The 72,089-nt window shown below is 44.2% G+C and overlaps 2 protein-coding genes and 2 non-coding genes across 4 annotated transcripts; 1 reads left to right on the top strand and 3 right to left on the bottom strand.

The window, feature by feature from the left end:
* Positions 1–25,892: 25,892 nt before the first annotated feature.
* TRNAK-CUU lies at positions 25,893–25,965 on the bottom strand. The gene has a single exon. It is a non-coding gene; the product is annotated as a tRNA-Lys (tRNA).
* A 7,176-nt stretch (positions 25,966–33,141) lies between these two features.
* On the bottom strand, positions 33,142–33,214 carry TRNAK-CUU. Its single transcript has one exon. It is a non-coding gene; the product is annotated as a tRNA-Lys (tRNA).
* A 394-nt stretch (positions 33,215–33,608) lies between these two features.
* On the top strand, positions 33,609–34,097 carry LOC123408543. The gene has a single exon (XM_045101653.1). It carries the CDS (start codon positions 33,720–33,722, stop codon positions 33,960–33,962), a length of 243 nt encoding a protein of 80 aa, XP_044957588.1. The 5' UTR covers positions 33,609–33,719; the 3' UTR covers positions 33,963–34,097.
* LOC123408445 (nuclear pore complex protein NUP98A-like) lies at positions 34,086–43,552 on the bottom strand. The gene is made up of 9 exons (XM_045101580.1): positions 43,454–43,552; positions 39,105–39,815; positions 38,157–38,231; positions 37,399–37,557; positions 36,442–36,785; positions 36,224–36,346; positions 36,036–36,149; positions 35,685–35,817; positions 34,086–34,880 (listed from the first exon to the last, which is right to left on the bottom strand). The coding sequence occupies exons 2-9, from the start codon at positions 39,811–39,813 to the stop codon at positions 34,312–34,314; spliced, it is 2,226 nt and encodes a 741-aa protein (XP_044957515.1). The 5' UTR covers positions 39,814–39,815; positions 43,454–43,552; the 3' UTR covers positions 34,086–34,311.
* Positions 43,553–72,089: the final 28,537 nt, after the last annotated feature.

Genomic DNA, 72,089 nt, shown 5'->3' with positions numbered 1-72,089 from the left:
CCTACTAACACAGCCGGCAAACTCAATTCTTCTTATGATTTATGTTGTGCTAGTGATGGGCACGTTTATGCCAGATTTGTTGGTTCCTACGATGAAGAGATTGAATGGGCTATCTGGGTTCCTAAGACCCTTGTTTCTAACATGAAAGGACCCATTAAAAAATGGGTACCTAAAACCAAGCCTTGATCTTTTGCAGGAGTTTGCTTCCGGTGGGGTGTCATGGTTGCTCGGGAGTGGAGCAACAAATCATATGACCGGAAGCAAGGACTTAGTGGTGGATGTGCATCCTTCTCCATCTATGCCCACCCATGTCCAATTCGCCGATGCATCCTCGTCAAAGGTATTGGGATTTGGTAAGGTGGTCGTCTCTCAAGATTTATCTATTGAGAAGGTCATGCTTGTTGAGTCACTTGCCTACAATTTACTTTCAGTTCGTCAACTTGCAATCATGGGTTTTTCCACTTTCTTTAATATTGACACTGTGGTCCTCCTAAAGAGCAAGACTCTTAAAGTAGCCTATGTTGGACATGTCGAAAATGGTCTCTATGTGGTGAACTTCTCAAGGCGACCCACTAAGACTGCGACATGTTGAATGGCTAAAGTTGACGTGGGCTGGCTTTGGCATCACCGTTTAGCTCATGTCAATATGGGATCTTTGCAAAGTCTCCTGACAGGGGACCATGTTCGTGGACTAACAAATGTGAGCTTTGCTAAAGATCGTGTTTGCAGTGCTTGCATTGAAGGAAAGATTCATGAAACTGCTCATCGTCCAACGACTCTTATCTACACTAAGAGGCCATTGGAACTCCTCCATATGGATCTGTTTGGTCCTCCAACATTTGATAGTCTTGGAGGCAGAAAATATTGCTTAGTGATTGTTGACGACTACTCAAGATATACCTGGGTATATTTCTTCAAAAGGAAGAGTGAAACTCAACAAACAGTCATCAACTTTGCTAATGAAGCGCAACGTCAACATGAAGCAAAGATCTTGATGATTAGGAGTGACAACGGCACCGAGTTCAAGAACTACACCCTAGATGAGTTTCTAGGTGACAAGGGAATAAAGCACCAATATTCTGCACCATATACCCCTCAGCAAAACGGCGTGGCAGAAAGGAAGAACCGGACCTTGATAGATGCTGCAAGAACAATGATGGCAGAATTCAAATCTCCATACAACTTCTCGGCAGAGGCCATCAACACAGCATGCCATGCGTCCAATCGGCTCTACATCCGCAAAGGCTTGAACAAGACTCCGTATGAGATTCTAACTGGAAACAAGCCCAATCTCAAGTACTTCCGGGTATTCGGTTGTAAGTGTTTCATTCTTAAAAAGGGAGCTCGGTTAGCTAAATTTGATTCTAGAGCACATGAGGGTATCTTTGTTGGTTATGCTACAAACTCTCATGCTTACCGTGTCCTCAACAAGTCCACCGGACTAATTGAGGAGACGTGTAACGTAGAGTTTGACGAAAATAATGGCTCCCAAGTGGAGCAAAGTGGTCTTTGTGATATAGGTGATGAAATACCTCCCGAAGCCATAAGAAGAATGGGGATTGGTCAAATACTCCCCATTGAGGAACCCCTTGTGGCCGAAGGAGAAGAACAATGCTCTACTCAAGTGGAGCCATCACACCCACAAGCCCCACACGCTTCCGATGAACAAAGAGAAGACTCTCAACAAGTTGATCAAGCTCACGGTCAAGATCAATTGCCTAACAATGGTGATATACCCCATGATATTCAAGCACTACTACCAGACCCTGAACCAGCACAAGATCAAGATCAAGAGCAACCACTAATACAATATCAAACTAGTAAACCTGCTCAAGTCGAAGGACAAAATGATCAGGAGACTGTTTCACAATTCCCGTTTGGAGCTCCAACAACCGGCTCAAGACGCAAGGGCAAACAAAAGATACAAGTCGATGCTCCCCTGTTATCTAATGAAGAACTCTTGGAGCGTCGAGCAGCCAAGAATGCGAACAAGCTGAAAGCCAAGTCACATCTCATGAAGAATGTTCTTGGTAGTTTAAAAAGGGGAGTATCTACGCGTCAACAGCTTTGGAATTATTGTGAGCATCACGCGTTTGTCTCGTATTGTGAACCTCAACAGGTACAGGAAGCGCTCGATGATGAGGATTGGCTTATGGCCATGCACGAAGAACTTAACAACTTCGAGCGCAACCAAGTCTGGGATTTAGTGCCTCGACCAACGAAGGAACATAATGTCATTGGGACCAAATGGATATTTAAGAACAAGCAAGACGCAAATGGAATTGTGATTCGAAACAAGGCGAGATTGGTGGCTCAAGGCTACTCCCAAGTCGAGGGTATCGACTACGGTGAAACCTTTGCCCCTGTTGCTCGTCTAGAATCTATTCGCATGTTACTTGCTTTTGCTTCTCATCATAACTTCAAATTACAGCAAATCGATGTGAAAAGTGCATTTCTTAATGGTCCTTTAAATGAGTTGGTATATGTCAAACAACCCCCGGGATTCGAACATCCCAAGCTCCCCAATCATGTGTACAAACTCAATAAGGCACTCTATGGCCTTATACAAGCCCCACGCGCGTGGTATGAGTACCTTACTGAGTTGTTACAAGATCGTGGGTTTGAAATTGGGAAGATTGATCCCACTCTTTTTACTAAGAGGGTTAAAGGGGATTTGTTCATATGCCAACTATATGTTGATGATATTATCTTTGGCTCTCCTAACATTTCATTCAATGAAGAATTTGTTGCGCTAATGACTGAGAAGTTTGAGATGTCCATGATGGGAGAGTTGAAGTTTTTCCTCGGGTTCGAGATTAAACAAGGTCTAGAAGGGACATTCATCAAACAAGCCAAGTACACTCAAGACATGCTCAAACGGTTCGAGCTCGAAGATGTCAAACCGGTCAAGTTCCCCATGCCAACCAGATGCAAGCTTGACAGTGATCCCAATGGTAAAGCAGTGGATCAAAAGGTATACCGCTCCATGATTGGATCCCTTCTTTACCTCTGTGCATCTAGACCGGATATTATGTTGAGTGTAGGGATATGTGCACGGTTTCAATCCGCACCAAAAGAAAGTCATTACATGGCTGCCAAACGAATCTTTCGATATTTGGCTCATACCCCAAACTTTGGCCTCTGGTATCCCAAAGGAGCAAACTTCAATCTAGTTGGCTATTCTGACTCAGATTGGGCTGGAGATTGTGTGGAGAGGAAGTCAACATCTGGAGGGTGCCAATTCCTTGGTCGCTCTTTGGTAAGTTGGTCTTCAAAGAAGCAGAACTGTGTCTCCTTATCATCCACCTAAACTCAGTATGTGGCAGCTGCAAGTTGTTGTGCACAATTGCTATGGATGAGGCAAACTTTAAAGGATTATGGTGTCACTTGTGACAAAGTGCCTCTTCTATGTGACAATCAAAGCGCCATCAAGATTTCCCTCAACCCAGTGCAACATAGCAAAACCAAACATATTGATATTCGTCATCACTTCATCCGTGAACATATCAAGCTAGGTGATATTGAGGTTCACTTCATCCACACTGAAGAGCAACTTGCAGATATTTTCACCAAGCCACTAGATGAAGCAAGGTTCCGGGAGTTAAGGCATGAGCTAAATATCATTGATTCAAGTAATGTGGATTGAAACTAGGCATGTTGCACCTCACCTTACATTTCATCTTGGTCTAGATGTAGGCATGGACATAGGGGGAGTGTTGTTCTCTCAATGAACTCTCCCTCCCCCCATTATGCATAAATCAATCTAGTCTTTCACTTTAGCCATTTTCAAATGGCACTTGTGCTTCAAAGACGAGCATTGGTCATGAACCCAAGGATAATTCTTCGCGGTGTCATACCACTGTCTCAAACATAGGTGGCCTCGGCCACCGCCCCTCCATCCTCTCTTGCGTATAAAGGAGGGGATATACAATGACAAGTCAGTACATTTTTTTGGAAGTCATCTCTTTTTACTCACTTCTCATGTGCCCAAGTTTCCCGTTTTTCTTAGCCGTGTTGAAACATGTACAGCGGTACTACCGCCAGGGTAGCGGTACTACCGCCAGGACCCCAGCGGTACTGCGGTACTACCGCCAGGATTCAAAATCTAACACGACCGGCTAGGATATTTCTAGGGTTTCGAGGGGGAGCGGTACTACCGCCAGGGGAGCGGTACTACCGCCAGGACCCTAGCGGTACTGCCGCTGCACCCCAGCGGTACTACCGCCAGGTCAGCGGTACTACCGTTGTACCCGAGCGGTACTACCGCTGGCCCGTACCCCTTGGGCTATATAAAGGGAGGGGGAGCCCGATTTTCAATCTGCTTCTTCTTCCTCGCAGCTCCTCCCTCCCCTAGCCCGAAAACCCCCTGATTGGATCTCTCTTCGTAGAGCTCCTTATCCCCGTTGGTGTGGAAGGGTTGCTTCATCTCTTCTTCCTCCTCCAAAGCCATGAATCCCGGTAAAAAGGCTCCTCCCTTCTTCTATTTTGTTGTTGGTCGTGTTCTAGGGTTAGGAGCATTGGGGATTGGACTCATATTTTGATCCTATGGCTAGTTCTTGGATGGCATGAAGGAAATATTTGAGGGGAGTATAGGTCCGATGATTTGTTGTTGTGTTTGCTGCCATGCTCTAGGATTTCATCGTCTTAGATCAAATACTTGAACTTTTGGATTAGATCTAAAACGTGCTCTCTCTTGCCTAGGCATGTTTGTACCTCTTGTTACTTTGTGTTCCTCTTGACAGTAGGGCTGGGGTGTACGTCTTAGTGTTCATATTCAGTCCATGCCCTCGAAAACAAGTTTTATATGTCTAGATCTGAAAGTCAAACCCCCAGCGGTACTACCGCCAGGGGGTAGCGGTACTACCGCTAGGACCCCAGCGGTACTACCGCCAGGGGTAGCGGTACTACCGCTATGACCCCCAGCGGTACTACCGCCAGGACTGGCGGTACTACCGCTAGGCCCCAGTGGTACTACCGCCAGGGGTGGCGGTACTACCGCCAGGAGCTTTCACGGTGTATTTTTTTCTTTGTTTTGTGCTTAGCAATGCGTGTTTTATTTTTTCTGCGTTTTCAAGATTCATTGCCTTGACTTTTTCTTGTCGCCTCTTTTTCGCTTTGTGGTCTGTGTCATAGGTGGCTCTGCTCGCCGTTCGAACCCCCCACGGGACACGGCGTCCAAACAGTTTCGCAACACAGAGGCGCCCGAGGGGTCTGCCACGTCTGGTCTGCCTCCCAAGAAGAAGTCCTTCAAGAAGGTCGCTCACAAGGACAAGAGGGTCAATATCCGTACAATGTCCCCAAAGGACTTTCTGCAATTTCGCACCAAGAACCCCTATCTCAAGGAGAGGGAAGTGATTGATGGGGTTGAAAATGTCTGGGTGAGGGACCAGTGCAGGATTTATCGGGATGTTATTGCTTCCTTCAAGAAGAACCATGTCTCTGTTCAGTGGATTGATCTGGCACATCTTCAGCGGAACATGGACTACTTTGGTGATGCCCTCTCTCTGGTTGACAAACTGGGCATCAAAGACATCATCACCTTCAAGACGGACTTTGATCCCACTGTAGTGGCTCAGTTTTATGTCACAGTCCATTTTTCTCTTGATGAACAGCGTTCCATGATCTGGATGACTGGGTCGAAGAAGATGACTGGTTCCTGGACTGAGTTCATGCAGTTCCTTCACATTGACTTTCAGGGTGCTGACACTCCTCTTGGGCTGCGTCCTCATGCTGCAGCCCCCACCGATAGGGCCCCCGCAAAGGACAGACTGCAGTCACTGTATCTGAGGAAGGGGGTGCTTCCCAAGCACCTGGACATCATGCATCGGATCTTTCGCAACACCCTCTTCCCTCGGAGTGGTAACTTTGATGAGGTCCATGGATACTTGGCTGAGATGTTGTTACTGTGTGAGGACGCTATGTCTCAGGAGTCTGCTCAGCTGGATATTTCAGATGTGATGTTCACAGAGCTCTGGAACTGCATCATCAATCGTAAGGTTCCTATCTACGGGCCTTACCTGTTCGCATACATTTGCCATAAGTGGGAGCAGGCTTTTCCGGATGAGGTGCTCTACGCACAGTCTGATTACATTGTGCATGACCCGATCAGGCTTCGCGTCAAGGACAAGTGGGCCAACCCATCTACATCCTCTCAGCACATGGATACAGATACAGAGACCGCTGCTGACAGAGGAACTGCCTCTCAGTCCCGCTCGTCTGCCATGCCATCTTGGGCGATCAAACTGCAGGACAAGATGAAGACACTTTTCTGTATGCAGGCCAAGGGTCAGTACCAGACACATGTGGCTCAGAAGCAGAGCCGCCAGAGGCATAAGCGTGTTCTCAGGACCTTGGATGTGGACATCTCCAGTGGCTCAGAGGACGACATCACTCCTGAGGCCACTTGGATGCAGGCTCAGGGGTACCAGTGGTCTGGCGATGAGGCAGAAGAGGAGGAGCAGACCGACCAGGAGGGGACAGACGAGTCTGGTGATCCTGAAGACGAGGAGTAGTTACCTGTGGCATTAGGTGTGCCCCCTTTTTGGTGTCTTGTGCCAAAGGGGGAGAGAGTCTAGGATTTGCTTTCATTTTTCGAACTTTGCATTGCTTTGCTTTATCTCGTATGATTTGCTTCGAACTTGGTTTGATTCTCGTTTGCTATCTTTTGTGAGACATGATATTATGTGAGATTTATTTCCATCATATGTTGTGAGTCATATGTCCCGTATTGTCATATATCTCTATCTTTTTGTTCTCATATTATTCTCTGTGCAAATCCGGTATTGTCATCAATCCACCAAAAAGGGGGAGATTGTTGGGGCATAGTTTATGCATAAGTAATTTTGGTGATTGATGATAGTACCGTACAGGACTAACCGTGTATGTCAAAGTTTCAGGTAACACTCGGCAACGGCACAAGACGACATGTCTCCTCTCTTCTGGAACGGAAGCACGACGCTCTCTACGATTTTCTTTATTTGAGTCATAGGAAAGCCGTACTATTAAGAGGGGATCCCTAGTGGAAAGGTTTGGGTGGAATCTATCTTTACACACGCACACTTCACATTCTCCCTTTCCTTATCTTTTGGAGCGGCCCTCGCCTATTCGTCTCGTTTATCTCTGCAAAATGGTCCCCAGCGGTAGTACCGCTGGACTGCAAGCGGTAGTACCGCTGCAGCCAGCAGTAGTACCGCCCCTGGTCAGCGGTAGTACCGCTCCAGGTGTTTTGTTCCACCTACCTAGCGGTAGTTTGTGGACGGACCCTTTTGCGAAGACTTTCCCGGCGGTAGTAGTGCTTGTGCACTACCAAGGGGCCAGCGATAGTACCGCTGGTGTCAGCGGTGGTACCGCTGGAGGCTCAGCGGTAGTATCGCTGGTGTCAGCGGTAGTACCGCTGGAGGCCCAGCGGTAGTACCGCTGCAACCAGCAGTAGTACCGCCAGGCAGCGGTAGTACCGCTCCGGCACAGCGGTACTACCGCTGGTGCTCGGGCAGAGAGTGGGAAAACGGTCTGATTTTTTCCCCCACTATATAAAGGGGTTCTTCTAGCTGAGGAACCCTATCTCTTACCTCTCTAAGCTCCATTGTTGCTCCACAAGCTCTAAAGTGCCCGATCTCTCTCCCTAGCCAATCAAACTTGTTGATTCTTTAGGGATTGGTTGAGAAGGCCTAGATCCACACTTCCACCAAGAGAAAAGTTGATTCCCCCACCAATCCCTTGCGAATCTTGTTACTCTTGGGTGTTTGAGCATCCTAGACGGTTGAGGTCACCTCGAAGCCATATTCCATTGTGGTGAAGCTTCGTGGTTTAGTTGGGAGCCTCCAAGCTTTGTGTGGAGTTGCCCCAACCTTGTTTGTAAAGGTTCGGTCGCCGCCTTCAAGGGCACCTATAGTGGAATCACGGTACCTTGCATCGTGCGAGGGCGTGAGGAGAATACGGTGGCCTTAGTGGCTTTTTGGGGAGCATTGTGCCTCCACACCGCTCCAATGGAGACGTACTTCGTGTCAAAGGGAAGGAACTTCGGTAACACATCCTCGTCTCCATCGGTTCCACTTGTGGTTATCTCTAACCTTTACTTTGTATTTGCTTATGCTTGTGACTATATCTTACTTGTCTTAATAGCTCTAGTTGTTAGCTTCTATAGGGTTCACCTCTTTGTCATATTATTTGTGAACCCGTATAGTGTTTACCTTAACTTGTTAAGATTAATTAAAAAGTGGTGGTTGTCTATTCACCCCCCCCCCTCTAGCCAACCATATCGATCCTTTCACTCCCAGTGTACAGCTGCTCAGTTAGAACGTATACAACTTTAAGCTTCAACAAGCAATTATCTTGGAGATTGCGCTTACGGGGCCTGCAAAGAACCAAGCACATAAGGCACCACATATTTGGCCTTGGCAAACAGAAGTTCAGTGGATTAAAGAGGAAGTTTCATAGACACTTACCAAAGATAGCATGAGTCATTTGATCAATATGCCTTTTTAACCCGGAAAGCTCTTCAGAGACAATTTTCAGTTTGTCTTCAGCATCATTAGAGCGCTTGGTCAAGAAGGTTTTCTCACTTTCAAAGGATTCCTTTTCTAGTGCAAAACCGTCCTTGATTTTATCCGTTTGCTCCAATGATAAACAAAGCTTTTCCTCAAGTTCTACTCGGACATGTTATCCTATTTCAAGAGCTTTTGATAAATCAACAATTTTCAATTCGGAGGACTTCCAAGTTTCATGCACATAAATCAAGATGAAGATAAGCTGGGGGATGAACAAGACAATAAGACAAGTTCCATGCAGATTTCAAGCAATATACTTGGCACTTGGGGGCTAATGCGTGTTAACTTCTTTCCTTACCATACGATAGAGAAAGACCCGACTTATCTCAAAGAAGATGAGCCGGCCCTTGGGGGCTACAGGTCGAATGCATCTTCAAAAAATAAAAAGATCTGACTCATCTCAAAGAAGATGAGCCGACCCTTGGGGGCTACAGGTCGAATTCATCTTCAAAAATTAAAAAGATCCGACTCATCTCAAAGAATATGAGTCGGCCCTTGGGGGCTACAAGTGGGTACATATATATTTGGAATACATAGCTTACCTCATATTTCATTTTCATTGTATTTACAAGGCTAGCTTCCATCTGCCGGCTTGAAGAAATATGTTCAAGATAACCAGCGTGCAATTCTTCGACGTTAAAAGCGTCATGATGCACAGACTTCAGTTTAGCTTTTCCTTTGTCAGATTGGACAGATTCCTCTTTCGTGGTTTGTTTTGCCAAGACATCACAAGGGCCAAGAGCGGTATAACTTGACCCAAGGATGACCACTTCTGCGTTCTTGTCACAAGAAACTCCTTCAGAATATTTTTGAGGAATCAGCGGGTCAATGTCCATTGTCGGGTCATCTGCAACACTCGTAGACGAGACAACAACTTTCGTGCTTCAGGATGAGGTAAATTAACTTGAATATCTTGATCTTCGATTCGCCCTATGGCTCTAGAAGCCGTCGTATCCAGATTCTCTGGATGAAGAGTGGTAAAGGAACCGTCCAGATTCCTCTTATTGGGCCTCGCACTTCAATATAAGAAGACAAGATAAAGCTTCAGAAGTCTCAACTGGCAAACATATGCTACTAAAGAAGGAGAAACTTGCCCTTGATTAATAACAAAAGGAGCCAACTTCAAAGTAGATGAGTCACCAGATGAGGGGAGAGATTCTTGGTAATTTGAGTCACCAGGATTAAGAGGTTGTTTAAAAAGACTAGCTTGGGGACGAGATGGAGTTGGACTATGAGGCATCTCATCTTGAAGTTTCCGGGTAGGTGACTTGTCAGATACACTGGCTGATAGAGAATCGCCCCGAAAAGTTGAAGTAGTAACATCCACTTTACTTTTCTTCTTGGAAGGTATGACTTTAGATTTGCTAGCCAGTACTTTCCTTTTCCTCTTCCAAAATGAAGAAGAAGCCTGCAAGACTCGGGTGAATTAAAATAAAATACTTCAAGCTTGAAAGGGTTGTCACAAAGATAATCACGCAAACAGCTGAAAAAGTTTCGTACCGGAGGAGCCGGGTTGAGAGTATTAGAAGGCTTCAAGCCGACTTGGTCGCAGGTTGCCTGAGTTTCCCCAAGCAGTTTCTTCACAACCTTATTTACATCATCATATGTCAAAATCACTGTGCTATATCTCTGAGGGTCATCTACACGACCAGAATACTTGCACATAAGAGCGTTTCGACGGCTCGTAGGGAGGATCATCCAGGATTCCCAGCAACGGGTCAAGCCCACTCCGGTCAGACCCTTAGATCGGAGATTCGCCAATTTTTGGAAAACAAAGGCAAACTTGTCACGTTCTTCTTGAGAAATTTGGCCGGGAAGTTCAAAATCCATTGGAAGACGATTTGGTCTATAACCCGACACGGGATGTTCGTGTGGAGGGGTAGTATTTTGACAATAGAACCAAGTTTTGTTCCACCCTTCGGGATGACTTGGCAGGGCATCAGAAGGGAAGCCGCCATTTCTGTGTCTTTGAATTGAAATACCACCCAGTTCTTGGCTGGGGTCATCCATGCACTCAGTCTGGCGGTTCAGATAAAAGAATTCCAGAAAGAGTGTAACAGTGGGTTCTGATACGTCTCCATCATATCTACTTTTCCAAACTCTTTTGCCCTTGTTTTGGACTCTAATTTGCATGATTTGAATGGAACTAACCTGGGTTGACGATGTTTTCAGCAGAATTGCCTTGATGTTGTTTTTGTGCAGAAATCAAAGTTCTCAGAACGTCCTGAAAATTTACGGAGAATATTTTTGGAAAATATGAAAAATACCTGCGCAAAGATCCACCTGAGGGGGTGGGCCAGTGGGCCACAAGCCCTGTAGCCGCCACCCCCTGGTGGCGGCTAGCAAGCTTGTGGGGCCCACGTGGCTCTGCCGCCCCCAATCTCATCTCTATAAGTTCACTTTCGTCCCAGAAAAAATCAAGAGAGAAGATTTCGTCGCGTTTGCGATACGGAGGCGCCGCCACATCCTGTTCTTCATCTGGAGGGCAGATCTGGAGTCCGTTTTGGGCTCCGGAGAGGGGAAATCGTCGCCATCGTCATCATCAACCTTCTTCCCTCTCCAATTCCATGAAGCTCTTCAGAATCCGTGAGTAATCTATTCATAGGCTCGCTGGGCGATGATGAGTAGGATGAGATCTATCATGTAATCAAGTTAGTTTTGACGGGGATTGATCCCTAGTATCCACTATGTTCTGAGATTGATGTTGCTACTACTTTGTCATGCTTAATGCTTGTCACTAGGGCCCGAGTGCCATGATTTTAGATCTGAAATTATTATGTTGTCACCAATATATGTGTGTTTTAGATCCGATGTTGCAAGTTGTAGTTACCTACTATGTGTTATGATCCGGCAACCCCGGAGTGACAATAACCGGAACCACTCCCGGTGATGACCATAGTTTGAGGAGTTCATGTGTTCACCAAGTGCTAATGCATTGGTCCGGTTCTTTATTAAAAGGAGAACCTTAATATCCCGTAGTTTCCTTTTGGACCCCGCTGCCACGGGAGGGATGGACAATAGATGTCATGCAAGTTCTTTTCCCTAAGCACGTATGACGACACATAGTATGCATGCATACATCACATTGACGAACGGGAGCTAGCCACATATCTCTCCGTGTTATAACTGTTGCATGACGAATATCATCCAAGCAAATCACCGACCCATTGCCTACGAGTTTGTCCTACTGCTGCTGTTACTTGTCTTGCTCTGCTGCTGCTGCTGTTACTTGTCTTGCTCTGATGCTACTGTTGTTACTTGTCTTGCTCTGCTGCTACTGCTGTTACTACTATCGCTTGCTACTGTTGCTACTTGCTACTGCTGTCACTACTGCTGTTCCTTGCCACTGCTATTACTCGTTACAGTGTTGTTACCTGCTACAATTTTGGTACGTTTGTCGTTGACGGGAACAGACAATTTCCGTCAACGGGCAACTTCTCGCGCCATTGATACAATCGTTAGGAATAGTCTGCCGTCAATAGATCGTTTCTGACACCGTTGTTATCATACTACTTTGCTGCTGATACCTTGCTTGCAGATACTAATCTTTCAGGTGTGGTTCAATCTCACACATTCAGCTGCTAATACTTGAGAGTATCCTCTCACCTCCTATAGGCGTATCAACAAATTTGGGTCGAATACTCTACCCTCGAAAACTGCTGCGATCCCACGCACTGGTGGGCCGTCAACAACATTCTTCTAGTTTCGATCGCCGGAGAGTGCTAGCAGCATTCTTCTGGTGACGTTGCAGGGGAAGGTCTGCTGTCATGGAGTCAGCATTTTTCTGGCGTCGTTGCAGGGGAGGTATTGCTATATTTTCTGAGTTACTTGGGATTTATATGTGCTGATCACTATGAAGAATATGAAGGATCCAAAAACCAAAGTCTTGCCCTCAACTACGAGGGGAGGTAAGGAACTGCCATCTAGCTTTGCACTTGATTCACCTTCAGTTATGAGTAAGTTTGCGACATCACCCCCTGCTAGAAATCTTGATATGTCGCCTGTGCTTGATGATGCTTATGATGCTACTGCTAGAGATGCTATGCTTGATACTATGCCTGATACTGCTTTGCCTGATACTACTAGAGATGCTTTGCCTGATGATGCTAGAGATGCTCTGCCTGATCATGCTAGAGATGCTATTATGCCTGATGATGCTATGCTTGATACTGCTAGAGATACTAATTTGCCTGATGTTCCACTAGGGGTATTCCTTGATGCTCATATTGCTAGAGTTACTGCCAATGCTCGTGATGTTTCTGAAACTGCTGATACTATTGAGATAGAACCTGCTTTTGCTCCTGCTAGATCTAGCTCTCCTAGATATGAATTGCCTGATATACCTGAGGGTTACGTTATGGAGGGAGAGATAGCTGAGGATTTTCTTGCGTGTAAGGATGCCTATGACGTTGAGAACTTACTTCTCAAGTGGAAGGAAAAAATCTCTGAAAGCTAGGATGAAATACGACCCGAAGTTTGCCACTTGACCTATCTTTATCACCGATAAGGATTATGAATTCTCCGTCGACCCTGAGATAATCTCTCTAGTCGAATCTGATCCTTTCCACGGTTATGAGTCTGAGACGGTCGTAGCCCATCTTACCAAACTACACGATATAGCCACCCTTTTCACTAGTGAGGAGAAGATCCGCCACTACTATATCCTTAAGTTGTTTTCTTTCTCTTTAAAGGATGACGCTAAAGCCTGGTTCACCTCTCTTGCTCCTGGATGTGTGAGTAGTCCCCAGGATATGGTCTATTACTTCTGTGAGAAATATTTCCCTGCCCATAAGAAGCAAGCTGCCTTGCAGGAAATATACAACTTTGCTCAACTCCAAGAAGAGAGTCTACCACAAGCTTGGGGGAGGTCGTCCAACTACAAAATGCTTTGCCTGATCACCCTCTTAAGAAGAACGAGATACTTGATATCTTCTATAATGGACTTACCGATACCTCTAGAGACCACCTAGATAGTTGTGCCGGTTGTGTTTTTAGGGAACGAACTGACGAACAAGCTGAGACTCTACTCAATAACATCTTGATCAACGATAATGCTTGGACTATTCCCGAACCACCTCCTAAGCCAACTCCAAAGAAAAGAGGTATTATATTCCTCAATCCCGAAGATATGCAAGAAGCCAGAAATCTATGCAAGAGAAAGGCATTACATCTGAAGATGTCAAAAATCTACCACCTATCAAAGAGATCCATGGTCTCGATAACCCGATACAAGTAGTAGAAGTGAATTCTCTGCATAGGTTTGATGAGAGTGATATTCCTTTTGATAAACCTGCTAGCCTATGCTTTGATGAATTTGACAACTTTGTTGCCAAACTGCAGAGTTTCAATGATTATGTTAGCAGACATTTGGAACAAAGTACTCGTATGCTTAGCCATTTAAGTGCTTGTGTAGACAGAAATGTCAATGATCTAAAGCTTCTGAGTAAACATGTCTCTATGATTACTACTCAGGTAGAACAAGTACTTAAAGCTCAGAATGACTTGCTCAATGAATTAAATGACAACTCTGTCAGAGTCATTACTAGAGGAGGCAAAATGACTCAGGAACCTTTGTATCCTGAAGGTCATCCTAAGAGAATTGATCAAGATTCTCAAGGAATTAATGCTGATACACCCAGTCATCCTAAGGAGAAGAAGAAGGATGATAGAAACCTACATGCTAGTTCACCAAATACTGTCACACCCGAAGAACCTAATGATATTTCTACGTCTGATGCAGAAACACAATCTGGTGATGAACATGAACCTGGTGACAATATGGACAGTGATGTTCATAATAATGCTCAACCTAGCAATGATGAGGATGTGGAGATTGAACCTATGATTAATCCTGATAACCCACAACCCAAGAGATACAATAAGAATGACTTCACTGCTAGGAAGCATGGTAAAGAAAGGGAGCCATGGGTTCAGAGACCTATGCCCTTTCCTCCTAAGCCATCCAAGAAAAAGGATGATGAGGATTTTGAGCGCTTCGTTGAGATGATAAGACCCATCTTTCTGCAGATGCGGTTAACTGATATGCTCAAAATGTCTCCGTATGCCAAGTACATGAAAGATATCGTGACTAATAAGCGGAAGATACCAGATCTTGAGATCTCCACCATGCTTGCCAATTACACTTTCAAAGGTGGAACTCCTAAGAAACTTGGTGATCATGGAGTGCCCACTATACCTTGCTCCACTAAAGGAAACTACGTAAGAACTGCCTTATGTGACCTTGGAGCCGGTGTTAGTGTTATGTCGCTCTCTCTTTATCGTAGACTTGAATTGGATAAGTTGACACCCACTGAAATTTCTCTGCAAATGGCCGACAAATCAACTGCTTTCCCTATCGGGATTTGCGAGGATGTGCCTGTTGTGGTTGCTAACACCACTATCTTAACAGACTTTGTTATCTTGGATATTCCCGAGGACGATGCCATGTCTGTCATCCTCGGAAGACCCTTTTTAAACACTGCAGGGGCTGTTATAGATTGCAACAAAGGCAATGTCACTTTCCGTTTCAACGGTAATGAGCACACAGTGCACTTTCCGAAGAAATGATATCAAGTACATTGCATCAATGCTATCGAAAAGACTTCATCGATTCTTATTGGGAGCTTTGAATGCCCTATTCCTCGTGTCAAGATGAAGTATGATTTTCTTGTTGGGGAGATACATATCCCCATTGAGGTGACTTAGTGGCTATTCGAAAATTCTCTGTTTTCTCTTGCGATTCAAGAAGGTTTTGTCATGAGGACTTGATCAACTCCATTGACGGATTTCTTTCGATGACCATGAAATGGATGAATAAAAGAGTCACATACCTCTGTTTTGAGCTTTCATTTTCTGTTGCTTGGAAGAAAAATGATAGAATTAGTTTAGTTTTTCCTGTTTTCTGTTTTAGCGTCCCGGAGAAAAATACCTCGAAAATAAAAGTTCTTCGATGCTCCTGAAAATTTAGTATGATTTTTTCTAGAATATTTGAAAAATATTGGGCCTGAGAGCTGGCCTGGGGGCCTGACTAGTGGGCCACAAGCCCTGGAGCCGCCGCCCGCCCCCCTGGTGGCGGCTAGCAAGCTTGTGGGGCCCACAGGGACCCCCTCCACTCATTCCAGCTCCCATCCTCTTCTTCCACCTCTAGAAAACATTGTTTCGCAGCTCAAACCCGTGTTCTTGCTCATTTGGCTGTGATTTTCGATCTCCTTGCTCAAAGCACCATTCTCCGAACCGTTTTGGGGAAATTACTCCTTGGTAAGTGACTCCTCCATTGGTCCAATTAGTTTTTGCTATAGTGCTTTATCCTTCGCATATTCTTGCTACCTTGGTGACCCTGTTCTTGAGCTAGAGATGTTGATTTAGCTGGTCCCAAGTGAAAAGACCACGATGTCGCCTAGAGGGGGGTGAATAGGCTATTTAAAAACTTCTTCGAATTTGGCTTAAACCTAATGCGGAAATAAACTAAGAGGATACTTTTCAAGCACAAATCCTAAATGCAATAGGCACCGCAACGTCTATCAACAACACGATCTACCAAGATGGACACAACACGGTTACTAACAAACACAAGTAAGTTAGACAAACTTACTTGAGCTATATCACACGACAAGTAGGTGAACGACACAAGATACTAGATCACACTATAGCACACGATATATCAAAAGCTGCAAGTGTGAACGTGTGGATATAGTGGGTATGCTTGAACGATTAATCTTGTACAAAGAAATGTCCAACACAATATAATGAGCACAAACAATATGCAATGTATGTATGCTCAAGTAACACAAGTAAACCACAAGTAAGGAGTTAGGGTTAAGGATAACCAAGGTCACTGAGACAAAGATGTATCCCGATGTTCACTTCCTTGGAGGGAAGCTAGTCACCGTTAGAGAGGTGGATGTTACCACGAAGGCACACCAACGCCACGAAGGCTCACCCTATTCTCCCTTTGAGATAACACCACGAAGGCGTTTCTCAACCACTAGTGGTAAGCCTTTGAGGTAGCTTCCAAACCCTCACAAAAGTTTCCAGGGGTAATCACACGGATTGATTCCTCTCCGAAGAACTCCTACCGCCTAGAAGTCTCCAACCTCCAAGAGTAACAAGATCACGGGGAATGCTCAAAACTTGCTCAAACCTCAAATAGCTTGGGTTGAGAGAAGGAGAGGGAGACGATCTATCTTTTGATTGGAACAACTCTCAAAGGGGCTCACAAATGCTCTTGGGATCTAAGATTTGGTATGAGCAAATGTATGTGGGGTAGAAATGTGTTCTTATGAGGATATGGCTGTGTTGGTCACCCTCTCACGAAGTGGGAGGGGGGTATATATAGTGGGGAGACTAAAACAGCCGTTGGGGTCACTTAAGTCTGACAGTGGTCGGACATCCGGCAGTTCTCGGATGTCCGGACGCCCACAAGGTGTCGGACGCCCGACAAGGGTCGGTCGTCCGAGGGATGTATGTGTATCTGGAATCACTGTGTAGTCGAACAGGAATCAGACGTCCGGAGGGAGCCGGAAGTCCGAGTTATTTGACTCAAATATCTCTGGTGCAGAGTTCCGGATTTCCGAAGGAGGTTGGACGTCCGGAGGGAGCCGGAAGTCCGAGTTATATGGCTCTGATTTCTCTGGTATAGGATTCCGGATTTCCGAAGCAGTCGGTCGTCCGGCCCTCGGACGTCCGGAGGAAGCCGGATGTCCGAGGCATTGGTTCTGTTTTCAGATAACAGCAGAGCAGTGGAGATGTGGTATGAGGAGAACAGTGGAGATGTAGTTTGAGCAAGTTCATCGCAAAACCTGTGATCCCCTCTTAATAGTGCGGGATCCCTAAAGACTCAAGAATTATAAAAGGGTACCGATGATCCATACTTGAGTGTATACTTTTATCGCTGATCATCACTCCGCACCACTAACGTCAAAGGGACTGATACCTTTGAGTTAGCCCTTTCACTTGAGCTTGATGTTGTTGTTCCTTCTTGGCTCAAGTTCAAAGCAAGACATGATGAAGTCTTCAAGTAGCTCTCCCATACACAATGTGGAAAGCCTAGCTTATGTATTCATCTTCATTTGTCCACCATGTGAACATCCACAAGAATCAAGCATGTAGTGCTCAGGAATGCTTATCTTGATCTTGTCCTTGTTAGCACATGAGCTTGTCCTTATCAACACATGATCATTCACAATAGCTTAAATGGGATTAGTGATTAATTATCTATATGTGTGTTGTCAGCAACACCAAAACACGATTAAGGGCATGACTGCACTTTCACCAAGTAGTTTTAGCGCGTGATACGGTCTCTAGGCACTAGTAGGAGTAGTTGCTACGAGTTGGGTTAATCTTTATTTACTTTTTTTCGAAGTCAATAAAAATTTCAGAATTTTTCAGAGCTAGAAAAAGGAAAAGATGAGGAGGTTCTTGAGAGGCTCTTCAAGCCGTAACCCCAAGGAGGATGAGAAGAACCACCCCAAGTACGTAGTCCCTCGAGTCACAGAAGTTCGAGCGTGCGAGTGGCCAAGTGATGAATTTTTGCGCGCCGCTGGGCTTTATGAAGACTTTTATTACTTGGTGGAGAATGCAGGTCTTACTGCGTTCGTTGAAGATAAGTGCTCACAATACCTTCTCCTCACCAATATTTTCGTTCAAAGCTTCAACTTTTATCCGAGGAAGAATCCTCCCATGGTTGAGTTCATGATATACGATGTCCCCCAGTGCATGACGCTACAGGATTTTTGCAATGTATGCAAATTACCTTATGTTGGGGATATCCGTGACCCTCGTCCACGGGACTTGGAGGATTTCATTGGTACTATTGCTGTCGGAGAGGAGAGAGGAGTGTCTCGCGCTAGAATCGTTGGTATACATTTTCCTGTGCTTCGGTACTTCTCATTATTTGTGGGAAAATGTTTGATTGGCCGTGGGAAGACTGGATCACTTAGTTCTCCAGACCTTGCGGTTTTGCACGAAGGCCTTTATAACGATAAGACTTATAGTCTAGGTGCTATAGTAGCCCACCGGTTGAACACCAACCGTTCCAAGGGTGTCGTCTATGGAGGTATCTATGCTACCCGTCTTGCCATACACTTTGAGATACCCATTAGACTTGGAGAGGAAGGAGAGATGCTTCACTTTTTTAACCAGTGTTTACACTTTGCCACTGTATTATCCATGCTAGTTTATTTTCGTTTTCTTGTTTTCTTGTTTTGTGTCCTTTTGAGAAAACCCAAAAAGATTTTTCTTTCTTCTTTTGCTTGTTGGGAGCTTTCCCGTGTAAATAGTTTTCTTTTTCTTTGGGGCAAGGTAGAAGATATTGGTTACAATGTTTAGTGGTTCTTGCATGCATACCTGTTTAGCTTTCAAAGAGCCATATTACTTTGTCTTCTCCTTTGTGTTTGCCTGCAGATTCATCTTAGTCCAATGCTCTTATTATTGTTCACATCGTTCGATCGTGCAAATGAAAGGCAATAATGATGATATATGATGAAGTGAGCGAGACTGGAAAAGCTGGTATGAACTCTATCTATTTTGTTTTTGTAAATATGACTAGCTTGTCATCCCAGATTCAGCTTTGTTGTGAGAGAACCATGTTTGCAATGACAACTTAGAGATCATAGTTTCTGATGCCATGCTTAACTAGCTGAGAGCTTATAATGGTTTGTCTTGAATGCCAACATAGATTTTGAGATGACTATGATGTAGTATGATAGGATGGTATCCTCCTTTGAATAATTCAAGTGGCTTGACTTGGCGCATGTTCATGCATGTAGTTGAAACAAAATCAACATAGCCTCTATGATGTTCGTGTTCATGGTGATTTATATCATGTTCATGCTTGCATTCAATGTTAGTCAAACTCATTGCATCTTGATGACTGTTGTCGCTCTCTAGTTGGTCGCTCCCCAGTCTTTTGCTAGCCTTCACTTGTACTAAGCGGAATACTGCTTGTGCATCCACTTTCATAAACCCAAAAGTTTTTCCATGAGAGTCCACCATACCTACCTATTTGCGGTATCTACCTGCCATTCCAAGTAAATTTGCATGTGCCATTCTCTAAACCTTCAAGAAATAATCTGTTTTGCATGCCCGAACCGCTCATGTGGTGACAGAGGGCTATTGGTATCTTCCATGCTAGGAGTTTTATCCTCGACATGTGTTTATTCACTGTCGTTCACGAGAAAGGGGCCGGTAATTGGAATGCCCAGTTCCACGCTTAAATCGAAAACATAACTGTAAAACAAGACTCCCCCTGATTGATGTTAGTATGGACGGTACCCGAGGATTCGGCTAGCCGTGGAGTGTGATTGATTGGTGGTGGGGGAGTTAAAACTTTACTTTTTTGTTTGGGAACCACCTATAGCATGAGTAGCATGGAAGATATTGAGAACTCTTGGTCATTGCGTTGACAATGAAAGCATGCCACCCAAAATTATTATCTCTGTTTTCAAAGCTTGAGCTCTCGCACCTCTGCAAATCAATGCTTCCCTCTGCGAAGGGCTTGTCTATTTATTTTCCTGTTGAGTCATCCTCCTCTTATATAAGCACCACTTAGATAGCACCTCTATCATTTTTATGCTTTACTTTTGATTGATATTGAGTATGACTATGACTGGATCTTCGTTGCTATAAATTACAATGTTTAGTCAGCCCTTGATCTTTGAAAGTGATATGCATTTATGTTTTGCGGTCTCAGAAAGAGCTAGCTAGATACCACCTATTCATATTGCTTCATGCTTGTTTTGATTGAAGTGTTGGTATTTGAAACTCATTATTATTTGCTCGTTAGCTGATTATGCCATTGATATTAGTTTACCGTGAGACCTTTGTGTCACTTTCTTATGTGGTTAACTTGTGATCTTGCTGAAATTCTGGTTATGAGTTAGACATAGTTGCAACAACAAGATCAAACAGAGTTCGTCAAAGTTTTTCTTTCTCTCTCAGTTTGTCAACTGAGTTGCTTGAGGACAAGCAAGGTTTTAAGCTTGGGGGAGTTGATACGTCTCCATCGTATCTACTTTTCCAAACTCTTTTGCCCTTGTTTTGGACTCTAATTTGCATGATTTGAATGGCACTAATCTGGACTAACGTTGTTTTCAGCAGAATTGCCTTGGTGTTGTTTTTGTGCAGAAATCAAAGTTCTCAGAACGTCCTGAAAATTTACGGAGAATATTTTTGGAAAATATGAAAAATACCTGCGCAAAGATCCACCTTAGAGGGTGGGCCAGTGGGCCACAAGCCCGGTAGCCGCCACCCCCCGTGGTGGCGGCTAGCAAGCTTGTGGGGCCCACGTGGCTTTGCCGCCCCCAATCTCAGCTCTATAAGTTCACTTTCGTCCCAGAAAAAATCAAGTGAGAAGATTTCGAAGCGTTTGCGATACGGAGGCGCCGCCACATCCTGTTCTTCATCTGGAGGGCAGATCTGGAGTCCATTTTTGGCTCCGGAGAGGGGAAATCGTCGCCATCGTCATCATCAACTTTCTTCCCTCTCCAATTCCATGAAGCTCTTCATCATTCGTGAGTAATCTATTTGTAGGCTCGCTGGGCGGTGATGAGTAGGATGAGATCTATCATGTAATCGAGTTAGTTTTGACGGGGATTGATCCCTAGTATCCACTATGTTCTGAGATTGATGTTGCTACTACTTTGCCATGCTTAATGCTTGTCACTAGGGCCCGAGTACCATGATTTCAGATCTGAAATTATTATGTTATCACCAATATGTGTGTGTTTTAGATCCGATCTTGCAAGTTGTAGTTACCTACTATGTGTTATGATCCGGCAACCCCGGAGTGACAATAACCGGAACCACTCCCGGTGATGACCATAGTTTGAGGAGTTCATGTGTTCACCAAGTGCTAATGCGTTGGTCCGGTTCTTTATTAAAACGAGAACCTTAATATCTCGTAGTTTCCTTTTGGACCCCGCTGCCACGGGAGGGATGGACAATAGATGTCATGCAAATTCTTTTCCCTAAGCACGTATGACGACACACGGAATGCATGCCTACATCACATTGTCGAACGGGAGCTAGCCACATATCTCTCCGTGTTATAACTCTTGCATGATGAATATCATCCAAACAAATCACCGACCCATTGCCTACGAGTTTGTCCTACTGCTGCTGTTACTTGTCTTGCTCTGCTACCGCTGTTGTTACTTGTCTTGCTCTGCTGCTACTGCTGTTACTTGTCTTGCGCTGCTGCTACTCTGTTACTACTGTTGCTACTTGCTACTGATGTCACTACTGTTGTTCCTTGCCACTGCTATTACTCGTTACACTGCTGTTACCTACTACAATTTTGGTACGCTGGTCATTGACGGGAACAGACAATTTCCGTCAATGGACAACTTCTGGCGCCATTGATACAATCGTTAGGAATAGTGTGCCGTCAACAGATCGTTTCTGACACCGTTGTTATCATACTACTTTGCTGCTCATACCTTGCTTGCATATACTAATCTTTCAGGTGTCGTTGAATCTGACACATTCAGCTGCTAATACTTGAGAGTATCCTCTCACCTCCTATAGGCGTATCAACAAATTTGGGTCGAATACTCTACCCTTGAAAACTGCTGCGATCCCACGCGCTGGTGGGCCGTCAACAATATTCTTCTAGTTTCGATTGCCGGAGGGTGCTAGCAGCATTCTTCTGGTGCCGTTGCAGGGGAAGGTCTGTTGTCATGGAGTCAGGTTCCATTTGTAAGTACACCTCACATAAGACTTGAAATTGGCATAAGTTTGATATGGAATTAGGGGCCAAATCTTGTGGATGAAGGTGAAGAAAGATGAGCACATCCCGGAAGAACTTTGACCCAAGAGGAGAAAAACCTCTAAGAAGGCGATCTGTGAAAACCAAAACTTCTCCTTCATTAGGCCTTGGGCGTGTCTCCCCTTGAGGAACCGGCCATCCAATTACTTCCTTTGAAGACAATAAACCTTGATCTACATAGCCATGGAGAAGCTCTTCCGAAACTTGTGAAGGCACCCAATCGCAGATAGATGTATTCGACATAATGAAATGCCTGGACATCAGTCACAAGATTGCAAAAACATCTGTGTTATGGTCAAAGATAAGAGAGTATGGACAGAAGAGTCGCCACAAAGATGAGCCGATGCCCAAAAACCAGCAATATTTACATGTGGCAGGTTAAGATCATTTATACAAGACGGTGACAATAAAAGGCGCCTTACCCCACACAAAATCTCTTTTCTGATTTCTTGAGTACAAGAGAAACAGTTTCCTATCAAAATTGCTACAACTACGAATCTGGAAAAGGTTCAAAAAAGAAAAAACTAATTACTGATCCTAGAACATGGAAATGGCAGTGGTCCATATTGCAAGTTCTTAAGAAGGGATATGAGCATGCTACGTTGAGAAAAAGAAACCATTGTGTTCGATACCTTGTTTATGAAGATTCAAAACATGCAGATAGCCATAATGGTGACAAACAGATGTGACACTCTTGGGTTCTCCGAAGAACTTTGAAAGATAACCCATGCAAAGATTTACAGAGGAATAGAAATAGCATACCTTTGTCGATTGGAGGAGATGCTGGAAGATGCTTGAGATAAACCAGGAAGAAGACGGGGAATGGCTGCAACATGAAGCAGTTGTCGAAAGGCAAGCAATAACAATGGCGTGACCGGTTGCTCAGGCCAGATGAAGAATAAGAAGAAGATGAGAAGAAGGGGGTAAAAGTGAAGAATAGGGGCCCTCCACCTATATTTATAATGTTTTGAAGTGACAACTGCAAAACACGGGAATAAAGGTGTCGCAGTAAGATCCTGAAGGGATGACACCTCGGTTTTTGGGATATGAATGCATGTAGGAACTGGTTGTGATGACACCACACGACATTAAATTCTGGCGAGTGACGGTATGGTCATACAATGAAAGAAAGATAGCTAAGACATCAAGAGCTACTAGCCGACATTTTTGAAGAGACTAAGAGGACGATAACAAGCAAGGATGGTCAGCTCATTGTTCGATTAAGGTAGCTTGACATGAACAAGTTCAAGTCAACCTGGGGCATAATGTCGGGGATATAGCCCCAGGATATAACTCGCATAAAGGGTTGGGTCAAATCATACGAAAAGATAAGAAGATGGGCCGGCAGATTTATCGAGGCCTAGAAGGCAGAAGACACCATGAGTTTTCCTAAACTTGGGAAGTACGATAAGATAGAAATATAGTAAGTTACGGGCGCTTATTTGACCCCGGCTCGGTTGTAAACTCGAGGCCTCGGCCTATATATAAATGAGAGCCCTTGGGTCAGAAAGATCAAGGAAGAAACTCTCGAGAGCTAGGCTAGCGATTCAGCATCTTTGTAATCGAGATCACCATCAATATAGATATAAAAAGCAGGAAGTAGGCTTTTACCTCCATTGGAGGGGACGAACCTGGATAAACCTGCCTCTTGTCCCCAATCAACCCCTTTGAGTCGCCACACCGCAACAATGGTCTCACCACTAAGTCATATCTTGAGGATATCTGCCGTGACAAAACCACGACAACGCCCATCTCCAACTTGCGGCGGCCGGCGCGGGAGAGGCAGAGGTGGCCGGCGTGAGGTGTGGGTGCGGTGGCACGTGCGATAGGGATAAGGACAAAGGGTGTGGAAGTGGAAGATAGCGACACTATTTTAACATTTGGCCCACGCGTGTGACGATTAGTGGCGGGATCTAGCGGCCACGAGGCGGCCACTCATTCTCCTCAATTAGTGTGTATGCACTTTTTAGATTTTAGGTTCATAATTTTATATACATGAAAGCTAGAGTGGATTTCTTGCTCCCGAGGGAGCCTTTTATTTTGAAAAATAATAATCAAAATCATGTTTTAAAGTATCAAAAAAATACTAAACAAATACACATGAATGTTGAGGTGTATACTACATACATATCTACAAAGTTTCAAGATCAAATTCTCTTTGGTGTGATCTGTACGAAAATCAAAATCATGGAGGACGTGATGTTTTTGAGCCCGAGCTCAAATGAGCTTGGGTGAACAGTACTTCCAAAAAATATTCAAAAAGGATTTAAATTTTTTGGATTGTTTCTGTGTAAACAATGAAAAAAGTTCTCAGTGCTCACAAAATAACATTTCTAGAAGTCGTAACAAAAAAACTGATACTCCAAAAGTGTTATTTTCAATAACATTTTGGAGTAATGATTTTGTTTATTTTCCATGACTTCTACTAATGTCATTTTTATGAACTTTTTCAAGCACTGAGAATTTTTGTCAATGGTTGCACCCAAAAAAATAAGAATTTCTTGAATTTTATTTATTTATTTTTTATTTTACTGTTCATCCCCGAGCTCATTTGAGCTCGGGAGCAGAACATGACTTTTGAATCATAGACTTTTATCGTGAATTGTACATGTTTTTTTTGCGGGGTTGTGAATAGTACATGTGTTAGAGTGACATTTTCTTGTGTGTACCTTGAACCAAAAGATATATATTTCATAATGAAAAATATGGAGATGTTGTCTACATCCCTAGGTTCATTTGTATTTTTCTCAGAAAATTTGAAACTTAAAAATATATTTTTCCTTTTAAAGTTTTGGAAAATTACGAATAATAAATACACATGAACATTGAGGTGACTACAAAGTTTCATGATCAAATACGCTTTGGTGTGATTTGTATAAAAAAACAAAAACATACACTTTTACTGTGAATAGTCCATGTGTTTGAGTGACATTTTCTTGTGTATACCTTGAACCAAAACATATATTTCGTAATGAAAATTTGCGGAGATGTGGTATACATCCCTAGGTTCATTTGTATTCTTTTCAGAGAGATTGGAACTTCAAAATATTTTTTTCCTTTTTGTAATACGAGATGTTGTGTGCATCCCTAGGTTCATCTGTATTATTTTTAGAAAAAAAGGACTTCAAAATAAAAATTTTGCCTTTTTAAAATAATTTTCCTTGGTTCATTTGTATTCTTTTAAGAGAAATTGGAACTTCAAAATATTTTCTTGCCTTTCTTAATACGGAGATGTTGTATGCATCCCTAGGTTCATTTGTATTCTTTTCAGAAAAAAATTGACTTCAAAACATGTTTTTTTTCCTTTTAAAGAAAAATACTTGCTCTTGATCTTAAAAATGAACCCCACCGTGCAGCTTCTGTGATATATTTCATTGCAACAAAATTTTGCAACATCACATCATGTTGCAAGAGTCTTTCCGCAATATAGTTTGTATTGCAAAAAGTTTAAGATAAAAGAAAACTATACCACAACCTTTATTGCAAATGTTTCTTGTTGTTTGCAAAACAAGAAAAGAAAAAATAAGAGATGAATCTGACACAGATATGAGAGCGGAATAACAAAAAAGCAAAATGAAGAACGCCCACCGTGGGGCTCGAACCCACGACCACAAGGTTAAGAGCCTTGCGCTCTACCAACTGAGCTAGACGGGCCTTGTGTTTCTATTTCCTCTGCACCGTTTTATAACAGGAAGACAAAACAAAACCCAACCTCGCCACCCAAAGTGACAAAGGGTTTCTCATTTATCATCGTGCATTCAACTTGTTTGTTCAATGGACAGTTGCATGCGTAGTTCCATATAAGCTTCAAATACTTCCTAGAAAAAAAGGATATCGTGTCAAGGTTTGAGGACTCTACATGTAGCACGTTTTCCATGACACCCCTTTCCTAAAGCACCCTCCCCTTGCATCCGTTGGTATTTCCCACATGGACGATGGTGGTGGCAGGGCTTCGTTCATGTTAGCAGCAGTTGAGCAACATGTTGCGATGTGCGTGTGGTGACATGAGCCAGTGACGACGGCTATGAAGCAATGATAGTGTTAGTTCGTGTAGTTAGGTGGAGAACTTTGGTGACAAGGGCGGTGTCCAAACCCATACCAATGGTCAATGACGATTGTTTTGTTGAAGATCGTGGTATGTGATCTATTAGTCCTCGGGCGGCAACGACTGGTCGTCTTCGACAACCACCTATGTCCTCATGTCATAGTGGTCCACAACTTAGGCATGGCACTGGCGTTGTGGGTCTAGTCGGTGTCACGCACTACTAGCTAGTTGACGCTATTCTTGTGACCGTAACATTGTTTGGACTATTATAGCGTCTCACACGGATACACTATAATCAGACGATTGTCACACACACCAGCCCATGCAGGGCCGGTCCTGAGATTTTGGAGGCCCGGGGCGAAACTAAAACTTCGGTCCTACATGATCATGTCTCGACACATAAATCTTGAGTAAATCTCTAAAATAATGTTTTGAAATGTTGGATCCTAAAATGCATGAAGACGAAAATAGGAAGTACATAATATATATAATGACTTTTCTAGTTGCACAAGAGTTTAAAGCTCTTGAATTTCCAATGATATGAGTGAATATACATGCAATCACATAAGACAGTTTGTAAGATCTCCAAAATCAAATCCATTGGAAACAATGTGTAGCATAAATACCGCAAAAAATCCTATTAAAATATCTCATTCCAATCTAAGAAAGTGTCAGCACTAAAGTTCTAGAATTTACTAAAAGTAAAAGTAGCTTCATCATTGGTCCAATTTATTAGTTTCAATGGAAGTGATATAATCTGTAAGTATGATTACAAACATGTATACCTCACAAATGATTGAATTATAGAACGATGACCATGATGCCATGATGCCATGTGGATTGTACTGGAGCCTGGCCTGGCCATGATGCCATGTGGAGTGTACCGGCATCTAGCGGGAGGCGCTCGAGCATGCGGTCTGACCATGCATCCGCATGTGCATCCGGTGGATGGAGACTGGTGTCTCGCAAGCGGAGTTCGTCCGCGTCCGAACATGGGTAATCACGACCGCAACCGTGGGTCTGGTAGAATTAAGGATAAGTACTAGCGCAATCTTTTTTAGGATAGTAGCAATGTTGTTAGGAAAGAAATGACTGCAGCGATTTTGTTGGAGAAAATTTTGGCGATCGAACAGAAAAGAAGGTAGGCCCCGTGTACTGGGCTATCTACGTTTTTTTAGCGGTAAACCAAACTTTATTGATTTGTGTTTCAGCTTACAGGGATAACAAAGGGATCATGGGATACTCCTAGCCACAAGTGGCGTCCTGACTCTAAAGTAGTACAAAATTTAACTAAATTATGCGCATCAATGTTGAGTTGGCGACTTTCAAAAATAAAATCACGAGTAGTGAACTCTCTAGCATGTGCCTGGATCTCCTTAATGATGCACTATATCTTCCCTCTGTTCCCTTCTTGATTTCTTCAACCACTGTTTTGCAATCACAAGCGATAACAATTCGACCCAAGGATATAGATCAAGAGCTAGGGCAAGGGACTCCCTGCACGGCGAGCGCTTCCACCATCGGCGGATCAGTTATATCATTGAACACCATTGTCGGGACCCTAGGAATTGCCTTGTGTCATCTCTGTCAATAGTAGTTGTTGTTCCTCTTTCGCTTGTTTTTTAGATCCCTCCGTCAACTTGTATTTTGGCCACACCCAGTTCAGGAGCAAACCATTTCTGCATACCACTAGGGCGTCCCCCATTTTGTGGGCCTTGTGTAGCTCTTGTCGCCACGCTCTGGACTATTGCAAGTTTCGTGCTAAAATTTCTGATGAAAGAGTGTATGGCATGCCGACTCTACAGGATACCCTCGTGTATTTCTTTACACCGCACCCACCATATTACTCACATGGTCACCATCAACTTCACCAAGTTGTCATGTGGCAGGTGTTCCATTGCGGAGAACAACCATACCTTAGCGCCCGGTTCCGTGGAAGATTGTATATAATCCATAAAATCTTCATCAACTAATGACTAGACACATCACGCAACTGAGCATTCAAAATGTGAATGGCGCCACGAATCCGGCATTCCACATAGCTGGCACTTATCATCATCAGACATGTTTCTGTTGTGGCGTACATTCTTTATCGGTATCGTATGTTTATCCAATATCCATAAGAAATTACGTACTTTCCCCGTCACTTGGACAGACCAGAACGACATCCATGACTTGGCTTGAGCAGTGTAATATGAGGATCCAGTGTTGCCTTCTAACCACTGCTCCCTTCGCCTCTTTGTGTCAGCTAGCATTCTATATGCAGATCTTACCGAAAATAAGTTGTTCCTCTCATAGTTCCATGCCCAATGGTCCTCCATCTTCCTCATACATATAGGGATAGTTAGGATTGTCGCCTATTTGCTGCTACGGAGACTTGGTCAAGGGCCTCCCTATTCCACACCACATTTTGAGCATCAATCAACTCTTGCACCAATATCAAGCTATCATCAGTTGCTTTAAAGAACATCAAGCTATCATCTGTGAATAACAAGTGGTTGACCAGTGGAGCTGAAGGCGCCACTTGTATCCCTCCAAATTGAGATGACTGACTTCAAATTTTCAATAGGCATGAAAGGCCCTCCGCTGCCAATAAGAACAGGTAAAGGGAGATAGGATTTCCCTGTTGGATCCCTCTACTAGGTCTGAACTCGTCCAATTTCTTTCTATTGAATAAGACAGAGTATGATACTCATGTGACCAGGTTCATGACAATATCAACCCACCTCTGGGAGAACCCTAGCATTAACATTATTGCTCTTAGGTACTCCCACTCTAGTCTATCATAAGCCTTCATCATGTCTAGCTTGAGAGAACAATGCCGGTGTTTAATTTCCATGTTACATTTCGTAAAGTGCAAACATTCATATGCTACAATGGTGTTTTATCCGTAATCAGTCGACCTGGTATAAAAGGAGATTGCTCCGCTGAAATGATCTCCGGAAGTACCTCCTTTAGTCGGTTAGCAACAACTTTGGAAGCTATTTTGTAGAGCACATTGCACAAACTGATTCGACGAAACTGTGAAAGTTGAGATTGGTTTTTTACCTTAGGGATTAAAATGAGATACTTTGGTTAATACCTTTCGCACCTCCTTCCCCTCTACAATCTCGAGGACTGCCTTAGTCACCTCTTCTCCACACACACACCAACTTTTCCGGAAGAAATGCGTCGGAAATCCGTTGGGGCCCGGCGGTTTAGTGGGGAACATTTGATAAAGAGTTGTTTTCACTTTCTTCTCTATGTAAGCCGGATCGAGTTGTACTCGCATTTCATTTCTGACCTTCACGGAGACCGAAGCTAATACTTCATGCATATTTGTGCATCCCTCCGAAGTACAAAGACTTCTGTAAAACTCTGTTGTCATCGACTCAAGCTCATCTACATTTTCTGTTAGTTGCGTGACTGTTTTTCTCTAGGCGATCGAAGAAGAAGGACGTGGGGTGCTCGCTGGACCTGGGATTTTCTTCGGGCAAGTGGTGCCTTGCTGGGGAAGGGCCCCTGGGATGTTGGGGGGCGGGGGCGGCTGCCCCATCCCCCCCCCCCCCTCAGGACCGGCCCTGAGCCCACGATATCACCAACATGCATAAGAACATGGTTCTTGTATTCAAGCTTGATTGTTTTAGAGTAAGTTATGCAAAGTCGTTATGGCTTTATAAACAAAAAAAGTCAATGATGACAGTAAGTAGAGGTAAATGAAGTGAAAAAATACATCTAGGGATAGAACGCATTCAGAGCGGCTCCAATCCAGAGGGATTTAGTTGTTGCATGTATATGAACAGTAAAAATAGAAGAAATTGTTAAAAAAACCTAGTGAAAATTTTGCATGACTCCAACCAGTAGAGGTGTTGCTGCAGTTTCTCTTTTTTCTTCTTTTCTTTGTGTTTCTATTGACGAGTTTAAAGTTCTTTTTAAATTGATTTACAAAAAACTATTAGGTTTTTATTCAAACAAAATCTTACATACTACTTCATATGAAGTGGTTTTTACCAAAAGGTGAATCTAACATAGATATATATATGTATGAGCACTGAGCAGCAAAAATAGTTGTAATTGTGTGTTAAAACAACCAGCAGAGTTGTATGTTTATACAAAAAAAACCCTTTCTTTTCCGTGTTGCCGTTGATAGGTTCGGTGGTGGTTTTTTGTAAATCTATGTACATTTGTTGTTTGTTTTTTGGGAAATGATTCCTTCCATCCGGTCGATCTCACGGATTTTGTTCGTCGCTTTTCATGTAAGACACGTGGCTATGGCGCGTACCTTTCATTTATACTTATCCACAGAAGATCCGTTTGTTGCCAACCCAAGAAGATGGCACGGGTATACCTCAAGTCCACACAAGGTATACACATTTGGATAAGGTACCAGATGATGAGTGTGCCAATGAAATGGAAGACGAGGCCAACTTGAAAGCTGAACTGCATGACAATGTGCTTCCACCTAATGACGCAAGAAGCGAGGTTGTCCGACGGCAACAAGAATGAAATCTGTTGTTGAAGGTGGTCCACGTACAAAACAGAAATGTTCTTTCTGCAATAAGAAAGGACACTACAGAACTGGGTGTCCCGAAAACCCAGAGAATTTGACAAGGTCCAAAATTAATAAAGTCTGCAAGAAGTGCCATCTACCCGACCATAACACTTCCACATGTGGCGATCTTCCTTTACATACCTGATGATATGTTTCAGTCCGAATGTCTTAGTGTTTTTTCAAAATTTCCTTAATCTTATTGAAACATGCACGGTTCGTCCTTAATGATATTAGTGCCACAAATATATGTATGATTTCCCACTCATTTTATTTTTTGCATGACACCAAGTAGTGCTTGTGTTACTCCATCCCTTGGCATTATATGCGTATTTTTACATACCTAAGTATGGTGCACACACTTGTCCATGTGTTTTACGCAAAACTATTACTCGGATTCAACATTTTCCTAATTGTGTCATATCCGACTTACTTTAATAGCCTTAATTCAGAATTATTTCTAATTGTACGTATATACCCACATGACCCAGACTAATAAGCACACAACATACAACTATCATTGCTATTTTCTACATAAATTTGTCCTCATAAAAATCATTATATTTTAAATTGCGCTATCATATATGGCAGTACGTATGGAAAACATTTTCGTATGAAACTGTTAAAATACGGACCATTAATTAGATGCACATTTTTTGGAAGGTATTTAATTGGCTAGTTATACCATTTCCATAATGGATACGCCATGCAAAATTTCTTTTGGAAGGTATATGATGGAAAATCATTCTGGTTCCAATGATGGACCATTTCATGAAGAACCACATCTTTGGAAGGTACATAATGGACAACACATCTTTGGAAGGTGCTTGATTGGCATGTTTGTATCTTTTGCATAATACCCACACCATGCACATGCTATGGAAGGTATTTGATTGCACAATTAACCTATTTGTTAACGGGTCAAACCCGGTATCTCATCTACACATAATAACAACAGTCATACGATTTGATCTGACGGCATCTAGGCAAGGTGCCTGGGCACCTAGGTGCCCCAAACGGCCGTTATATAGTTGTAATTGTGTGTTAAAACAACCAGCAGAGTTGTGTGTTTATACAAAAAAATCCCTTTCTTTTCCGTGTTGTCGTTGATAGGTTCGGTGGTGATTTTTTGTAAATCTATGTACATTTGTTCTTTGTTGTTTGGGAAATGATTCCTTCTACCCGGTCGATCTCATGGATTTTGTTCGCCGCTTTTCATGTAAGACACGTGGATGTGGTATGTACCTTTCCTTTATACTTATCCACACAAGATTGTTTTTGTAACAAGACTTTTGTTGCGAAGATGGTTTGCAACAAGACTCTTATTACAAAACATTTATGACAACATCGACGACCGTGCATCTTTTGAAGTATCGACAAGTTTTGCATTTTTTGGAGTTTTCCCCATGAAATCAGGACGATAAATGGTCACATGTGTCACAACTTGCATAAGTTGTTAGAAATTGTTCAAATCTGTCATGACAGCCTACCGTAGGTTACTGAAAATGTTGGGGTCATCAAGGATGTACGAGAATAGACCATGTTGAAAGGAGAGTGTTAGTGTAGGCCAGAATGCTCTGTCCAAGAACACATTGTTTTTTGACATCGTTGAAATGTTTTTTGACATCGTTGAAATGTTTTTTTCATGACATTGTATAACCAATTCAAGGCAACATGCCAAGTTATTTTGGTTTTCAACAAGTTTTGCATTTTCTCGAGCTTTCCTCATAAAAAAGGCCAATAAATGTCTGAACGTGTTGGAACTTGCATACGGTGTCACAAATCGTATACACCTCACATGAATGTCTACCATGGGCACTACCACATGTTGGCAAAAGTCCAGATCATTTCAAGTTCGTCCAAAAAATACCATGTTGAATGAAGGGTGTTCGGATAGGTGAGAAGGCTCCGTACGGGAACACGTTGTTTCTAGACATCCTTAAAATGGTCTCAATTGTTTTCCATGGCCTTGTATGAACAAACCAAGGCACCATGTCAAGTTGTTTGGGTTTCAATAAGTTTTGTATTTTCTGGAATTTTCTCGATTAAAAAGCACCAAATTGTATGGATTTTCGACAAGTTTTGCATTTTCTAGACTTTTTCCAGTGAAATAAGGTCGATAAATGTCAGAAGTGTCTCAATTTGCCGGCCCTTGCTGTTTGACAAAAAAAGTAAATAAAGCAAATCACTAAGTGATGAATCTGACACAGAATATGAGGGCAGCAGAATAACAAAATGAAGAAAAAAAATGAAGAAGCGCCCACCGTGGGGCTCGAACCCACGACCACAAGGTTAAGAGCCTTGCGCTCTACCAACTGAGCTAGACGGGCTCTTGTTTAGTCATCTCACGCCTTCCTCACACTACCAAAACTTAACGAAAGCCTACCTCTGGAAGTGGAAAGCCTCAGCGTCCTATTAAAACATGGAAATTCCCGGCGTTCAACAGACGCGCACTCCAGAGTCTGGAGATACAACGGCGGAAGGCAGGCAAGCCGCGAGTCCGGGAACGCAAAACCGCATGCTTGTGCCCACAGGTAGAGGTAGTGCCGTTTGCCCCCCACCTCACTGTTGGCGATTGATTGGTTGGAGGAGCCTCCAAGGCCTCTCTCCCTGGTGACACCTACCGCCTACCACCACCAAAGTCCACACCGGATAGATATCATCAACAGGCTCATCGGTGCCCCACCACCAATAATTGCAGCCCCCGCATATAAATACACCCCTACCGTATCCATATCTATGCACACACAAAAACATCTAGTCTACTAGCATCTACCCGGTTTGCTTAAAGAGAAGGTTGCTGGCCTGCATCTTTCCGCTGCGCCTTGGTCAAACATGGCTTCCATGGGCTTCAGCTATGCGCAGATACATGTGCGGCAGGAGAAGGTCAGGCAGAGGATCATCAACCAGCAAGAAGCCGCCAACAAGACGGCCGTGAAGATCAAGAACATCTGTGAAGAGAATAAGATCAGCAACAGCAAGAAAAACTGCGGCTCATTGACCGCCGCCGGCAGGGTGCATCTGTGCGCATCTCCCACGGCGGCGGCGGCGGCGGCTGGGCCGACGCCGGAGAGGTGAGGCTGGCCGGCGATGAGTTTTCTCTTCATGCCACAAGAGCCTTGATTTGAGAGTCTAGTTTGTACTCGTATTTGTGACTAGTTTAGTTTGTCTCTAAGATTTCCTCAAGGGAATAAAGATGTGTTTTTCCAGAAACCTGTGGATATCATCATCGTTCAACGACCAACAAGCAAATATGCTCCAGCCACAGTTATCCGATAGCTCAAAACCCCCCACCTAAAATTGTACCTGCCAGTCGACTAACAAAGAGACTCACTACAAGATGCAGGAACAGAGTGTTTTTTTTACATAGCCACAGAGCCATAGTATCCCCCTGTCTTCCAACTGGAACCTTGCTACTGCCAAGAACCTAGCTACTGGCACTAAAGTGCTTGATCCTGAACTTCCACACCCCCTTCACGGCATCAAACGCCAGGAATTCAGCGCCATTCTTCTCGGTCCATTGCGCCAGGATCTCCTTGTACCTGTCGACTTCTGGCCCCTCCGTCAACGGCAACCCGGTCTTCTTATCGACGCATTTCACATTCAGGAGCGTGATCTCTGCAGGCTTGTTGAGCTCCTGCCCCACGGGAGGCCTCTTGCTCTCATCTGTGTAGACCAGGATCTCGCGGTACTTGAACTCCACGATGGATGCGATGTCCAGCTTCCTCACATCAGTTTCGCCATCAAACTTGATGCTGCCGTAGCCATGCCTGCCGACAGTGAAGTCCTTCACATGTGAGCAGCAACCTGGCTCGTTGCTTTCTCGCGCAGCAAGCTCTGCGATCGACGGCGAGGTGTAATAGTCTGCCTTGTAGAGCCGAGGTAGCACACTCTCACTCACAGAGGCACCAGATGAAGGAGTTGTCACAGGATCCAATGGATTTGTCCTACTCACGACAGCATCATTGATGTACACTTTCTGTTCCCTGGCGGATCCTGATGATGGTGAACCAAGATGTCAGTAACTAAACTTCATCCTCATGATGGTGAACCAAGATGTCAGTAACTAAATTTCATATATCGTATAGCAACACACATGGCATGAAATAGCTTCGGTTCTGAGATAGTCCCTCCATCCTAAAATTCTTGTCTTAGATTTTGTCTAGATATGAATGTATCTAGTCACGTTTTAATATTTAGATACATCCATTTCTAGACAAACCTAAGACAAGAATATTGGGACGGAGGGAGTATCAAATATTTTGGCATTTGGTCCCCACAAGTGCTAGTTGAGAACTTGGGTTTAATCCCAGCATTCTTCATTGTAACGTGTCAGTGAAGAATTGCTTGAATAAAGTATTGCTAACATGAAGCACTAAAAGCTTATTTGAATAAAACACTCTAGGAATCTTAACTATAAAGAGGCTAGTAAATTATTTTGCTTACTCAAATCATTAGCATGACGCAACAAAAGCTTATTCAATAAGTTTTCCCATATGGGGTAACAGAAGCCAAGTAGTTGATGTGGAAAACAAAATATTGTTTACTCCGTTTGAACCTGCATCTACTTAAGTTTCTGAATAAATGAGAAATAGAAAAGAAAAAACACATCGTGCTTATCAGAAGTCTCAAGAAAACCCGAGCCATACAATGAAAATTAGCTTACTACAAAAACATTGTAGTATCAAAAGTCTCAAAATAATAATGTAGCATCAGCCTATGAGAAGTCTACAGAACAAACCAGTACTAGAAGTTAAGAAACTGTTACAGTACCACTGTGATGATTTCTGGAGTATCTACCTGCTGCACTAGCTGGTTTCCCAGTTTGACACTTATCATGCTGCTCCACTGATCGGATAGTTAGCTCTTGGTTCTCTCCAGGATAGATACAGAAAGACACTGGTGCTGCTGAAGCTTTAACATTATGATGAACCTATGCAAAAAGGACATGCGGATTTCATTTATGGGGCAATCAAAATGGACAGATTCAATTCTTTTGGATGCAATAAAAAGCAACTGGGGGCATTTTATCCGAATATTCAAGGGCCCAAACGTGTGAGCATATATGGCTTGAAACATGTTTGAAGACGTCCACAAGATTTCATTTTACTGTGCAACACAATTCTGGGCTATGCAGATTTATTGCCATACCTGTGTGGCATGACTGCCAGTATCATCATTCCTTGGAGAAAATCTAATCCTTACAGTAGTAATGTCAATTGGTAGTACCAACTCCACAGTTTTCTCAGCTTGACCAATATTTATCTGGAAAGGACGACAATAATAAATCAGATAAAGAAACAGAAAGCCAGGAATTATAGCCATTCAGTGACACCTACAGTAGTGGAATGACCGTTTGGTGATGGAGCTGGTGCTGAATGGGTGGCCGAAGAGCTGAGTAAACTTCCTCCAGATTCAGTAGATTTTGAAGGGAACAAATTTTGGCTAAACATATGGCCTTGCTGCTTCCATCAGAACAATTAATCAATGAGAACACATATACCAACTCCTATGAATGAAATGCATCATGAAAGAATAATCATTTAGGAATACTTACAGCAGAAGATGTATATGCAGGAGCTGTATATGCCGCTGTGTTATTTGATACGTTTTCCCAACATGTAGTAGATGGTGCAAAAGGGGAGGCTGAAAACAGCGATGGCTTGTCGATTGGCTCGGGACGGTATGAGACTAATGGTGACTGGGGTCCTGGAGGGCGCAGCCAAAATGGGTTGGTGGTACCATATGCTGAGGATTGCAGTCCCACAGGTGCTGAGGATGGCTCGGGAGGGTATGAAAACGAGGATGGCTTGACAGGATTTATGAAGGCATTCACTGGGGGCTGGGGCTGCCAGGAATGATAAGCCCAAGGAACTCTGCTCTCCTGTAAGCTGAAATCACCTGGGGAACACACAAAACTAGATTATTAATAAGAACCATATAAACTACTCCCTCTGTAAACAAATATAAGAGTGTTTAGATCATTAAAATAGTGATCTAAACGTTCTTATATTTGTTTACAGAGGGAGTAATAAAATAAGTACATAATGAAAAAACAGAAGATCCAACAGTTATTAAACATCAGTTATATCACAGCAACCTATAAGTTATATCAGTTATGAAAATTGTACTAAGCTTAAGACACTTATTTTGGGACCGAGGGAGTATCATATAAGGTCCATACACATTCTTTGGCCACAGCTTGCAGCCAGGGCACCAAGAGCCGTACCCTGTTGCTTTAATTAAACTAGTCAAATTCTTGCACATTAGGTAGGTCTCTAGAGGATTGAAGATAAATTAGGAAGAAAATAAATTAAGTATTCGAGTAATAGCACAATAAGAAAGTTAAGACTATGAGATGTATTATATGTCTTGAGTTGCAAGTTATCCTTCTCCTGTGCATAACTCCTACTGATCTTGACTATCACAGCAACCTGCCGAGACCTCATAGAACCTATCGAAAGTCTAAATAGGACAAAAAAGTCTAAAGTGTTGGAAATACTCAATATCTTACCTTTGTCTCCTTTCTTATAATCTTCATATCGAAGCTCCTCGTGAGATTTTCCCTTGAATATCGGCATTGCTGAAATAGATGCGAGGTAATTACTACGTTCAGGATCATCACCAGGAGTCCTGGTATAAGCAGAAACCCTGCTGCCTTTTTGAGACACTCCTACATGAATAAGATGTGAAAAAAGAAACAGTGAAATAACATATAAAATCTCATCATATAAGTCAACTCAAAGAAATAAAATTTTACAACAAATTGAAACTAACTAAGTACCAATGAGTCAACTAAACCTTGAACCAGCCGTATTCACAGAAAAAGGTCAGACTCGTTGGACCAGTGGTTTTGCCCAGTTTTAAAACTCTTATTTCAAAACAAGCTAACTACTTCAATTACTAATCACCACCGAAGGTGTACTGTTATTGTATAGAAGGCACTACTGCAATAAATAGACAAAGTAGATCATACAGAGATTTGCATGAATATTAGGATCAGATTACTGCATCGCGTTTTTGGTCAATAGATCCAGAAATAGTAAGACAAAAATGGTATTTAAAAGTGCGTTAACAAATTACAATACACAGCCAATTTTAAATATTCAACTACTGCCTCCGATCCAAAATAATTGACAACCACAAAACTTGTTTTGGATCGGAGGGGATATGCTTAATGATAGCAGATGAAAATGTAAGAGACTGGGTCAACTATAATTTGTGAATACATGATGAACTAAATGAAAAGAACAGAGAAACCACAAAACTTACGACCAAAGGGCCCAAATGAAGGCGCAGATCGCACCCCAAAGGTAGGAACATATGAATAATGTTGGCCTGTTGTAGCTGTACAAAGCAATATCAAAATAGTTTAGTCAAATCAGCTGTGCTGAGTAAACTTATGAGTAATGAAACCGTAGAAAACAAGGTTATGTTTGGGATTATATCTACAATGCTGGAAATAGTGAAAACAACATAGAAAACAGTGACATTGCCAAATAATTCAGAGAAGAAAAAACACATTAATGGTTTCACAAATGAATATGACCACTGCATGCACCGAACCATTTTGATTGTGACAATTAATTTATTGATAAAATATCAGAATTGACATACAAGCTCATGATACGGGTAGTTTTGTAAAAGCATATTTCTGTAGACTGCCATAGCTCTTGTGAATATGTCATGAAGAAAATAATGATCCAAAGAACATCCTGGAGACCATGAACCAAACTGGCGTGCTCCTGGGAACAGAGTAGCACTTGCAGCCTACTATAGCTGTTTATATATTGTCCATCTCCATTCAAAAACAGATCTTCCAAAAACTCACATAAGACCATGTTAGTATCAAGCGCACTGGTTTTGTTGACCTTGTTAGAGTCATACTGGACTGATTAGCCTCAATTTACATAGTTTCAAATTAGGACATGTGGCTAACAAATATCTTGGGTTATGAACTTAAGGAAAATGTGTCCTCAGTTACAGCATAAATCTTTCACGTACTCGTGAACTTACTCAGGGCTCACGGGTGCTACTTTGATGGCATCCCCAGAAACTGTACTGTTTACCCAACACATGCACAGTCAAACAGGGGAAGACGCTGCTAACAGATAGAACTCACAGTTACCATTGTATTGAAAGAACCCATCAAATCAACTTCGGAATAACCAAATAGCAGACGATGAAAAACAGAGAATCGGTGGACAAAATGCTACTTACAGCTAAATGGTGTGTTGGATGAAAAAGGTGGCTGATGGGGCATGGGATGCCCGAAAGCATTATGGGATCGCCCAAATGCCGGGCCACACCAAGATGAAGAGGAGCCCATGGCTGCACCAGAGGCCGGCGTGGAACCAAACGAGGATGGAAAAAAGCCCGTGGCTGCCGGCGTGGAACCAAACGGGGATGGAGCAGAGCCCATGGCTGCACCAGAGACTGGCGTGGAACCAAACGGGGATGGAGAAGAGCCCATGGCTGCACCAGAGGTCGGCGTGGAACCAAACGGGGATGGAGCAAAGCCCATGGCTGCACCAGAGACCGGCGTGGAACCAAACGGGGCTGGAACAGAGCCCATGGCTGCACCAGAGACTGGCGTGGAACCAAACGGGGATGGAACAGAGCCCATGGCTGCACCAGAGACTGGCGTGGAACCAAACCGGGATGGAGAAGAGCCCATGGCCACACCAGAGGTCGGCGTGGAACCAAACTTGGATGGAGCAGAGACCATGGATGCACCAGAGGTCGGCGTGGAACCAGACGGGGATGGAGCAGAGCCCATGGCTGCACCAGAGACCGGCGTGGAACCAAACGGGGATGGAGAAGAGCCCATGGCTGCACCAGAGGTCGGCGTGGAGAACAATGATGATGAAGAGGCCATGACTGACCCAAAGGCTGGTGGGGGAGTAAACCAAGATGAAGAACCCATCATAACTGCAGAAAGCAAAGATGAAATCAATTAGATGAATGCCAAGTTAATAATCCATAATTAACGTCTAAGCATGGGAGATAAAACTGCATTAGTCACACACAACACACTAATTAATTGCTACTAGGTGCCAGAAAACGAAGGCACGCGATCCACTCGTTGCCAAAATTGCAAAAATATTCACTGAAACAAAACGCATCCGTCTATCCTGGCAGTTATATTCACTGAGTGGGTGCATTTTCTCGTCGTGATACAGTCAGAAACAATAAAGTAAGTATTTCTTCACCTACGGATCGGAGGCCTACATACTAAATTTGTTAACTCTTACTTAATAACTTGTCATTAGTTTGATTGATCTGCCCCGCCAAAAAACCCGTGATAAACTGGAATCTAGGCAATAAATGCATCAAAAACACTACTCCCTCCGTCACGATTTAGAAGGCACGGTTAAACTTGCGTGCGTTTTCAAAATAGACAAGATTTAAAGCGCGAAAACAATTACTCCTATTAATTAGTACTAGTATTACTCATGCATGCGCCCTTCCAATTTGCTGGTCACACATGCTACATCTGACAACCAATCAATGACTACCTTGATCCTAAAGATTTTTCAAACGTGCCTGTGGATGGGCAGACATTAGTAGAGCACGACGAGATGGCTCAGGCAGCATATGATCACTTTGACGGGCTGCTCGGCACCGCGACCGACCGAGCACACACGCTAGACCTCGAGCACCTCATTGAGCCTACTGACCTAACGAGCCTCGAGGCGCCTTTCAGCCCAGAGGAGATTTGGGAGGCTGTGAGGCGCATGCCCGCACACAAGGCGCTAGGACCGGATGGCTTCACCGCGGAGTTCCTGCGCGCTTGCTGGACCATCATCAACACGACATTCTTCAGGTTTTCGAGCTGCTATACGCTCTGCGAGGGCGTGGATTCCACAGGCTCAATCAAGCGCTGCTCACCTTACTGCCGAAGCGCGCCGAAGCCCACAGGCTGAATGACTATCGGCCGATCTGCTTGATACATATCGTGGCGAAGCTCTTCGCGAAGATGCTATCCTTGCGCTTAGCCCCGAAGCTTGATTCCCTGGTGAGACGATATCAGAATGCATTCATTGCCGGGCGCACCCTCCACGACAACTTCATCCTAGTCCGGCAATCTCTAAGGCTGCTGCACCAATTGGGAGCTCCGAGAATCATGCTCAAGTTCGACCTCACCCGGGCTTTCGACTCCCTATCTTGGCCCTTCCTCTTCGAGACCCTGCGCCAATATGGGTTCGGAGCAAGGTTCCGGGAGTGGCTGGCCATTCTGATCTCCTCGGCCAGCACCTGGGTCCTTCTCAACGGAGTGCCTGGGCCCCCGATATGGCACCGCCGCGGGCTGCACCAAGGTGACTCGACGTCTCCGCAGCTATTCGTCCTGGCCGTCGACACCCTCAGTCGCCTCATGCAACGAGCTCCAGACCGGCATCCTCCGGAGCCTCCACCCCCGTCGAGAGGTGCCGGCCATCTCGCTATACGCCGATGATGTGATGCTGTTCTGTCACGCCACGACCAGCGAGGTCAGGGCCGTGAAGGGCATCCTAGGAGTCTTTGGTGCCGCCTCTGGCTTACACGTGAACTACGGGAAGAGCTCCGCCACGGCACTGCATGGGGACGAGACGAATGCCACAGTGCTGGAGACCCTGGGTTGCCAGACGGCGGACCTGCCCATCTCATACCTGGGCATCCCCCTCTCCACACACCGCCTCTCCGCGGCCCAGATGCAACCACTCGTCGACAAGGTGGCAGGCCGCCTCCCGTCGTCGAAGGCGTGGCTCATGAACAAAGCTGGGCGACTGGCGCTCGTCAAATCGGTGCTAAGCGCCATTCCCACGCACCAAATGCTCGCCCTCGCCCCCCCCCCCCCCCCGAAAAAAACCCTGAAGCAGCTCGAGAAGATTCAGCGCGGGTTCCTCTGGGCAGGACGCCAGGCAGCCCACGGAGGGCACTGCCACGTGAACTGGCGCCGGGTATGCCGTCCGATCGAGTTTGGTGGCCTGGGAGTCCGAGACCTCGAGCACACGGGGCTCGCCCTTCGGCTCAGATGGTTATGGCTCTCGCGGACGGACACTGGTCGCGCTTGGCATGGCCTGGACATGCAGTTCACCCCCGAGGAGCACGGCCTTTTCCACGCCTCCACCACTATGCAGCTCGGGGATGGAACCACAGCGCTCTTCTGGGAGGACCGATGGCTTCTCGGCCTCTCCATCCGCGAGCACGCACCCGCGATGTACATGTGCATCCCCAAGAGTCGCAGGAATTCCCGGACGGTGGCGGAGGGCGTTCACGGCAATGCTTGGGCGCGGGACATCCGCGGCACCCTTGGCCTCCAGGAGATTGGGCAGTACCTCCAACTCTGGATGCTGGTGTCTCGCGCCACCCTCTCCCACGAGCCAGACAGGCTGATCTGGAAATGGACGGCCAACGGCAGCTACACAGCTAGGTCCTGCTACCAGGCCACCTTCCACGGATCTATCACTTGTCGCTCCTGGAAGCTGATATGGAAGAGCTGGGCCCCGCCGAAGGTCAGATTCTTCCACTGGCTCGCCAGCCAGGACCGCTGTTGGACTGCGGAGCGCCTCGCCCGCCATGGCCTCACTCACCACCCTCGGTGCCTCTTATGTTATCAAGAGCCGGAATCCATGCAATACTTGCTGCTCGCATGCCCATTCGCGAGGCAAACCTGGCACGGCATCATGTCCTGGCTGCGTCTCCCGTCGCCGGTGCCCGACCAGGACGCCACGCTCCACGACTGGTGGCTGCGGGCTCGCGATGCTACCCCCCCCCCCCCTGCTCCGCAAAGCGTTGGCCTCCGTAGCGCTCCTGGTCCCTTGGAATATCTTGAAGCATGGAAATGCGTGTGTATTCGACCATGTAACCCCATCCTTAGTCATCCTTAGTCGAGCTAGACGCTGCGATCAAGGACGAGTCCAGGAATTGGGCTAAGGCAGGAGCCAAAGGGCTTAGAGTCACCCTGCCTTCCTCCTGGGAAGTCCATTGATCCACTTGTAACACCGATGTACTGGCCTCTTAGGAGGATGTTCTCCCCCTTTTTCAATGCAATGAAACGCAAAGGCTTTTTACGTTTACGTGCCTTCTAAACCGTGACGGAGGGAGTACTATATTGGTAACTAATAAGAAATCCCAACAAACGAACCCCCAAATCAAACCACGTAAAGCAGCGCTTCTCACAGAAGAAGAAGCGCAAATACTGTGGGACAGTCGCGTGCGCAGTTCGCTCATTCATTCAACGATAATATGTACAGAAACGAAAATTTGCGCGTGCGCCCGTCGTGCGAACCGAAGAGCAAACGCACGCGGTTGGAGTTTGCCCCGGCGGGCCGGGGGCAGCAGAGAAGGCCTCCTGAGCCCTGACCAAAACCGAAACCCCCGAAGAACCCTAGCCCGGATTGGGGACAGAGTCGAACCGAACCGAATTCGGATCAGGCAGGGAAACAACCGTGGGAAGCAAACATCAGGCAGGCAATGCGGCAACCCAGCTTCGGGCGTCATCTATCTACGAGCGACCGGATCGCGAGTAGGACCGCCGGGGTCTTTTCCGGTCGCATTGGGGCGGGGGAGGAGGAGGGGAGGCTTACAGGAAGGGAAGGACGGCGGCGGTCCGATCGGAGGGGCGGCGCGACGCGACGGCGCGGAAGTCCTCCGCCGTCCGGGTGGAGGGAGACGAGGCGGCGCGCGCGGGTGGGCTCCCCGGTGCGGTGCCGGCGCGGTTTATATACTGCGGCGGTTGGGGTCGGGGTCGGGGTTGGGGGGAGGACCTCCGGATCGCGGGTAGCGTAGGAGTGGCACACGACGGGTAGTACGTAGCTTACAAATCAAGCGGCCGGGCCTTCGGGTAAACGCCAGAGTAAAAAAATATGGGCTTGTCAGCTTTCTTCCGACGCCAATTTTTTTTTCGTTTTTATTGATTGATTGATCGATCGATGCAAAACGCTCTAAATCAATCGGTGGATTTTGTTGCCGTATAAGCCGTCTATCCCGCGTGTCCCTTTTGGTCCACCATCATTTATCCTCCATAGCGTTATCTCCACGCGTCAGTTCTCATTCACATAGTTTCTTTCTTTTTTTTGGAGTCCTTCGTCAAGCTTCACCACAGGATTTCTCCATCTTCGGTCGACACCCACCCCCCAACACCACCGTTGCTACGAATTGAGAGAGGAAGCGACGGCGACCACCACAGCTACCATCTCTGTCGCAGCTAATGCGTCGCGTCGCTCGTCGCGTGCTTCATCGGAGCAACCCTGTCGTCGTCGCAGCGCCAGAAGGCGCCGCCGCGTGCGCTTGGCGGTGCTGTAATGGAGTGCTTGCCGCCGGCTCACAGTGCTACGGTGCAGCGTTCGCGCGGCGGCCCGAAGCTCGGTGCTGCAAGGAAGCTTCACCGACCGCCGCAATGAAGCTTCATCGGTGGCGCCCGGAGGACCCCGTCGTTGTCGCAGCCGCATGGGCCGGTGGTGATGCGGTGGAGCGGTCGTCGGCGGCTCCTGGTGCTGCAATGTAGCGCTTGCGCGGCGACCTAGAGAGCTCGATGCTGCCACCATGCGTCATTGCGGGCACCAAGAGTTGCGATACAACACTCGTAGCTACAATGAAGCTTCACCGATGCTGCATTGGAGCTTCACCGGCAAGCCCGCGGCTGCACTTCAACCGATGGTGCTGCATTGGAGCTTCACCGACGAGCCCGCAGCTGCACTTCAACCGATGGTGCTGCATTGGAGCTTCACCGACGAGCCCGCAGCTGCACTTCAACCGGTGGTGCTGCATTGGAGCTTCACCGGCGAGCCCGCAGCTGCACTTCAATCGATGGTGTTGCATTGGAGCTTCACCGGCGAGCCCGTAGCTGCACTGGAACGGGATGGTGTTGTATTGGAGCTTCACCGGCGAGTCCGCAGCTGCACTTCAACCGGTGGTGCTGCATTGGAGCTTCACCGACGAGCCCGCAGCTGCACTTCAATCGATGGTGCTGCATTGGAGCTTCACCGGCGAGCCCGTAGCTGCACTGGAACGGGGTGGTGCTGTATTGGAGCTTCACCAGCGAGTCTGCAGCTGCACTTCAACCGGTGGTGCTGCATTGGAGCTTCACCGGCGAGCCCGCAGCTGCACTTCAATCGATGGTGCTGCATTAGAGCTTCACCGGCGAGCCCGTAGCTGCACTGGAACGGGATGGTGCTGTATTGGAGCTTCACCGGCGAGTCCGCAGCTGCACTTCAACCGGTGGTGCTGCATTGGAGCTTCACCGGCGAGCCCGCAGCTGCACTTCAACCGATGGTGCTGCATTGGAGCTCCACCGACGACTGCACTGAAGCTTCACTGGCGCCATTGAGCTACGATGCAGCTGGGTAGGCACTACAGCGCACCATCATCGACGCGGTCGGCGAAGTGTTGTTGCGTTGCTGACGAGGAGGGGGCGCGGCTCCTGATGTGAGCACGAGGCCCTACATCGCTACAGTAATCGGACGATCATCAATGCGTACATCACATGACTGGCGAGGCGGATGATTTCTTTAGGAAATCATCTGGTTGATTTGTAGCAGCCGCCTTGATTGATTGATTGAAATCATCTCCCGTCGCCACTTCTCGGCAAGGGAGGTGGAACGTCAAAGGTGTCTCGTCCGTACTGTGACGAATGTTCCCACTGTTAGGAAAGCAACTTGTCTATATTGAAGGCCCAAGGGACATATATATATATTACACATGACTTGAGGTGCAAGGAAAGTAAACATAGACTAATAAGGACTCATAGACTAATACTAATGGACTAATAAGGACTCCTAGACTAATACTAATACTTCCTAACACCCCCCCCCCTCAAATGCAAAGCGTATGCAATAGCATTGCATTTGAAGAAGTGTAATACTAAAAAAACAATGATAATCCAAATCCGCGTCTTGAGAGTGTCGTCGTAGCATGAAGAATCTTCAAAACTTGTCGAGTCACCGAAGGAGATAACGGAGAGATGGCACATCAAAGGTAGACACCGCATCACTTGAAGATACAAGATAAGTATCAAGAGAAGATGGATTGTCAAAAAAAGATGGCACATCAAGAGAAAGACACCGAAGAGATGGCACATCAGAGGAAGACACCACATCACTTGAAGATACAACATAAGTATCAAGAGAAGATGGGTTGTCAAAAGAAGATGGCACATCAAGAGAATAAAACATTGTGCAGAAAATCATAGTCCACGACAACCGTCGGCGAAAGAAGCTCGGCGGATAAGGCACGATGGACGTAGATCGACAATGCAAAAGAAGTCCAGAAAATCTTATAGAAAACAACAAGGGCAAATAGGCCACAAAAGTTGCATAGAAAAGATCAGGACCAAAGAAAAGGCCGACGGACTAAGGTATGATGGACTCGCATGGCATGAGAAAACACAAAATATCAACGGATTTGATGGGCGCAGCGAAAACAAAGAAAACTAGAAAGCAAATAATAGACTAGATGCAATGGCAGCGGAAGATGATAACGAGGCCAAACATCAGAGTTGTAGCAGCATTAATCGTAAGAAGCTAACAACAGATAGCACCAAGTAGCAGCCGAAAACAACTAGCACCACGCAGTATAGGAGGAAGTAGCTAGCAGCAACACGTAGTCAAGCCAACTTGCGGCATGTGATAGCGGCAGGTACGCAGACTAAAACACAAGCAGCACCCGCCGCAAGAACTCGAGCTTCTGATCCAACTCGTGGCGAGCCAGCGACCGAGCGATTGGTTGCAAGAAGAAGTCGAGGCCATGGAGGCGGTGAAGAAGCAGCAGCTGGAGGCGGCCGAGAAGCTGTTCGCGTCCGGCGACCTGCGGCGGGCCAGGATGCAGGTCGACATGGCCATGGCCATGGACCGCTCCGGGGGTGGAGAGCGGGCCTGCGGCGGGATCCTGAAGGCGCAAGATCTGGAGCCAGCCTTGACTGGGGCGGCCCAATCTCCTGACCTGGAGAGAGAGTTGACCAGGAAGGACCTGGGCAGGGCGCGTGAAGGGGGAGGGAGAGCAGTGCGAGACGGCCAGAGGAGGATGGCGGCATCGCGAGGGGAGGGAGTGTCGGTTGGTGGCGGCGCGAGATTGGATCTGCACGAGTTGCGCGTGCTAAAAAATTAACCTAAGCTCTGATACCATGTTAGGAAAACAACTTGTCTATATTGAAGGCCCAAGAGGCATATATATATATATATATATATATATATATATATATATATATATATATATATATATATATATATTACACATGACTTAAGGTGCAAGAAAAGTAAACATAGACTAATAAGGACTCCTAGACTAATACTAACAGACTAATAAGGACTCCTAGACTAATACTAATACTTCCTAACACCCACCAAGCTCACTTGCATAATTATGTCATGTCTATGGTTTTAGGCCATCTCGAACGTGGACGTCAAACCGACTACAACAGTTTGGATCATGCGGTCCGAACGTGTTTTACCATTCAACATGGGTCCGCACACATTTTTTCTGGGAAACCGGAGACAAACTTAGGGGGGAGACTTTGCGGGTGTCGGACCGTTGCCAGGTCCGCTTCAGATGACCGTGTTGCAAAAGAAGGCGACCAGATGGTGTCTCAAAAATCCTACACGTACGGGCAGCTACGAAGAGCTACGTAACCTACCTCTAATCCTCCTCTCTCTCCCCCCTGATTTTCAAGGGGGTGGGGCCCAGCCTCCCCTCGTTCCAATCAAACTTTGTCAAGTCAGAATCAGCCCGTAAACCATACGTAGCCTTTCGTAGTTGTAGCATTCCTCATGGTGTCCAATGTCCCATCTGAAATGAGGAGAAGTGATGCCCCTAGTAGCAACAGCTTTGGCAAGAGTGACATTGTGAGTGAAAAAAGTTACACCTTGTATGTTCGGTTGTTTAGTTATTACTATTGCTGCAAAGTTGAGAGAAGACGCCCCTGCTGTCAAAGGAGGGATTGTATGTTATGTGGACGCCTAAATCATGACCTTGTCGCTGACTTTGCCACCAGGTAGATCAAGGAGGAATTGCCTATTGAAGATGACCTGGTACGGATTGACGCTTTCTTGGACCTGCAAAGAAGAGATCAGAAGAGAGAGTAGCACCCTGCTGCGGATGCCCATGATTTAAACTGACTGGTTGATCCTGCATACCCGATGGAGTGGTGTCTTGTTGTTGTTCCCATTTGGATGAAAATTGCTTCCTCCACTTGATGCACGTGATGAGGAACCCGTTCTTTCTCTTAAAAAAGACAATAGTTCATGGCCTTCCATGTACACCATAAAGGTTAAAACATTATGCTTAGAAGCATAAGGATGATACATGAATAACATATGCTTTAATAACATATGTCCTTAAAAACCAAGGGGGAGAATACCATGCCGCTCTAAAAAATGAGTAGAGAAAGAAGAGACGAAATTCATCTTCAGGTTGATCACATCTGACACAGGTTTGACTGTATAGATAATCTGCTAGCTCTCATACACTTTGGAAGTGATTTCCTCATTAATCTCCAAGCAAAAGTTTTGATCCTTCAGGGAATGGACTTGTCTTTCCAAACATGCTGAAGTATGCTTAGTTTGTTGGAAAATCTGTCTTTGCTGATTGGCTGGTAAAACCTGCAGATCCTACAAACAAATCTTCTACATACTTTTTGAATTGCATTTACCATTAGAAGTAGATCCCAACATAGACTGGCATGCCCATCGTCTTGGATAATGGTAGTTTGAATGATGGTTGTTGCCGTTGGTTCAGAAAAAAGATGGTGAATGAGGTGTTCATTCCAAGATTTTTGGTTGGGGAGCCAAAGGTCAGTCACTTTGGTTGGATAGATGTGGTTTGGTGGTTGTATGATAAGACGGTCATAAATTGAGGTTCAATGTGTCCACCAGGGGTGCTCCATAACGAAATATTACCCTGCGCCTTCAGTTTGGAAAGCATCTTTAAATTGATGTCAAAAAAGCAGATTTAGGGATGTTAGGTCTTGCTGATGGAGGAGTCTCTAAAATATTTTGATTTGAGGACAAGATGAAGATGAAAGTTGGGAGTGTCCGCAATTCTTTAAGTAGCAGCAAGAATGAGACCCTGGTTCCTAGCCTGCACATTTCTAATGGTAGTCATGCTTCCTATTCGAAAGTACATATGTCCTCCCAGTATCTAAGACAGAGGCTTTTGACTGATTATACCTTCGCGGTTACCCCTCTCCACCAGAAAGTTCTAATAATGGCAGTAATTTTTGCAATGAAGTTTTTAGTAAAAAGGATGTTTGGCATATAGTAGAAATGAATAACAGAAAAAACAAATATTATGAGTTCAAGCCTCGCAAACATGAGGGAGAACAATAGCTTTGGAGCTAGAGGCTTACCAACAAATTTATCCAGGATAAAATCGTAAGCTACAATTCTATTCATAGCAGGGAGGATGGCCAAGATGAGTAAAAGTAGCATCCATGTCATTAACAAGAAATATAACTTTAATGTTCTATATCAAATCAAATCAAAACATAATAATAAAAAGGCTATTGCTTTTGCCCATTCATTCAAAAAAATACCCTTAAAGTTGCTATAAATTATCCATTATGTCACTTGTAAGTAAGAAAGCCATTCGGTTTTTTCTTTCTAAAGTCGCCGTCTTGCTTCCTTGTTGTAAAAAATATGGTATCAATATAAATAACAAGGGAAAAAATTTAAATCATCCGACTAATTTCTTGCATGGCATCAGCCGCTCGCTCCGTCGTACGATTTCACTTGCGTGCATCCTATGATGAGCGCATGGCATGTAGGCTTTTGTGTTCGATGCATGGTCCCTGCTACTAGTAATTGTGTACTTTTACTTTTAAATTCAACACCGTAGTGCACTTTTTGCTACTAGGCTGTGACGTGGTGATATTTTCTACACAAGAGATGAGTTGAGAGATAAGGGCACCTGCTACCATGTACTTGCTGCCTTGCCATAGACCAACTGCACGCGTGCTACTATAGTCCACTCATGGAAGCACGCATTGACTTTCATGATGCATATTTGCAATGGTTTTTTCTCGACGATTTTGCTATGATAAAATGGAGATTTGTTGCATAGGAGAAGAAAAAAACCATCCGACTGATCGATACGCAACGCCACTATTGCAAGCCGCGTTGCAAGGTCGGCCGCCGCTGCTTCAAGCGGGTGTTGCAAGGCATCGCCGGTGCTGCATGTCTATGTTGCAAGGCACGTCGACATGCTGTTGGAGCATCGTCGGTGCTGCGAGTCTATGTTGTGAGGCACATCGCCCAGCCATCGGAGCATCGCCGACGCTACGAGTCGATGTGTTGCAAGGCACGCACCATGATGCAGGATTGTTACCGTACAACGAGGGAGTCCCCGTGCTGCGGGGGCGCCACCGTGACATGGGAGGGTCGCCGGTGCTGTGATTCTATGTTGAGAGGTGGCTTGCCGTGTTGCGGGAACACCGCCATGTCGTTGGAGCATTGCCAATGTTGTGAGTAGATATTGCAAGCCACAAATTCGTGTTGCATGATTGTTGCCATGCTATTGAAGAGTCGTTGTTTTGCGCGAGAGCAGCCGTGCCATTGGAGCAACCCCGGTGCTGCGAGTCTATTGCAATGCACGTCGCCATCTTGTGGGATTGTTATCGGCAATGAAGGAAGCGTCAGGCTGCAGGAGCGCCATCGTGCCATGGAAGGGTCGCCCATGATTTAATTCTATGTTGAGGGACGTCTCACCGTGTTGCGGACTGGAAGTGCCGCCATGCCGTCGGAGCATCGTCGATATTGCGAGATGATGTTGCAAAGCACGATGACATGTTGCGCGATTGTTGTCATAGTATTGAAGAGTTGTTGTGTTGCGGCAGAGTCGTCGTGCCATGTGAGCAACGTCAGTGTTGCGAGTCTGTTGTGAGGCATGTCTGCATGCTTGGCAGTGTCGCCATGTCGTCAGAGTGTAGTTGGTGCTGCGACTCCATGTTATAAGCCACGTCGTCATGTTGTGGGATTGTTACCATGCAATGAAAGAGTCATCGGGATGTGGGAGAGCCACTATGCCATGGGAGGGTCGCTGGTTTTATGATCCTATGTTCAGAGTCGCCTCGCCGTATTGCGGCAGCGCCGCCATGCCATCGGAGCATTCCCGGTGTTCGGATTGCAAGGCATGTTGCAATGCTATGCGGTTTATTGCCATGCTATTGAAGATTCATCGTGTTGCGGGAGAGCCACCATGGAATGGGGGTAACGCCAATGTCGTCGGAGCATCGCTGGTGATGCGAGTCGATGTTGCCACTAGTGGGGACGGGGCCTTTAGCCCCGGCCCGTAAGGGTCTTTAGTCCCGGTTCACCAACCGGGACTAAAGGGGCGGGACTAAAGGCCTAACCTCTCGTCCCGGCCCTCTTACAAGCCGGGACTAAAGGTGCTCCACGTGGGCGCCTCGTAGCGCCCCAGGGGCAGGACCTTTAGTCCCGGTTCGTTACACGGGCCGGGACTAAAGATTTTCAGATTTTGCTGGTTTTTGGGGTTTTTTTTTGAATGAAATTATTTTTGGGTTTTAGGGTTTTAGGGTTTAGGTGTTCGGGAGATTAACGTGATGCCTCGTTTGGTGTTCGGGAATTAGTTTTCATATAATTTAAATAGAAATAATTATGCATATATATATAAGGTTAACTTATCTTACAAGCGAGCATATATATACAATTATATGCAGATCTGAATTATCGGGACTAGAGCCCGTCTATTCGATTACATGGATGAACATCAGTAATGGCCCCTAGTTACACTAAATCGTCCTTTGTCATCTATAGCTTCCGTCCTCAGAAATCCCGCAAGCTCCTCTGCAACAGCAATCGCGCGTTGCTCTGGTAGGACCTTCGTCCTCATGGTCGTGTGCTATATAAGAAGAGGAGATGAATATGAATATCAATCATGATAACAAAGAATGACGGGTAAAAATAGAGGTGTGAATGTTCATTGCTTACGTCGAATCTGTGATCCTTGAGCTCAGAGGTAAACGTGCGAATGGTCTCGCAAACATAGTATCCGCATAGATGCGTTCCCCGTGGCTGCTGGTCGCACTTTACGAGAATAGAATATATATAATCAAAATAATAATCTAGCATCATAAATGTATTGAAAATTAATAGAAGTATATCATACTACTACTTACCTGAGACGCTCTAAAGGTCAGCTTCTCATGCTCGATACCGGGAGTCACGCACTTGAACCGCTTCCAAACCCTGCCCGACAAGGATAATTATTTGCTAAGTTTTTCATTAATTGATATATCAGAAAATCATCAAAAGAGACCGATAGAGCCCAAGAATGATTGAAATTACCCTTGGAGCATGTCCTGCAGGCTTTGGAACTGTTCCAAGGGTCTCGATAATGGATCGAAGGCATCAACTCTTCCCTTATCAATTTGAATGTCCAACAGAATCCAATGGAAGCTGCACATGTGTGTGTGTGTGTGTATATATATATATATATATATATATATATGGGTGTGGGTGTGTGTGTGTGTGTGTGTTTCAGTAACTTATCAATTACACTTATAAGTGAATGGACACAACAGAGTAAACACCCTCACCTGAAGTTGTATGGAAACAGTATGTGGTCACAGAAATTTTGATCTGTTAGAAACCTTACAAGGTTTTCCTTCGTCTCCTTGGGTTTATCACTTAGCGTCGCTATATGTATTTTATCTGGGTCAATAAACCCAATATTTAGGATGCTCTTACTTTTACAATCCAGAATCTTCATTCTGCATAATAGAGTACAAGTTATATATAGACAATGAATTGAAATAACTAAACAAGTTATATGTAGACAACGAATTGAAAAACTTATAGACAATAGCAACTCATAAGCGATTTGTCGAGGGCGTCGCCATTGTACATCTGGAAGAGTTCATCAAAGTCGATATGGATTTCTTCGGAGCGGCCGTAGTACTCCCGTGGGACACTCAGCACGATCATCGTTCTCCCATTCTTTGATTCACTTAAGTACCATTTATGCAAGTAACGCATATTTGTTGGGAGATCATCTTTGCTGACCAAAGGCTCACCCATGACAAACTGTGGCTTAGGGGCTACCACAGCCTTGGATATCCTATCGTCTTGGGAAGCCAGCAAATCTTCAACCAAGATACCACATTCAGCCGCCAACTCCTTTGCTCTTTCATAAGATTGCCCCTGCACCGGAGGGGGAACATTCTCGGTTAACACCTTGAGGGGTGGGATCGACTGTTTGGCCTGTTGTCCAAGCTGAGGAACGTCTAATTTTTTCTTGCTTGTAGTTGAACTTGAATTGCTCCCACTTGCACTTGCACGTGAGCTACTCTTTTTCACTTCCTTCTGCAATGTGCGTGTATAGTCATCAGGCTTATAGTGTAAGTCATACTGTGATGGAAGGGTTATAAAGTCTTTTGCCCATGCTATTTGCTTCTCGGTGTATTCCGGGCGGGGCTCGGGTTCCTTCTTTTTCATCTGCGCATCATGTTGTTCACCAACTATCCTGGCGTTTTCCTCGGGGGTACGATCATAAGGTATGATAGGAAGATTAGCATGAGGTACCTTTGGGAGGGGCGACAGTTTGCGCTTTGGGGAGCTCCGTCGCTTAGAAATCATCGACGGAGCGTTCTTGCTGGCACGCTTCCGCTTAGTATCATGTGCGGGCGGCGGCAGAGACGGACGACCCAAGTCCGGCGGCGGTGATCGAGATGGACTCGTGTTGTGCTGGCCGATGTCATGTGGAGGGCTTGGAGGTAATGGAGGTGTAGGTGACCTGCGACGACTCGGAGGCGGTGTTGTCCTTGGGGCCGAGCCTGGAAACTTGATGTAGTTCTTGTCCCATAGGATGACTCCACCCAGTACTTCTCCGAGTGTCCTCTCATCTTCGGGTCCAGCTATGTCGAGCTCCATATCATTAAACCCCGTCATGATTTCATCCACCCCGACTTTAGCAAAGCCAGCTGGAATCTCACGGCCATGCCAGCGTGCATCAGGGCCAGAAGGTAAAGCTTGTCCAACGGCCACCTTCATGGATATGTTCTTGAATTTCTGATGGAGTTCACATGATGTTGACTCCTTGATTCCATCCACGGGGTAGCCGGGACCGCCCTCTATCATTCTTCGTTCATCGTCGGGCGGGGCCTCAGATTCAGCCACGCTGCTTTTTCGCTTAGATGGGGCGCCGGTAATATCAAGTGCAGGATCTTCCTGGCGCGGTACTCCTCTAAGCTCATCAATCTGCTTCCGTTGCTCGTTAATCCTGGCAAGCAACTGGTTGAACTTGTCATTCTCCTCATCCTGCTGCCGCTTCTTTGCTCTCTCTCGGCTTCTGTAAGTGTCTTGGTCTCTAGCAAACCCAAGCCACCACGGGTAAGAAGGACCGAAGCCTCGCGTTCGTCCTCCATGTTCGTCATTGTCGAGGACCAGTGTGAGCAAATCTCTATCTCTATCTGAAGTGAACTTTCTTTGTCCCTCCTTAACTTCTTTCACTATCCTTTTCCAATTCTCCCTGGGTATCCTAAGATCGTCATTGCAGATGAGGTCCCCTTTTGTTTGGTCGTACGACCCACCATGCGCAAGGAACCAATTTCTTGCTCTCAATTCCCACTCATCACGGAGTGGTTCACGTACGATGCCTTTATCTATCAGATCTTGCTCTTTCTTATCCCACTTTGGGATGGCAGTCTCATAGCCCCTGGCCCTAGCTTGTGGTGATATTTCTTCTTGTCGGCATTTATCTTGTTCTTTTCTGATAATGCCTGGGCATCTTCTGACTCCTTGTACTCTTGAAATGCCTTCCAGTGATTCGCCTGCTTGGCTAGATACCCTTCGAATACTGGCACTTTCTTTGTCTTCAGATAGTTTTTCCATAGCTTCTTCTTCCAGCTATGGAACAGTTTGGCCATCTTCTTCAGAGTCCACTGCTTGACTTTGGCCCTCAGTTTGTGTGCGGCGTCTTCATTCTCACATTCTGGCAGGTTGAAATGTGACATGAGATCATTTCAAAGATTATCTTTGTACCTTTCGGCGACATAGTCACTATCGGCTGCCCCTTTGCGCTTGTTCCACTCCCGAACGCTGATCGGGACATGATCCCTAACGAGAACTCCGCATTGCTTCTTGAATGTGTCAGCAGCATTCTTAGGAAGCTTGGGTTCGCCCGTAGGAAATATCACCTCAAATGTGTAATGCGTCCGTGCATCCAACTTTCTAGTCGGGCCTCGTTTCATAGTTTTGCTCGATGTGGAGGCCTAAGAGGGAGAAACATTCGTCAAATGAATGTATATGTATACAATATAGAGCTATCTCCAATATTTTTCACATATTACAAGTGATTGTCGAACTTCATATGTATACCTCGCCGGACTTCTCCTCTTCACTGGCTTCTCCATCTGTGGAGCTATCACCTTCTCCGTCATTGGACCCATCTCCTGCCCCATCGGCTTCATCTTCGTGTCGCTCGACCTCCATTCCAACGTCCTGGTTTAGATATGACGACAGAGATTCAGCTGGTTCAACGTCGGGGTCGTCTTTGATTATATCTTCGAGAAGTTCTTCCTCTTCGAGGTTCCTGATATGTGGATCCATAGTTCTGCAAAAAAACGGATTCTCTTAACCTTTGTACCAAAAAAGAATTATTCTATCAGGAACTCCGTTCCAAAACAACTTAAGTCCCGGGTCGTGGCTCCACCCGGGACTCCTAGATTTCTGCATAGTATTCAAAGTAGGAGTACTTTTCCAATTTGAGCATTCAATAAGCAAAACCAAATCATAAAATAAAGTACTATTCAAATTAGCATGCATTCAATTATAAGCTAATACATCATCACTTTTGTCCGTACATCGTCGAATATTATCACTAATACTCCTCGAATACTATCTTAAATATAGCATCACTGATACATCTAGAACCGTAGCGCCCGACGGGTATCGGCGCGGGCGGTGGACACCCAAAGAGAAGGAACCATCACAGGATCATAGCTCCAGTGAGATCCCCGAAGAACCTGCGAGGTATGCTCGAACCTGCCCTCCAACGCAACCATGTAGCGACGGACGTGCTCATCCTCCTCGCTGACACGGTGACGTACCACCTCCGCGGTGTCCGGAAGCCTCGGCACCCTCACTGGCCCACGCGACCGCCACCAAACAAGGATGTTGGGGAACGTCGCATGGGAAACAAAAATTTTCCTACGCGCACGAAGACCTATCATGGTGATGTCCATCTACGAGAGGGGATATCCGATCTACGTACCCTTGTAGACCGTACAGCAAAAGTGTTAGTGAACGCGGTTGATGTAGTGGTACGTCCTCACATCCCTCGATCCGCCCCGCGAACAATCCCGCGATCAGTCCCACGATCTAGTACCGAACGGACGGCACCTCCGCGTTCAGCACACGTACAGCTCGACGATGATCTCGGCCTTCTTGATCCAGCAAGAGAGACGGAGAGGTAGAAGAGTTATCCGGCAGCGTGACGGCGCTCCGGAGGTTGGTGATGACCTTGTCTCAGCAGGCTCCGCCCGAGCTCCGCGGAAACGCGATCTAGAGGAAAAACCGTGGAGGTATGTGGTCGGGCTGCCGTGGAAAAGTCGTCTGAAATCAGCCCTAAAACCCCACTATATATAGGAGGAGGAGGGGGATACTTGCCTTGGGGTCCAAGGACTCCCAAGGGAGTCGGCCGAACAAGGGGGAAGGTCTCCCCCTCCCAAACCGAAATCCACTTGGTTCGGAAGGTGGAGTCCTTCTTCCCTTTCCCACCTCCTTCTTTTTTTCGGCTGGTGTGGCACCCCAAACACCCATGAGCTTCCCCGGGGTGGGTGCCCCCCCCGGTGAACTCCCGGAACCCATTCGTCATTCCCGGTACATTCCCGGTAACTCCGAAAACCTTCCGGTAATCAAATGAGGTCATCCTATATATCAATCTTCGTTTCCGGACCATTTCGGAAAGCCTCGTGATGTCCGTGATCTCATACGGGACTCCGAACAACATTCGGTAACCAACCATATAACTCAAATACGCATAAAACAACGTCGAACCTTAAGTGTGCAGACCCTGCGGGTTCGAGAACTATGTAGACATGACCCGAGAGACTCCTCGGTCAATATCCAATAGCGGGACCTGGATGCCCATATTGGATCCTACATATTCTACGAAGATCTTATCATTTGAACCTCAGTGCCAAGGATTCATATAATCCCGTATGTCATTCCCTTTGTCCTTCGGTATGTTACTTGCCCGAGATTCGATCGTCAGTATCCGCATACCTATTTCAATCTCGTTTACCGGCAAGTCTCTTTACTCGTTCCGTAATACAAGATCCCGCAACTTACACTAAGTAACATTGCTTGCAAGGCTTGTGTGTGATGTTGTATTACCGAGTGGGCCCCGAGATACCTCTCCGTCACACGGAGTGACAAATCCCAGTCTCGATCCATACTAACTCAACGAACACCTTCGGAGATACCTGTAGAGCATCTTTATAGTCACCCAGTTACGTTGCGACGTTTGATACACACAAAGCATTCCTCCGGTGTCTGTGAGTTATATGATCTCATGGTCATAGGAACAAATACTTGACACGCAGAAAACAGTAGCAACAAAATGACACGATCAACATGCTACGTCTATTAGTTTGGGTCTAGTCCATCACATTATTCTCCTAATGATGTGATCCCGTTATCAAGTGACAACACTTGCCTATGGTTAGGAAACCTTGACCATCTTTGATCAACGAGCTAGTCAACTAGAGGCTTACTAGGGACAGTGTTTTGTCTATGTATCCACACATGCACTGTGTTTCCAATCAATACAATTATAGCATGGATAATAAACGATTATCATGAACTAAGAAATATAATAATAACTAATTTATTATTGCATCTAGGGCATATTTCCAACAGTCTCCCACTTGCACTAGAGTCAATAATCTAGTTCACATCACCATGTGATTCCAACGAATCCAACACCCATAAAGTTATGGGGTCTCATCACGTCTTGCTCGTGAGAGAGGTTTTAGTCAACGGTTCTGAAACTTTCAGATCCGTGCGTTCTTTACAAATCTTTATGTCATCTTATAGATGCCGCTACTACGTGCTATTCGGAAATGCTCCAAATATCTACTCTACTATATGAATCCGTTTCACTACTCATAGTTATTCGGATTAGTGTCAAAGCTTGCATCGACGTAACCCTTTACGACGAACTCTTTAACCACCTCCATAATCGAGAAAAATTCCTTAGTCCATTTGTTACTAAGGATAAATTTTGACCGCTGCTAGTGATTCAATCATGGATCACTCTCTGTACCTCTCAACAGACTTTGAGTCCAGGCACACATCAGGTGCGGTACACAGCATGGCATACTTTAGATTCTACATCTAAGGCATAGAAGACGACCTTCGTCTATTCTCTTTATTCTGCCGTGATCGGGTTTTGAGTCTTACTCAAATTCACACCTCACAACGCAACCAATAACTCCTTCTTTGCTGATCTATTTTGAACTCTTTCAAAAACTTGTCAAGGCATGCATCTTGTTGAAACTTCTATTAAGCGCTTTCGATCTATCTCCATAGATCTTTGATGCTCAACGTTCAAGTAGCGCAATCTAGGTATTCCTTTGAAAAACTCCTTTCAAACAACCTTGTATGCTTTACAGAAATTCTACATTACTTCCGATCCACAATATGTCAACCACATATACTTATCAGAAATTCTATAGTGCTCCCACTCACTTCTTTGGAAATACAAGTTTCTCATAAACCTTGTACAAACCCAAAATCTTTGATCATCTCATCAAAGTATATATATTCCAACTCCGAGATGCTTGCACCAGTCCATTGAAGGATCGCTGGAGCTTGCATACTTGCTAGTATCTTTAGGATCGACAAAACCTCCTGGTTGTATCACATACAATGTTTGCTCAAGGAAACCGTCGAGGAAACAATGTTTTGACATCCTACGTGCAATATTTCATAAATAATGCATCAACAACTAACATAATTCTAACAGACCTTTAGCATCGCTACGAGTGATAAAGTCTCATCATAGTCAACTGTTTGATCTTGTCGAAAACATCTTTGCGACAAGTCAAGCTTTTCTTAATAGTGATTTATCACCATCATCGTCTGTCTTCCTTTAAAGATCCATCTTTACTCAATAGTCCTCTGACCATCAAGTAGTTCTTCCAAAGTCTACACTTTGTTTTCATACATGGATCCTCTCTCGGATTTCATGGCTTCCAGCCATTTGTCAGAATCCGGACCCACCATCGCTTTCTCCATAACTCGTAGGTTCACTGTTGCTCAACAACATGACCTCCAAGACAGGGTTACCGTACCACTCTGTAGTAGTACGCGACCTTGTCAACCTACGAGACTTGTAGTAACTTGATCCGATGCTCGATGATCACCATCATCAGCTTCCACTTCAATTGGTGTAGGCACCACAGGAACAACTTCCTGCGCCCTGCTACACACTGGTTGAAGTGATGGTTCAATAACCTCATCAAGTTCTACTACCCTCCCACTCAATTCTTTCGAGAGAAACCTTTCCTTGAGAAAGGATCCGTTTCTAGAAACAAACACTTTGCTTTCGGATCTGAGATAGGAGATGTACCCAACTGTTTTGGATATCCTATGAAGATGCATTTATCCGCTTTGGGTTCGAGCTTATCAGACTGAAACTTTTTCACATAAGTGTCGAAGCCCCAAACTTTCAAGAAACAACAGTTTAGATTTCTCTAAACCTCAGTCTATACTGTGTCATCTCAACGGAAATACGTGGTGCCCTATTTAAAGTGAATGTGTTGTCTCTAATGCATAACCCATAAACGATAGTGGTAATTAGATAAGAGACATCTTAGTGTGCACCGTACCAAATAGTGCGTGGCTATGATGTTCAAACACATCATCACACTATGATGTTCCAGGTGGCATGAACTGCGAAACAATTTCCACATTGTCTTAACTGCGTACCAAAACTCGTAACTCAAATATTCATTTCTATGATCATATCGTAGACAGTTTATCCTCTTGTTACGACGAACTTCACTCCGAAACAGAATTGAACTTTTCAATATTTCAGACTTGTGATTCATTAAGTAAATACTCTAGTATCTACTCAAATCATCATTGAAGTAAGAACATAAGGATATCCACTACGTGCCTCAGCACCCATTGGACTGCATACATCAAAATGTATCACTTCCAACAAGTTACTATCTTGTTTCATCTCAACGAAAACAAGGCCTTGCTCATGTGGTATGATTTGCATGTCACTAGTGATTCGAAATCAGGTGAGTACAAAAATCCATCAGCATGGAGCCTCTTCATGCAATTTATACTAACATGACTCAAGCGGCAGTGCCACAAGTAAGTGGTACTATCATCATTAACTCGTATCTTTTGGCACCAATATCATGAACATGTGTAACACTACGATCGAGATTCAATAAACCATGGAAGGTGATTATTCAAGCAAATAGAGTAACCATTATTCTCTTTAAATGAATAATAGTATTGCAATAAACACGATCCAATCATGTTCATGCTTAACGCAAGCACCAAATAACGATTATTTAGGTTTAACACCAATCCCGATGGTAGAGGGAGCGTGCGACGTTTGATCATATCAACCTTGGAAACACTTCCAACACGTATCGTCACCTCGCCTTTAGCTAGTCTCCATTTATGCCGTAGCTTTCATTTCGTGTTACTAATCACTTAGCAACCGAACCGGTATCCAATACCCTTATGCTACTAGGAGTACTAGTAAAGTACACATCAACATCATGTATATCAAATATACTTCTTTCGACTTTTGCCAGCCTTCTTATCTACCAATCATCTAGAGTTGCTTCCACCTCAGTGACTGTTCCCCTCATTGCAGAAGCACTTAGTCTCAGGTTTGGGTTTAATCTTGGGTCTCTTCATTAGTGCAGCAACTGTTTTGCCGTTTCACGAAGTATCCCTTCTAGCCCCCGCCTTTCTTGAAACTTAGTGGTTTTACAAACCATCAACTATTGATGCTCCTTCTTGATTTCTACTTTCGCAGTGTCAAACATCGCGAATCGCTCAAGGACCATTGTATCTATCCTTGATATGTTATAGTTCATCACGAAGCTCTCACAGCTTGGTGGCAGTGACTTTGGAGAACCATCACTATCTCATCTGGAAGATTAACTCCCACTTGATTCAAGTGATTGTCGTACTCAGACAATCTGAGCACACGCTCAACGATTGAGCTTTTCTCCTTTACTTTATGGACAAAGAATCTTGTCGGAGGTCTCGTACCTCTTAACAAGGGCACAAGCATGGAATCACAATTTCATCTCTTTAGAACATCACTTATGTTCCGTGACGTTTTAAAACGTTTTCGACGCCTTGCTTCTAAGCCATTAAGTATTTTGCACTGAACTATCGTGTAGTCATCAGAAACGTGTATGTCGGATGTTCACAGCATCCACAGACGACGCTCGAGGTGCAGCACACCGAGTGGTGCATTAAGGACATAAGCCTTCTGCGCAGCAACGAGGACAATCCTCGGTTTTCCAGACTTAGTCTGCAAAGTTTGCTACTATCAACTTTCAACTAAATTTTCTCTAGGAACATATAAAAAGAGTAGAGCTATAGCGCAAGCTACATCGTAATTCGCAAAGACCATTAGACTATGTTCATGACAATTAGTTCAATTAATCATATTACTTAAGAACTCCCACTCAAAAAGTACATCTCTCTAGTCATTTGAGTGGTTCATGATCCACTTACACTAGCTCAAGTCCGATCATCACGTGAGTTGAGTATAGTTTCAGTGGTAAGCATCCCTATGCTAATCATATCATCTATATGATTCATGATCGACCTTTCGGTCTCATGTGTTCCGAGGCCATCTCTGCACATGCTAGGCTCGTTAAGCTTAACCCAAGTGTTCCGCGTGCGCAACTGTTTTGCACCCGTTGTATGTGAACGTTGAGTCTATCACACCCGATCATCACGTGGTGTCTCGAAACGACGAACTGTAGCAACGGTGCACAGTCGGGGAGAACACAATTTCGTCTTGAAATTTTGGTGAGAGATCACCTCATAATGCTACCGTCATTCTAAGCAAAATAAGGTGCATAAAAGGATTAACATCACATGCAATTCATAAGTGACATGATATGGCCATCATCACGTGCTTCTTGATCTCCATCACCAAAACACCGGCACGATCTTCTTGTCACCGGCGTCATACCATGATCTCCATCATCATGATCTCCATCAACGTGTCGCCATCGGGGTTGTCGTGCTACTTATGCTATTACTACTAAAGCTATGTCCTAGCAAAATAGTAAACGCATCTGCAAGCACAAACGTTAGTTTAAAGACAACCCTATGGCTCCTGTCGGTTGCCGTACCATCGACGTGCAAGTCGATATTATCTATTACAACATGATCATCTCATACATCCAATATATCACATCACATCGTTGGCCATATCACATCACAAGCATACCCTGCAAAAACAAGTTAGACGTCCTCTAATTTTGTTGTTGCATGTTTTACGTGGTGACCATGGGTATCTAGTAGGATCGCATCTTACTTACGCAAACACCACAACGGAGATATATGAATTGCTATTTAACCTCATCCAAGGACCTCCTCGGTCAAATCCGATTCAACTAAAATTGGAGAAACCGACACTTGCCAGTCATCTTTGAGCAACGGGGTTACTCGTAGCGATGAAACCAGTCTCTCGTAAGCGTACGAGTAATGTCGGTCCAAGCCGTTTCAATCCAACAATACCGCGGAATCAAGAAAAGACTAAGGAGGGCAGAAAAACGCAGATCTCCGCCCACAAAAACTTTTGTGTTCTACTCGAGAAGACATCTACGCATGAACCTAGCTCATGATGCCACTGTTGGGGAACGTCGCATGGGAAACAAAAATTTTCCTACGCGCACGAAGACCTATCATGGTGATGTCCATCTACGAGAGGGGATATCCGATCTACGTACCCTTCTAGACCGTACAGCAGAAGCGTTAGTGAACGCGGTTGATGTAGTGGAACGTCCTCACGTCCCTCGATCCGCCCCGCGAACAATCCCGCGATCAGTCCCACGATCTAGTACCGAACGGACGGCACCTCCGCGTTCAGCACACGTACAACTCGACGATGATCTCGGCCTTCTTGATCCAGCAAGAGAGACGGAGAGGTAGAAGAGTTCTCCGGCAGCGTGACGGCGCTCCGGAGGTTGGTGATGACCTTGTCTCAGCAGGCTCCGCCCGAGCTCCGCGGAAACGCGATCTAGAGGAAAAACCGTGGAGGTATGTGGTCGGGCTGCCGTGGAAAAGTCGTCTGAAATCAGCCCTAAAACCCCACTATATATAGGAGGAGGAGGGGGGAGACTTGCCTTGGGGTCCAAGGACTCCCAAGGGAGTCGGCCGAGCCAAGGGGGAAGGTCTCCCCCTCCCAAACCGAAATCCACTTGGTTTGGAAGGTGGAGTCCTTCTTCCCTTTCCCACCTCCTTCTTTTTTTTCCTTTCCTCTTTGATTTTCTTTCCTATGCGCATAGGCCTCTCTTGGGCTGTCTCACCATCCCACTAAGGGCTGGTGTGACACCCCAAACACCCATGGGCTTCCCCGGGGTGGGTGCCCCCCCCCCCCCCCCCGCGGTGAACTCCCGGAACCCATTCGTCATTCCCGGTACATTCCCGGTAACTCCGAAAACCTTCCGGTAATCAAATGAGGTCATCCTATATATCAATCTTCGTTTCCGGACCATTCCGGAAACCCTCGTGATGCCCGTGATCTCATCCGGGACTTCGAACAACATTCGGTAACCAACCATATAACTCAAATACGCATAAAACAACGTCGAACCTTAAGTGTGCAGACCCTGCGGGTTCGAGAACTATGTAGACATGACCCGAGAGACTCCTCGGTCAATATCCAATAGCGGGACCTGGATGCCCATATTGGATCCTACATATTCTACGAAGATCTTATCGTTTGAACCTCAGTGCCAAGGATTCATATAATCCCGTATGTCATTCCCTTTGTCCTTCGGTATGTTACTTGCCCGAGATTCGATCGTCAGTATCCGCATACCTATTTCAATCTCGTTTACCGGCAAGTCTCTTTACTCGTTCCGTAATACAAGATCCCGCAACTTACACTAAGTCACATTGCTTGCAAGGCTTGTGTGTGATGTTGTATTACCGAGTGGGCCCCGAGATACCTCTCCGTCACACGGAGTGACAAATCCCAGTCTCGATCCATACTAACTCAACGAACACCTTCGGAGATACCTGTAGAGCATCTTTATAGTCACCCAGTTACGTTGCGACGTTTGATACACACAAAGCATTCCTCCGGTGTCCGTGAGTTATATGATCTCATGGTCATAGGAACAAATACTTGACACGCAGAAAACAGTAGCAACAAAATGACACGATCAACATGCTACGTCTATTAGTTTGGGTCTAGTCCATCACATTATTCTCCTAAGGATGTGATCCCGTTATCAAGTGACAACACTTGCCTATGGTCAGGAAACCTTGACCATCTTTGATCAACGAGCTAGTCAACTAGAGGCTTACTAGGGACAGTGTTTTGTCTATGTATCCACACATGCACTGTGTTTCCAATCAATACAATTATAGCATGGATAATAAACGATTATCATGAACTAAGAAATATAATAATAACTAATTTATTATTGCCTCTAGGGCATTTTTCCAACAAAGGATCGGGTCAACGACGGGCTGGCTCCTCACCAACCTACGCCCCCCGGAAGGTAGCACCTCCCAATACCAGCCGGGCGGAGCCCAGTCCCGGACAGGGCCCCTCTAATCAAGCAGGTGTCATCCGCCGAGTTGACGACGAGGATGCGGGATAGGCATCGTAAAATTAACTAAAAAAATAAACTAGTTATATTAATTTTCTTGCTAAAAATAAACTATTAACACTTAAGCATATACAATAGCAAAATTAAACTATTAACACTTAAGCATATACAATATCAAAATTAAGCAATAATCTAAGAAACACTATTAACACTTAAGCATATACACTATACAATAGCAAAATTAAATGACAAAAAAATATATTTCTTCTTCTTGTAACCCTAAACTATTTTTTCCTCTTCTTCCATTTCTCCTCTTCTTCTACTTCTACTTCTCCTTTTCTTGTAGTACTTCTCCTCTTCTCTTCTTCTACTTCTCCTCTCCTCCTCTTCTAATTTTTTCTCTTCTTCTACTTCTCCTCTTCTTCTATTTTTCCTCTTCTTCTCCTCTCCTCCTCTTCTTATTCTCCTTTTTCTTCTTTTCTTCTCCTCCTCTTCTTATTTTCATTTTTCCTAATCTTATTTTCTTATTTTTGTTCATATTTCTTCTTCTTGTAACCCTAACCTAATTCTAAATATTACTAACCCTAATAATCTAGCACAAACCTAATAACAATAGGAATTAAATGACAAAAAAAATCTTTTCTTTTCTTCTTTTCTTCTCCTTTTTCTTCCTTTCTTCTCCTTTTTCTTCTTCTCTTCTCCTTTTTCTTCTTTTCTTCTACTGGCCGGAGTGTTGGGGAGGAGGGGCGGGGGGCTTACCGGCCGGAGATGTCGACGGCGCGCGGCGAGGAGGACGGCGCGGAGGACGGCGCGAAGGCGAGGAGGACGGCGTGAAGGCGAGGAGGATGGCACGGCGGCGAGGAGGACGGTGCGACGGCGAGGAGGACGGCGCGACGGCAAGGAGGACGGTGAGGAGGACGGCGCGGCGGCGAGGAGGACGACGCGACAGTGAGGAGCACGACGCGGCGGCGAGGAGGACGGCCGACGACGAGGAGGACGGCAGGCGGCGGCGAGCAGGACAGCGGGCAGCCCGACGGCGTCGTCGAGTTCGTCGTTGTGCCGCGCCGGGCAGGAGAACGAGAGGAAGAAGAGAAATGGACGATTTGGGTTGGAAATTTTCGAAGTCCCGCTTATATAGGTGGATCTATAGTCCCGGTGCGTGGCTCGGGCCGGGACTAAAGACCCCCTTTAGTCCCGGGTGGAGCCACGCCCCGGGACTAAAGGCCTCTTTTCGGGCAGACCAAGAGGCGGGAAGCAGGGGGTCTTTAGTCCCGGTGCTTGGCTCCAGCCGGGACTAAAGGGTGTCTTTAGTCCCGGGTCGTGGCTCCACCCGGGACTAAAGCCCCTCCTCGGCTGCACGATAAGTTTAGTCCCACCTCTCCCAGCGAGGGGGACTAATACTTGTTTATAAGCCCCGTCGCAGCTTGTCCATCGAGCTCCTCTCTAAAGCAGGCTTACGGGCCTAAACTTACTGAAAATTGAAACTATATTCGAAATTGTGGAGAAAATTCAATCTGAATTCAAAGTGAGTTCACTTTGAATTCAGGTTGAATTTTGTCCATGATTTCTCATATAGTTTCAATTTTTTTCTATTTTCAAAATTAATTATTTTGACTATCCAAACTATTAACTTATTTTGTTATTTTCAATTAAAAACTATGTTTATTAAAAATTCTTTTTGCATATTTGAGAATTTGACAAAACTATGATAATGAAAAGTGTTTGAAATTGAATAAATAATTCAAAACTATTTTCTATTTTCAAAATTAATTATTTTGACTATCCAAACTATTATCTATTTTCTTATTTTCAATTAAAAACTATGTTTATTAAAAATTCTTTTTGCATATTTGAGAATTTGACAAAACTATGATAATGAAAAGTGTTTCAAATTGAAAAAATAATGCAAAACTATTTTTTATTTTCATAATTAATAATTTTGACTATCCAAACTATTATCTATTTTGTTATTTTTAATTAAAAACTATGTTTATTAAAAATTCTTTATGCATATTTGAGAATTTGACAAAACTATGATAATGAAAAGTGTTTCAAATTGAATAAATAATGCAAAACTATTTTTTATTTTCATAATTAATAATTTTGACTATCCAAACTATTATCTATTTTGTTATTTTCAATTAAAAACTATGTTTATTAAAAATTCTTTTTGCATATTTGAGAATTTGACAAAACTATGATAATGAAAAGTGTTTCAAATTGAATAAATAATGCAAAACTATTTTTTATTTTCATAATTAAAAATTTTGACTATCCAAACTATTATCTCTCGAAGTAGCAGCGTTTCGAACGAGAACTCATATCTTACAAAGGGATTTCATTTTTTTGAACTTATTTGAACTCCATACTTTTTGTGTGTTCAAAATACACCATTCAAAGGCACATGACCAAATTTCAACAATTTCTTCATTTGGTATATTTCGTGCATTTACTTATTTTTTTGAGCTAGTTGACCCTGAAATTGAAAAGCACTACAAATGAACTCTGAAAATGTTGAAAGTTGGCATGCTATCATCATTTCACCCACATAGCATGTGTTAAAAAGTTGAGAGGGCTACGACAAAAACTGGATGCAGTTCGTGTAGAAAACGGACAATCTCTCTCGAAGTAGCAGCGTTTCGAACGAGAACTCATCTCTTACAAATGGATTTCATTTTTTTTAACTTATTTGAACTCCATACTTTTTGTGTGTTCAAAATGCACCATTCAAAGGCACATCACAAAATTTCAACAATTTCTCACTTCATTTGGTATATTTCGTGCATTTACTTTTTTTTTTGTGCTAGTTGACCCTGAAATTGAAAAGCACTACAAATGAACTCTGAAAATGTTGAAAGTTGGCATGCTATCATTATTTCACCCACATAGCATGTGTTAAAAAGTTGAGAGGGCTACGACAAAAACTGGATGCAGTTCGTGTACAAAACGGACAATCTCTCTCGAAGTAGCAGCGTTTCGAACGAGAACTCATCTCTTACAAAGGGATTTCATTTTTTTGAACTTATTTGAACTCCATACTTTTTGTGTGTTCAAAATGCACCATTCAAAGGCACATCACAAAATTTCAACAATTTCTGACTTCATTTGGTATATTTCGTGCATTTACTTATTTTTTTGAGCTAGTTGACCCTGAAATTGAAAAGCACTACAAATTAACTCTAAAAATGTTGAAAGTTGGCATGCTATCATCATTTCACCCACATAGCATTTGTAAAAAAGTTGAGAGGGCTACGACAAAAACTGGATGCAGTTCGTGTACAAAGCGGACAATCTCTCTCGAAGTAGGAGGGTTTCGAACAATAACTCATCTCTTACAAAGGGATTTCATTTTTTGAACTTATTTGAACTCCATACTTTTTGTGTGTTCAAAATGAACCATTCAAAGGCACATCACAAAATTTCAACAATTTGTGACTTCATTTGGTATATTTCGTGCATTTACTTATTTTTTGAGCTAGTTGACCCTGAAATGGAAAAGCACTACAAATGAACTCTAAAAATGTTGAAAGTTGGCATGCTATCATCATTTCACCCACATAGCATGTGTTAAAAATTTGAGAGGGCTACGACAAAAACTGGATGCAGTTCGTGTACAAAACGGACAATCTCTCTCGAAGTAGCAGCGTTTCGAACGAGAACTCATCTCTTACAAAGGGATTTCATTTTTTTGAACTTATTTGAACTCCATACTTTTTGTGTGTTCAAAATGCACCATTCAAAGGCACATCACAAAATTTCAACAATTTCTGACTTCATTTGGTATATTTCGTGCATTTACTTTTTTTTTAGCTAGTTGACCCTGAAATTGAAAAGCACTACAAATGAACTCTGAAAATGTTGAAAGTTGGCATGCTATCATCATTTCACCCACATAGGATGTGTTAAAAAGTTGAGAGGGCTACGACAAAAATTGGATGCAGTTCGTGTACGAAACGGACAATCTCTCTTGAAGTAGCAGCGTTTCGAACGAGAACTCATCTCTTACAAATGGATTTCATTTTTTGAACTTATTTGAACTCCATAATTTTTGTGTGTTCAAAATGCACCATTCAAAGGCACATCACAAAATTTAACAATTTCTGCTTCATTTGGTATATTTCGTGCATTTACTTTTTTTTGAGCTAGTTGACCCTGAAATTGAAAAGCATTACAAATGAACTCTGAAAATGTTGAAAGTTGGCATGCTATCATCATTTCACCCACCTAGCATGTGTTAAAAAGTTGAGAGGGCTACGACAAAAACTGGATGCAGTTCGTGTACAAAACGGACAATCTCTCTCGAAGTAGCAGCGTTTCGAACGAGAACTCATCTCTTACAAAGGGATTTCATTTTTTTGAACTTATTTGAACTCCACACTTTTTGTGTGTTCAAAATGCACCATTCAAAGGCACATCACAAAATTTCAACAATTTCTGACTTCATTTGGTATATTTCGTGCATTTACTTATTTTTTTTGAACTAGTTGACCCTGAAATTGAAAAGCACTATAAATGAACTCTGAAAATGTTCAAAGTTGGCATGCTATCATCATTTCAACCACATAGCATGTGTTAAAAAGTTGAGAGGGCTACGACAAAAACTGGATGCAGTTCGTGTACAAAGCGGACAATCTCTCTCGAAGTAGCAGGGTTTCGAACAATAACTCATCTCTTACAAAGGGATTTCATTTTTTGAACTTATTTGAACTCCATACTTTTTGTCTGTTCAAAATGCACCATTCAAAGGCACATCACAAAATTTCAACAATTTGTGACTTCATTTGGTATATTTCGTGCATTTACTTATTTTTTGAGCTAGTTGACCCTGAAATTGAAAAGCACTACAAATGAACTCTGAAAATGTTGAAAGTTGGCATGCTATCATCATTTCACCCACATAGAATGTGTTAAAAATTTGATAGGGCTACGACAAAAACTGTATGCAGTTCGTGTACAAAACGGACAATCCCTCTCGAAGTAGTAGCGTTTCGAACGAGAACTCATCTCTTACAAAGGGATTTCATTTTTTTGAACTTATTTGAACTCCATAATTTTTGTGTGTTCAAAATGCACCATTCAAAGGCACATCACAAAATTTAACAATTTCTGACTTCATTTGGTATATTTCGTGCATTTACTTATTTTTTTTTGAGCTAGTTGACCCTGAAATTGAAAAGCACTACAAATGAACTCTGAAAATGTTGAAAGTTGGCATGCTATCATCATTTCACCCACATAACATGTGTTAAAAAGTTGAGAGGGCAACGACAAAAACTATATGCAGTTCGTGTACAAAACGGACAATCTCTCTCGAAGTAGTAGCGTTTCGAACGAGAACTCATCTCTTACAAAGGGATTTCATTTTTTTGAACTTATTTGAACTCCATACTTTTTGTGTGTTCAAAATGCACCATTCAAAGGCACATCACAAAATTTCAACAATTTCTGACTTCATTTGGTATATTTCGTGCATTTACTTTTTTTTTGAGCTAGTTGACCCTGAAATTGAAAAGCACTAGAAATGAACTCTGAAAATGTTGAAATTTGGCATTCTATCATCATTTCACCCACATAGCATGTGTTAAAAAGTTGAGAGGGCTACGACAAAAACTGGATGCAGTTCGTGTACAAAGCGGACAATCTCTCTCGAAGTAGGAGCGTTTCAAACGAGAACTCATCTCTTACAAATGGATTTCATTTTTTTTAACTTATTTGAACTCCATAATTTTTGTGTGTTCAAAATGCACCATTCAAAGGCACATCACAAAATTTCAAGAATTTCTAACTTCATTTGGTATATTTCGTGCATTTACTTTTTTTTGAGCTAGTTGACCCTGAAATTGAAAAGCACTACAAATGAACTCTGAAAATGAAAGTTGGCATGCTATCATCATTTCACCCACATAGCATGTGTTAAAAAGTTGAGAGGGCTACGACAAAAACTGGATGCAGTTCGTGTATAAAACGGACAATCTCTCTCGAAGTAGGAGCGTTTCGAACGAGAACTCATTTACAAAGGGATTTCATTTTTTTGAACTTATTTGAACTCCACACTTTTTGTGTGTTCAAAATGCACCATTCAAAGGCACATCACAAAATTTCAACAATTTCTGACTTCATTTGGTATATTTTGTGCATTTACTTATTTTTTTTGAGCTAGTTGACCCTGAAATTGAAAAGCACTACAAATGAACTCTGAAAATGTTGAAAGTTGGCATGCTATCATCATTTCACCCACATAGCATGTGTTAAAAAGTTGAGAGGGCTACGACAAAAGCTGGATGCAGTTCGTGTACAAAATGGACAATCTCTCTCGAAGTAGCAGCGTTTCGAACGAGAACTCATCTCTTACAAAGGGATTTCATTTTTTTGAACTTATTTGAACTCCATACTTTTTGTGTGTTCAAAATGCACCATTCAAAGGCACATCACAAAATTTCAACAATTTCTGACTTCATTTGGTATTCTTCGTGCATTTACTTATTTTTTTTGAGCTAGTTGACCCTGAAATTGAAAAGCACTACAAATGAACTCTGAAAATGTTGAAAGTTGGCATGCTATCATCATTTCACCCACATAGCATGTGTTAAAAAGTTGAGAGGGCTACGACAAAAACTGGATGCAGTTCGTGTACAAAGCAGATAATCTCTCTCGAAGTAGCAGCGTTTCGAACGAGAACTCATCTCTTACAAAGGGATTTCATTTTTTTGAACTTATTTGAACTCCATACTTTTTGTGTGTTCAAAATGCACCATTCAAAGGCACATCACAAAATTTCAACAATTTCTGACTTCATTTGGTATATTTTGTGCATTTACTTATTTTTTTTGAGCTAGTTGACCCTGAAATTGAAAAGCACTACAAATGAACTCTGAAAATGTTGAAAGTTGGCATGCTATCATCATTTCACCCACATAGCATGTGTTAAAAAGTTGAGAGGGCTACGACAAAAGCTGGATGCAGTTCGTGTACAAAATGGACAATCTCTCTCGAAGTAGCAGCGTTTCGAACGAGAACTCATCTCTTACAAAGGGATTTCATTTTTTTGAACTTATTTGAACTCCATACTTTTTGTGTGTTCAAAATGCACCATTCAAAGGCACATCACAAAATTTCAACAATTTCTGACTTCATTTGGTATTCTTCGTGCATTTACTTATTTTTTTTGAGCTAGTTGACCCTGAAATTGAAAAGCACTACAAATGAACTCTGAAAATGTTGAAAGTTGGCATGCTATCATCATTTCATCCACATAGCATGTGTTAAAAAGTTGAGAGGGCTAGGACAAAAACTGGATGCAGTTCGTGTACAAAATGGACAATCTCTCTCGAAGTAGCAGCGTTTTCAACGAGAACTCATCTCTTACAAAGGGATTTCATTTTTTTGAACTTACTTGAACTCCATACTTCTTGTGTGTTCAAAATGCA

This window comes from Hordeum vulgare, chromosome 1H, assembly GCF_904849725.1.
Source record: "Hordeum vulgare subsp. vulgare chromosome 1H, MorexV3_pseudomolecules_assembly, whole genome shotgun sequence".
In the NCBI taxonomy this organism is placed as follows: domain Eukaryota; kingdom Viridiplantae; phylum Streptophyta; class Magnoliopsida; order Poales; family Poaceae; genus Hordeum; species Hordeum vulgare.
The sequence above is the reverse complement of the archived record's forward strand: the minus strand, read 5'-3'. Positions and strand labels throughout refer to the sequence as shown.

Excerpts from the sequence above, each read along its gene's own strand:
- LOC123408445 (XM_045101580.1), bottom strand. The coding sequence starts at position 39,813 with ATGATGGGTTCTTCATCTTGGTTTACTCCCCCACCAGCCTTTGGGTCA. Across the intron at positions 38,232-39,104 it reads ATCCAACACACCATTTAGCT|CTACAACAGGCCAACATTAT; the intron begins GTAAGTAGCATT and ends TGCTTTGTACAG. Across the intron at positions 36,347-36,441 it reads CTGCATATACATCTTCTGCT|CAAGGCCATATGTTTAGCCA; the intron begins GTAAGTATTCCT and ends TGATGGAAGCAG.
- LOC123408543 (XM_045101653.1), top strand. The coding sequence starts at position 33,720 with ATGGCTTCCATGGGCTTCAGCTATGCGCAGATACATGTGCGGCAGGAG.